The sequence below is a fragment of the Astyanax mexicanus genome, chromosome 20 (genome assembly GCF_023375975.1).
Source record: "Astyanax mexicanus isolate ESR-SI-001 chromosome 20, AstMex3_surface, whole genome shotgun sequence".
Classification (NCBI taxonomy): Eukaryota; Metazoa; Chordata; class Actinopteri; order Characiformes; family Acestrorhamphidae; genus Astyanax; species Astyanax mexicanus.
The window spans coordinates 35,701,670-35,773,758 of NC_064427.1; the positions used below are offsets into that span (position 1 = coordinate 35,701,670).

Here is a 72,089-nt window from a genome sequence, read left to right on the forward strand (position 1 = left end):
CCTAGCTTAAAATTTGGACTTGTTTAAAATTAAAGTTGAATTAAAAATATAAATACATTTATATAAATAGCTTCACTATTTTCCTTTAGCCTTCCTTTCTTTAGCCTTGTTGGCATTGGTTATATATATATATATATATATATATATATATATATATATATATATATATATATATATATATATATATTTATCTTTAGACCGTTGTTTAAAGGAGCTTGTATTTGAAGAGGTGTTTGAAGGCAATTATAAAGCTTGGAAATATCAATTACAAATGTTGACATACCTAAAGATTTATACTCCAACCAAGTTCAGTCAAAAATAAATAAGTAAATAAGTAAACATTAAAGTGACAAACACTGACAGATATGAAAGATAAAGGGAGGTTTAATATAACAAGGTTCACAGATTGTAAAGAACAGGTGTTAGCAGAAACACCAGCACTAAGGGAAATGAAGAGGTCATTGACAAAACCAGATATAACAAATTCGAAACCAGGAAACAAACAAACTAACCAAGCATTTAAGCCAGGGATGGGCAACTTCCATGATGGAGAGGGCCACATTTTTTTCAGCATGACCATTGGAGGGCCACATGACCTCGCACTTCAAATAATTGAATATGAAAAATGCTACAAATGATTTTCAATAAGAACAAATTTTATATGAATTTATATCTGTATGTTTACAGCACCAACATTTATCAACTATTTTCTGCATATTAATGCCTTTTAATACGGCAAAAGACAAACCGTTTGCTTAAAAAAAGTGCAAAAAGGAAGTCCTTCATATCAAAGAACAAAAAGTTTGCTTAAAAAACTGATTGCAAATACAGTAGTTCCTCTGTGTAAAATAAGTTCATTATAACAAGTCCTTCATAAGCAACAAGGGCAAAACATTTGCTTATAAAAGTGCAAAAGGCATTTGAACTCATTTATAACAAAGAACAAAAAAGATTTAAAAACTGATTGCAAATAGCTCATTCAATAATAGCAGAAAACTAGACCACAGAGGCCCAACATTTATTGAAGCTAATGAGAGAGCTGTGGTTTGGCCTGCTGGCTCACAATGGACTGGATGTCAATGTCAATTTTCGTGGTTGTTTGGCAGCGCCCTCTAGTGGTCAAAAGTAGAATTACGTTTTTTTGTTTAGTTTTGTTTTTTGTTTTTTTTTAATTATGAAATTATTTTTGATCTATTCGCGGGCCGCACTGAGTGATGACGAGGGCCGTGTGCGGCCCCCGGGCCGCCAGTTGCCCATCCCTGATTTAAGCTAAGACAGGAAAACGAGAGAGTCAGGATCAAAACTGATAACCGTACCTAATAAGCAAATTACAGAAATTGAACATTCAGTACATTGCAACAGGGTTGGCAATACTTCGCCAATTTACAATGACACATACAAAAGGTTTATATAAACCAAGTGTGATTAGTCATGGGTCAGTTGAATCAGTAATGAAGGGAAGCTGATGAGGGAAAATTGTTTAAGAGCATGTGACATTTCTGGTCCTCAGGGATCATGGGAATCATAATTTGAATCAACAGATGCAGCAGGGGGACCAGGAAGCATGACAATAAATCAAAGCTTTGCAATGCTTATGATATTTAAACCATTTCTCATTTTCCAATAAGCTACCTTCCTGCAAATGCAAACAAAAGCAATATCCTAAAACTTAGAAAAAACATTGTGTTTAAAGACAGTTATGCTGTTGGCTAACTCACTTAATTTTAAACAAATGTTAATTTTTGCATCATGAATTGCATTGTACCGTTAGGACATTTATTCAGGGGAGCTCCAGTTGCCTTCTTTTATGTTTGGGGTTATTGTCGGGGATATACTGTATGTGTGTATGTGTGTGTGTGTGTGTGTGTGTGTGTGTGTGGGGGGGGGGGGGGGGTGGTTGTATATTTGTTTGTTTAGTTCAATTGTGGCAGTTGCACTGGTGGCATATAATTCACCCTTCCAATGTTGGGGTGGAGGGTGAATAAGGTTCTCCGCTAGAGTCTTTCATGTTCTCCTTTTGTAAATAAAGTTTGCCACCCCCAATTTCTCCACCCCAGTGAAGTAACAATACTTTAGTGTATGTTCTAAACAGGACTTGGAAATATAAGGAACTTCCAAGGCCAGACAGGAAACAATGGCTTTTATACGTCCTTACTTCCACTTTTATTGATACCTGTTTATTTCCCATTTTATCAGCTTTATTGTGTTTTCTGAAACTCGGTTACTCAGCACTCTTTCCTTTATCGCTGGAACCTGTCAGTAGAAACTCTTTCAGTCTTCGTACTGCAGTCAAAAACCTGACCTGTAGCCTAGTCTCAGGCAGCCAAGGGAAGCCCCCAGTTAGCCTACGGCTGATATTTCAAAACCACAGAACTCGTATACTTCCGTAAGTCATATTCTTAAAGTGGTAACAGGCAAGTTTAGGTGTTTGAAGCTTGTAGGTTTCAAATATATCAAGACTTTCCCATCTGTAGAGGAAATAGAAGAAGAACAGCTCTTTTACTGCATGACACAGGGCCCAGGGGGGTTTTAAGGTTGAGAAGGTTTCAAGTGTTTATATACAGTATATAATAAAATTTGAAATTGGGTTATATATCAGTGGATCCTATGCTTCATGTCTATACATCTGTGTGTTTTCTTTTTTTTTTTGGACAAGGAAAGACATTAAGCAAAGAAAGGAGATTCTCATTCTCTATTGATAGGGAAAGTTGTTTTTTTATATAATATGAATCCAGCAGTTGTTTCTTTATATTGTGGTCAAATGAACTGAAATACATTTTTTACACTGCCTCAAAACTTGTTTAATTGTGACATATCAAGACATCTCAAAACCCAACAAAAAATGGAAAATAAAGTGGTCATATTAAAAAAAACAGGGGCGATAGAAGCAACATGAAACTTACCAGCATCACCATCATCACCAGCATCCAAAAGTGTCAGTCAGCCTTGTCCCCTGCATTTCTCCAGTTTCCAGAATCTTGTGATGATATGTACTATGGATAAAGGGAAATCCAATGTTAAGTAAACATTGTTAAGTGAACATTAAGTAACATTTTAAAAATGTTAAGACGCAGATTTTCCCAACTTTGTTTTTGAGAGGCTCTGCCCTGTATAATCCTCTTTTTATACCCAGTCATGCAGTTTGTTGCAAACTGTGCTAACTGCAGCTGGTTTAAATAGTACAAGCACCACTTCTTTTTCTAGACTTCTGTTGCCTCGTCCCAAATCTTTTAACATAGAAACATAGGGACTCATATAGTAAACTTAAAAAAAAAAACAAGACTGGAAAACTGACTAGACAATTGGTTTTATTTTAATCTATAATACATTCATGCGCTTTTCAGCAAAAGCTTATACAGTGGTATAGAAAAGTTGGGCACCCCTAATAATTTTCATGATTTTTCAGTGTAAATCATTGGTTGTTTGGTTCAGCAATTTAAGGTAAATATATCATATAGCAGATGAACACAGTGATATTTGAGAAGTGAAATGAAGTTTACAGGATTTAAAGAAAATGTGCAATAGTTCTTTAAACACAGGCAGGTGCATTAATTTGGGCACCCCAACAGAAAAATGAAATCAATATTTAGTAGATCCTCCTTTTGCAGAAATAACAGCCTCTAAACTCTTCCTATAGCTTCAAATGAGAGCCTAGCTTCTGGTTAAAGATATTATGGACCATTCTTCTTAACAAAACATTTAAATCATCTCCAGTTCAGTCAGGTTTGATGGTTTCCGAGCATGGGCAGCCCGCTTTAAATCACACCACAGATTTTTTTTTAAATATTCAGGTCTGGGGACTGAGATGATCTGAGATGATCATTCCAGAATGTTGTACTTGTTCCTTGTTCCTTGATTTTGAGCAGTGTTTAGTGTTTAGGGTCGTTGTGTTGTTGAAGTATCCAACCCCGGAGCTTCAAACTTTAACTTTCTTACTGATTCTTCAACATTGTTCCTAAGAATCTGCTGATATTGATTAGAATCCATGCAACCCTTAACTTTAACAAGATTCCCAGTACCAGGGGTGCAACTACATACTTTTTGAGGTGTATGCAAACATACTATTGGCACCCACAATAGATGCAGAATATCAGTTATGTAATATAAAAAACAGCATTGGAAACCCCTGTTCTGTAATTTATTAGTTTTATGATTCACCATCTACTTACTTACTTGTTGTGATCCGTTATATTGTAAATACAGCACCTCTCCTGCAGGTGCGCCACAACAAAATAGAAAAAAAAAACTGGGCACATTCTCTATGGGGCGCGTTCTAAAGCCTGTGTTTGGGAGGAAGTGACGAAGGGTAGATGGGGAAGGAGTGGATGGGAAGGAGTGATTAGTGCTGTGCCTGGGGCGTTGCCTGGGTATGTAAAAATCCAGGGCTCAGCCTAGTTAATTATATTAGTTTATTAGCTGATCAGTTGGATCTTGTGGAAAATATACAATTTTAGGGCAGAGAACAGGGTTACGAAACTCATTTAAACAAAGTATAGTACTAAATTCTGGCTATCCACAACATCCATCATCTAGTTTACTGGATAGCTAAATACATTTTCGTTAATTATAGCTTACAGCAATCCTAAATTAATAAAAACAATTTGAAAATGAAATAGCTAATTGGCTGATCAGGTACATCAGGGCAAGTTAAACATATATAGTTTTTTTTTTCTCAAACCTTGATCTGTGTGTTTTGACAGGGGCAAAGCATGATGGATCCACCACCAAATTTTACTCTGGGGAGCAGTAAAGTGTTTGTCTTGGAATGCTGTTCTCTTTTTTCCACCATGTATACCGTCCTCCAAATAACTCAATTTTAGCATCATCAGTCCACAGAAGCTTATTTAAAAATGAAGTTGGCATTTGCTTTAGCTTACCTCAGGCGACTCTGTTTGTGGCGTGTGCTCAGAAAAGGCTTCTTCTGCATTAATTACTCTCCCATACAGCTTCTCCTTGTGTAAAGTGCGCTGAATAGTTGAACGATGCACAGTGACGCCATCTGCAGCAAGATGATGTTGTAGGTCTTTAGAGCTGGTCTGTGGTTTGACTATGACTGTTCTCTCCATCCTTCTCCTCTGATTATCTGAGATTTTTCTTGTTCTGCCACTTCGAGTCTTAACTAGAACTGAGCCTGTGTTCTTCCATTTCCTCACTATGTTCCTCACAGTGGAAACTGAAAGCTGAAATCTCCGAAATAGCTTTTTGTATCTTTACCCTAAACCATGATATTGAACAATCATTGCTTTCAGGTTATTTGAGAGTTGTGTTTTGAGGCTCCTATGTTTCCACTCTTCAGAGAAGAGGAGAAAATTTTGGCCACCTTAACCCTTTCTCATAATTTGATTAATGTAGGTCAAGGGTCAATGAGCTTTCCAAACAGATTTTGTGTTCCAATAATCAGTGCTAAAGGTATTTAAATAAAAAAAAACATCAAGAGTGCCCAAATGTATTCACCTGTCTAATTTAGTTTAAAGAATTATTGCACACTTTCTGTAAATCCTATAAACTTCATTTCACATCTCAAATATCACTGTGTTCATCTGCTATACGATATATTTCACTGGAATTGCTGATCTGAACAGCCAATGATTTATAAACGAAAATCATTAAAGTTATTAGGGGTGCTCAAACTTTTTCATACCACTGTAGTAAAGCCATTATCATGAAATATAACTCATTTTAGCAGTCTTTTACTTGTGTAGTTCTAACGCTTATGTTTTGTTATGGCTGCTGTCTTTAGTAATACTTAAAGAGCTTTGATCAGAGTGACATTACTGTGCAATACTGGCACTCATTATACATTTTTTTTTGTTTTATTGATAACCAATTAATATTCACTAATGACAACAGCTATTCCATGCTAGACATCTGTTTTATTATAAGTGGTGAACAAATGATTAAACTATTAGAGCTAGGCTATCAGATTAGTGACCTCAACTGAATACTTGGGTTTAATATTTAGCCACGTCTGGGGCTGTTTTTTTAGGATATGGGGGCAGAATTTATATATGTTGCAGAACACAATTCTACACAATTCTATACTACATATTTGTTGCTATGGTCTGAAGAGTGCTCGTTCCTATTCCAGCAACTCCATATTTGTGACCATGAAGAAGACACCTCCCCTCTAATACTGACATAATCAACATTGCAAAATAACTCCACAGTTAAACTGAATAAATATTGTGAAACTCTTCAGCGTTAACAAGTGGCTAGACATTGTTAATGGCTAGACTTGAAGTCTAATCTTGCACAAGTCTCACAGCAATACTACACAGAAAGACTAATGGAATTCTTAGCCTGACAAGTCTGTTTACATATTTTTGACTATGACTTTGACTGTCATTAAACTAGAAACCCCCACTTGGTTCACAAGAAGCAAAACATGTGGATACCAACCCATGCATAAGTCACACATAAGTCCAGTGGAAGAATCTAGTTTCAGTCTTCAAAAAAATGTACCTCCGAAGAACTTCTCAGACAACCAACCAACCACTATCCACAGCCGCCCACAGCTGGCTCGCGGGTCTGTTTTGCAAACAAGGGTTGAGGTAGTCTATTACTAACCTATTAATGTCTAACAACATCTGCAGTAAAGCTTTACTGGCAAACTAAAAGGTTTTATGTCCATTTTTTATGTTTTTACATAATATGAATCCAGCAGTTGTCTCTTTATGTTGTGGCCAAATTAACTGGAATAATTATTATTATTTTTTTACACTGCCTTAAATCTTGTTTCATTGTGACATAACAAGACATCTCAAAACACAACAAAAAATGGAAAATAAAGTGGTCATATAAAAAAAAAACAGGGGCAATAGAAGCAATATGAAACTTACCTGATGAATGTTTATAATGCAGTGCTGCCTGAGGGCCAGAAGATCACCAGCATCCAATAGTTCAAGTGTCAGTCAGCCTTGTCCCTTAAATTTCTCCAGTTTCTCTAAATCTTTTGATAATTTAATGTACTATAGATAAAGGGAAATCCAATGTCTTCATGAATGAACATTAAGGAACATTTTTCTGCTACTGTTTTAAAACATTTAAATGCAGATTTTCCCCAACTTTGCTTTTGAGAGACTCTGCCTCTGTATAATGCTCTTTTTATACCCAGTCATGCTGTTAGTTGCAAATTGTGCTAACTGCAGCTGGTTTAAATAGTACAAGCACCACTTATTTTTCTAGACTTCTGTTGCCTCGTCCCAAATTTTAAAAATGAACAGTACCAGTTAAAAGTAATTCAGACTATGAAGGAAAACATTGGGAATTATGTAGTAACTTAAAAGTGTTAAACAAACCAATATTCTCTGTGAAGCATTTAGGTGCTCTTATCTGAGGTCTGTTAACTTGTGGTTTCTGAGGCTGGTAACTCTGATGAACTTATCCTGTACAACAGAGGCAAATCTTGGTCTTCATTATCTTAATTTTTTTCGGCAGTCCTGATGAGAGCCAGTTTCATCATAATGTTTGTGATGGTCTTTGCGACTGTACTTGAGAATGCGTTTAAAGTTCTAGATCTTTTTTCGGATTCTTAGCTGTCGTCTAAGCAAGAGATGCCTTGGTAGGTACTTTGAAGACTCAAAAATATATTTTGTTTAGTAAAGAATCTTTATAGTTTGGTTGACTTTAGTATTAATCAACAATGCAGAAAAAATATATAATAAAAAAAAAAGCTTTTGACTGGTAGTTTACAAATAATTATATTTATATTTTTAATTTATTGATATTTTAAACAATGGTCAGTATATTAAAAAAATAATATGTCCATTTTATACAGACTCAAAAGTTCTATTAAGAAGCATCAATTTCAAAGGTTGCTTAAAAAGGCTAAAAATATATACAAACCAATGGAAATATTCAAATTGAGTTTAATGACTTTAATGGTTTACGGTGACGCATGTATAACATAGAATAGAGTTAGTTCTGACACCGAAAGCGGAAACTGATGACGAACGTTTTATGCAAAGGTTATGATTAAAGGTTATCTAGTCACACATCAAAGATGATATATTTAGCATTGAATAATTAGCGGGTATGTCTGTGCCGGGTGTCTTCCACACCTAATGCTTCAAAACCGAAACTGAAAGTGTAACTCCACCCCAGCTGACTTTTAAATATGGGTATTGTCCCACTATTCCTGATGACACAGCAGAACAATAAACATACATGACGTTAACCCCTCGCTACGCTGCCCATTAAATAGGCAAATATTAACCTCATTGGGAACAAATGTTCTTTTGCAGGGGAACTCCCAAAAAGGAAACCTGAGGATTTGTTTACACTGGTGAGGTTGTTGGGCTTTAATCCAGAGCTTTCTACAATATTTATCTACCATTTTTTGGTAATTTTTAACTACAGGAATTAAATAATTAAAAGTAACTATGTAACTTTTACTCAAAGTAAATTTTAAATTACTTTTTTATTTTTACTCTGATTTTTAGATGGGTACTTTTAATTAAATATAATTTTAGCAAAGTAAAGGTACTTTTACTTAATTACAATTTTTCAGTACTTTTTTCACCTCTGCAGTTTACACATACAGCACTAATCAATTTTAAACTCAACTTCGCGTTTATTTTTATTTTATTTTTTATTTTCTCTACATTGTAAATGAATACCGAAGTCATCCGGACTATAAAGAAACACATAAGAAATCATGTAGTAACTTAAAAGGTGTTAAACAAACCAAAATACTCTGTGAAGCATTTAGATAGCTCTTATTGTATGCTGTTTGCAGTTTCTGGTAACTTTTTAAGTTGTTTAATATTAGGGATTGACTGACCTCTACAATTTTTTTATTTAGTAAGCGTATTTTTCATACTATAAGGCACACTTAAAATTCCTTCATTTTCCAAAAAAATCCTCATTCTACCAGCAGTAAAGCCACTCTGCTGAAGTGCAGTGTTATACAGGAGTTTCAGTTTTGTTCTGTAACTGAGACTGGAGCAGTATTAGCCATAAGCCACTAACCGCTATTTCCCCATTCAGAGGTGAGTATTTTTAGCATGTAGCCTGCTGCTTATCCCAACTAGAACTGATGGAGCAGCATTAGCTTAACCCGCTAACTGCGCTAGCTTTTTCTTTGTTCAAGGGTGAGTATATCAGACTGTAGCTTGTGTGTTTACTGTGTTAAAACAAGCTTTGAGGGGCAAACTGGAATACCAGAACACTCAGGGTTCCTCAGTGTAGCATTATAATGCGGCATTAGCCACTAACACGAGCAATTAGCCGCTAACGCTAATAATCCAGCCTTAGTGCTTGGGAAATTCTGGAATCTAAGCTTACTGTTAATAAACTGAAGCGCTTTACTCACCCAAATAAACAGTTTTCAGGAGAGAAATCTGTGTAGACTTATATCCAGTGCTTGATTAACTTTAAAAGATTTTTTTATTATTACAGTTTTGTTTACTTAGCTTAGCTTTACTTAACTTACTTAGCTACCCCCACACCACCACCACCCTGCAGTGAGACCTGACGAATAAGAAGTTCATTATAGTGTCTCTTAAAATACCCCTTATAATCCAGTGCACCTTATGTATGAAAATAGACCAGAAAATAGACTTTTATTAATAGTCCGCTTTATAATCGGGTGCAAAAAAAAAGGTAAATATTTCTTGCCTTAATACGTATTAGAACATTACTCAATTAGGACTTTTCACTGTGTTCACCAACTCTACCTCTTCACAACTTTACAACTGATGCTCTCAAACACATTAAGATGGCAAAACAATAAGTAATTATCTCTTGAAAAAGCCATTCCAGGTAACTTTATCTCATAAAGCTGACTGAGAAAATCCAGCCAAGATGTGTAAAGCTGTCATCTAAGCAGGAGGTGCTACTTTGAAGAATCTAAAATATAAAACATTCTATTTTTTTTTTTCGTTTGTTTACTAAATAATTTCATATGATTTTTTTTTTCATAATTTGGATGACTTCAGTATTAATCTACAATACAGAATATTTTAAAATAATGAGATATAATAAGACACTCAATTTAAAGTGACTGGTACTTTGTCAAACTAAAACGATACCTTAACACCAATGCTGGCAACATCTTATCTGAATCAAAGATAAGAACATTAGACCATGTGTGGGGCTTTTGTGAAAACAGGGTAAACTGGAAACAGAGGTCAACATCTTTATCAGCAGCTCGAACTTTTCTGACTCAGAGGAAGTTAGGGAGAAGTCCCTGTGGACTTGATGTTGTGCCTGCAGGCCTAAATCTTCCCAGAGGAGAACACTGGGGCTCCTGGTGGATTTCAGAAACTCATGGCAGGAATGACTGGAAAGTCCCAGCTGCTGCTTTTAAATGCATGGAAATGAATGGAAATACAGCAGTGAGGGCACAAAGAGAGAGAGAGAGAGAGAGAGAGAGAGAGAGAGAGAGAGAGAGAGAGAGAGAGAAAGAGAAAGAAAGAAATGTCTAGGCAGTGGGTGTGTGTGCATGTGTGTACATGTGTGTTTTTGTGTAAATAAGGGTCTACAGAGGGTTTTACCCACACTCTGGGTTTTCACAATGACCATCTGTCATCTCTGCTTAATACAGACCACATATCATAAATAAAGGCCCTAAACCCCAGAGCTTCCCTTCTCATGTAACAATTACAGCGGCTGGAATCCACCGAGAAGCACCGGCCTCTGATCATCCACATAATCACTCACCTACACCTGTTCATTACCTCAAATGAAATAATCTCAATCACCAAGCCGTCACACAGCACAATTTAAAGGTACTTTCCACCTTTAAATATTTTAAGTAAGGTTCTCAGGTGACGAAATTATGAAAATGATGTACATATACACAGTACTGTGCACAAGGATAAAGAAATCTGCAAAAACAATTCTGAATTAAAAAAAACCCACCAGATTAAAATAAACATAAACAACATCTGTACAAAAGAGGTTTTGAAAGTGATTTGATAGTACTTACATCTTCCTGATGAAAGTGATTTGATAGTACTTACATCTGCTGACTTGGCACGGACAGTAACTACAGATCCCTCAGTCAGATGAAGTCTGCTGGCTGATCCTGCTGTGTACAGTTCGAGGTTCTCAACCAGCAGACCCAAACGGCATTCCTTCAATTGATCTAGTGGATGGGGGCTCTGGTGGGAGTTGACGGGTGAGGGGTGGTGTCAGATATATTATGACATCACAATAGCCATCCAAAAAAAAAAAAAAAAAAAAGCATATGATTCCCCCCACCAAGCTTTTTTTTTAACTGATTTCACAGAAAACATGTGGACAGACTTTCTTTTTGTTTTGCGTTTGGGGTGTTCATACAAATAAAAACACAAAAGCATGCAAAAGGTGAGCTTTCATGCGAGACCAGTCATATTTATAAGACTTCTGACTTCATAGGAACCATATTTTCCCAGCTTAAGCTTTTTTTACTTTCACTTTCTATTTCCTGTCACGCACGCATCCACCCTGTCATGGTAAGCTGCACAACAGACTGGACAATAACAGGGTGGACAATTTTAGTGAAAATTTGCATTCATTAAAAAAACATGGTTGACTTAGATTTGAAAAGATTTTGAATTGTTTATGATGACCTTTGTTTGTTTGTTTCAAATATCAATTTTGATTTTATGAAATTATTCTAACTACCTTGATATTTTACTACAACAGAATGGACAAGTTAAGAAGTACCTCAAGTATTGAGACAATATAAGAAATATTAAGTGAGGTTAATATTAATAATAGCTGAACACGCAGCAGCAAATGTCTTCAGTCCCTTGAACATAATATAGTAAGTAAAGTTGTAATATCACTGATGTCAAAGAAAAACAGTTAAATTGAAACATGAAATCCCTAAATTATTTAGAAAACTTATATAAAATATAAAAATATATATAATATAATAAGGAAAGGAATAAAAGGAAATAAAACTTACACTTTACAGTTTACACTGAAGACACAAAACCCATCCCTAACATCAAAGAAAACTGTATAAAATCTATAAAAAGTACTTTACAGTAATAGCTAGTATTGCTCTATTTATAACATAGTAATACATAGAATGTATTTGTAATACATTATATTATTTGTAATATATTTATTCAGAGTAAATTCTGGAAATTTACTTAATGTGTGTATGAAATTTAAATAACTATGCTGCAGACACGAAAGGTATATTGATATTGACCTCAGAACATCTCCAATGCTCTCCTCGTGGGAGTTTAGTTTTATTTATAGTTATCCAACACCTTGGATTTTTGGACTTAATGGACCTAATGCCGTTAAATCAGGTCAGCTGTTGATGATTCTAAACAAATCTGGAGGTGTGAGCATCTATAAAAAAAGTTTTGTTCTTCAAATTAAGAAATTCATTTTTTTTTAGCTAACGTTCTCATTTAGTGTGGTGCTTTCACATGCAAAAACACACTGTTAACACTGTTAAATTAAATAAATACCTTAAATGATGTGCTTAGGTGCATTAAATATCCACACAAAACTGTATACAGTCACACAAAAACACATAAATGTTTTTACCTTTTTCATTTGAACACAAAGTAAATCGGGCATTTCCAAGGGAAGGAACTATTCTTAACTTTCAGTGGAAGTCAGTGCATATTGCTGCTGTCCAATGAAAAACAAGTATCTCCATTTTTGTTTTTTTTTAAGCATACTATATAATTTGAAGATAAAAAATCTCTTTTTTCTCTTTTTCTTCTTCTTGTACCCCCTCCTGTACCTCACACTCTGATCCTTCCATCCCTGAACTCCCACAACTATATCCACACAAAATATATATATATACATAAAAAAAAAATAAATAAATAAAATAATAATAATAAAAAATAAAATAAATAAATAAAAATAAAGTATTAATTGTCCTCCGAAGAGGGGGGGGTGGTGGTTGGGCCAAAAAAAAAGAAAAAAAAAGAAAAAAAAAAAAAGAAAAAAAAAAAAGAAGATAAAAAATCTCTTTTAGACTGTTTCAAAATGGCTTGATGAATGGAACAACAAAAATTCTCCAAAATGACTTTTGACTTTCATTAAAAATTAAGGTTTTATTTCTTTCCTGTAAAGTTGCTGTTTTTAAGATGCCATTCAATGATTGATGTATTAAAGAATAATTGGACAAAATGGAAATGCAGATTCGTCTTTTGAAAAACAACCAAATATTATGCTATTGTATAATTATTATACCAGCAGCACAAATGATCTTACATTGAAAATAATATCAGACAATGTTTATATTTCAATGTACAAACAAAAATAAATTAACTTGCTCTTGTGACAGCCATACATTGACTTCTATTGAAAGGTGTGTTTTTTTTACCTTCACCTGAAAAGTAACTAATTCAATGTTTTGCATGACATTTTTTTTTATTATTTATTTATTTTTATTTTACTGATTTAGTGATTGCAGTAAAAATGAGATCAGACCAAAGTTTTCAGTGTGCATCTTGTATTAAAGTTTCTGAAATACAGTTAAAATACTAAATTTTACATCAAGGGTGACCAGAATTCAAATCACATCATCGGGTGAGCAGGTGAGTTTTTTTTTTTGCTTCAGCAAACTGGAAAAAAAAATATTTTACAAGTGCCTCATCAGGTTGAGAGTATTTTAAATCTGTCAGCATGACCATGGTAAACTTTATTTACAGTTCTGACAGACGTGGCATGATGAGATGAAGATTAGAACGGCTTTCTTAATCCTATGCTTTACAAGGGGAAATTCCAACCATTTTTCATAAAAAATCCTGTTTTTACTTCAGTCTCTGAGCTGTAAACAGAGTCATTCAGTGGTGTGATGTGGAATGGGGTCGTTGTAGAAAATCCCAGCGTGCCAGTGGTGGTGAGGTGATCCAGGGTTCAGAACATCTACAGCGCAAATATATACAGTCACGTTATTTGTCATCTAAATGGTCAGATGTGACATTTGACTGGTGGATATTAAAATGTAATGTTGGTAAATGTACAAAAGTGGTAAATGTGGGGGATTTTACCTCTCAGAGTTTTGAAAATATTAATCACAAGCTGGACTGCTATCAACGTATCTGAAGTCCAGGACAAAAAAAGCAGCTCAAACTGAATTAGAAATACCCAGAGATATACTGTACTGTACTAGTGCATCTCAAAAAAATAGAATATCATTACTTAATTTTAGCAATTCAGTTCTAAATGTGAAACTCATATATTATATAGATGTATTACACACAGAGTGATCTATTTTAAGCGTTTATTTCTTTTATTGATGAAGATTTTTGCTCATAGCCAATGAAAACCAATGAAATCAGAGTCTCAGAAAACTTGAATATTATATAAGACCAATTGGTACTTTTGGCAGTGTGCCAAAGTCCTGCTGGAAAATGAAATCCACATCTGCTGACAACTTTATCTATGAAGATGTAGATTAATTTTTCCGGCAAGACTTGGCACACTGCCAAAAGTACCAATTGGTCTTATATAATATTAAAATTTTCTAAGACAGTGATTTTTGGGTTTTCATTAACTGTAAGCCATAATCATCAACAGTAAAAACAAAAATAAACACTTAAAGTAGATCACTCTGTGTGTAATACATCTATTTCATATACGAGTTTCACATTTTGAAATGAATTACTGAAATAAAGTAACTTTTTAATGATGCACTAGTATGTCTACAGTCATAATATAGTTTAATCTTCAGAATGAAAGTCCTTGTTCTCACTTCTCAAAAATGCAGCCAGCACAGTGTCATCAATATTAATTGTCAATATCAATTGATGACATTGTGAAGTTCCCTTTTCTCCAATGTAGTGCACTACCTTCAGGCTTATAACAAGGTCTTTCGGGGTTCAAGCGAAAATGACTCTACGAAGAATGGAATTGTTTACATGAACAATTTTAGCCAGACACCACCAGTCACAGTCATTACCACCAACTGCTCTGTCAACTGTGGGTGGTAATGCCTTCTATAATGCATTTCTGACATGTCAAATGTCCTCACAACTTAAAAAAAGGCCATCTGGCATTCACTATCAGGACTTACTGAAACTCAGATAACACTGTGATAATACTCCAATAATTCTGGCCAGTGTTTAGCCATACTCACAAGATCACACCTCACAACTTATACAGGTGTAGGCCATCTCTGCAAGAAACGCTTCATTTGTATAGTAGACAAAATATTTACTATTAAGATGCATAAGCTGTTGTTTCATTAGTATTATAGAACATGGTGCATACATTTCGGGGGGTGCTGGGGTGTTGGATGAGAAGGCTTTAAAGATGGGGTGTCACTTGGTGTGTAACAGCCTTGATATAATATTTACATGCATACAGCCAAATAATTTTCTTCTACTGAAAATTTGAAAGGGTAAAAATAAAAGCAAAAGCCCATTTTCTCCCCAGCTGGCATGCATGCTATTTAGCTCTAAAGCTAGCCACAACCTGGTGAACTTTTTGTGGTAAACAGTATAAAAAAAAAAAAATCATATTCCAGTTTACATTTGCATGTATTAACTGGTAAGATACTAAAGATACTGGCACTGATGACAGTGAGAACAGTGAGAATCTTCACATGAAACAAAAAAAAAATGACCTAAAGAATTATGCTTATACTGCTGAGGTGAATTAATGCTGTATTACTTCACACATTAACAGCAAAAGAGTTTGTGGTTTTCATTATGACCAGTTAAGCTTTTTTTCATTATTTACAGCGTGTTACACCTGCAGGAGTAGAGGCATGGTTTCCTTATAGAATTAGGTGTATAACACCACCTACTGTTTGCATCAGTTGACGTTCACTTCAGCAATGTAGTCAATTAGTCAGTCAGTCAGTCTGTGAGTCAGAAAAAGATATTAGGTAAAGAAAAGTGAAAACTGCAGAAACCTGTGAGTCCCCCTGCACTAAACGTGAAAGTGAAAGGAAGAAAGAAAACAGAATCATTAAAAATGGACAAAAATGTCAGAAAGCAACAAAATCCTCAGCATTTACGTTATGTTTTATAATTACAATTCTTTTTCCATGGAGAAATAAAAAGGTTTTCTACGTTTTTCTCTTATAATAACATCATCTTATGGTGTTAGACTGATCCATATCCGTGACCAATAGCCTTACAGACAAAAGCAGGAGTCTTCACAGTCTAGACAGTCCAACCAAGGACCTGCCCCCCATCACAACTGCAGCTACTACAGTTGGCCAGCTAACAGTCCGCCATATATGCTTACCACAAAAACTCAAAAAAAGATAAAAAATATAACTCTTATATCACTCAAAATATCTGTAACCATTTTTTATGTAACAGTTTCTGCAAAGGAGCTTCCAGAGGATCTTCAGACGCCTGATCCCAGTCACCACCACTGAGAACAATTCTGATTGGGTTGATTTCTCTAGATAGATGAGTGCTTTTCACGTCAAACCACTCGGCAGAATGACTGAAGAGAACAAAAGTAAAAAATAAAAATAAATGGTGGATTCCCCTTTTTACCATTCAATCGTAATCATCAAAAACATCTGAATCAAGAGTTCTTTGCTCTTTCTCTACAGATGTCATTTATCCTCAAAATCCTAATAAGCACACTCCTGCCCTCGAGGTCCTGCAGGACGTTACGTAAACAAAACCAATACATTTCCATCATTTTTTACTGCTATGAAAAAAAAAACAATCAAGCGAAATGTGTGGAGGAGAGAAAGTAAAGAACAGTCACTTGCTGTTCAAGCCTGATGGGAGATACTGAAGTTTTTCCTTTCGTCACATTCTTCCATTTTCGGAAGCTTGTCCCCAACATTCCATGATTTCCTATTGGTTCCTCAAGACTGGTTACTTCAGTTCTCCTTATGAACACTATTAAGCATGAACTCCAAAGGATTCTACCATCCTGTTCCTCCTGAGCGGATTCTCAGGGCTGTGTTAAACACACCCTCCCCCGCTCACTGTGATTGGTCGGCGCAGGCCTCCATGGGGCTGGCAGCCGTCCCCTCGTCGTTGCTGCTGTCCACCTCCTGGTCCATGGCGGCCTCCTCGTCCAGACGCTGGCTGGTGTAGTCTGTGATCTCCAGGAAGCCGCTGGGTTCCACCACCACATTCGACTGACTGGAGTCTGGCATTATGGAGTACTGGGGGATGACCTGCAAAACAACAAATCAATTTATCAATTTACAGCGGCTTGCAAAAGTATTCATACACTTGAACTTTTCCACATTTGGTCACCTTACAACCACAAACTTAAAAGTATTCAGCCCTTTACTCTAAAACCCCTAAATAAAATCCAGCGCAATCAACTGCCTTCAAAATTCGCTTAATTAGTTAATAGAGTCCAGCTGTGTGTAATTTAGTCTCAGTGTAAATACAGCTCTTCTGTGAAGGCCTCAGTGGTTTGTTAGTGAACACCAATGAACAAACAGCATCATGAAGACCAAGGAACTCACCAGACAGGTCAGAGATAAAGTTGTGGAGAAGTTTAAAGCAGGGTTATGTTCTAAAAACAAATCCCAAGCTTTGAGCTAGGGGTGGGCGATATGGCTCTAAAAAAATCACAATATTTCAGGGTATTTTTGCGATAACGATATACTTGGCGATATAGGAAAACTAAAATAATTCATTAATTTCAGGAATATAGTATAAGAGTATAACAGAATAATCATAATGTGGCAAAATAAATAATATAGCATAAAATAATATAATGCAGCAAAAAATATTGCAGAATATTTAGTGCATGCATATAAACGGCAAACTAAAACTTATATTATACAATAAATACACCTAAAGCTTCACAGTAAATAATAGACTACTTTTAAGACAGAACAGCCCTATTATCACCATATGGATTTTTAATATCATGATATTTTTGTGTCACGATATATTGTATACGATATAATATTGCCCACCCCTACTTTGAGCATCCCAAGAAGCACTGGTCAAAGAAGCAGCCAAGAGGCCCATGGTCACTCTGAAGGAGCTGCAGAAATCCACAGCTCAGGTGAATAGTGGCTCTACTAAGTATTGATATAGGGGGCTGAATACTTTTGGACATCACACTTTTCAGATTTCTATTTGATAGATTTTGCAAACCATGCATTTTCATACACTTCACACTTATGCAATACTTTGTGTTTGTCTATCACTTAAAATCTCAATGAAATACATTTAGGTTTGTGGTTGTAAGTGACAAAATGTGAAAAAGTTCAAGGGGTATGAACACTTTTGCAAGCCACTGTATATCCACAATATTGGTAATATCAATTGCATACCATATAGAGTAAGTACATTCATTTTCACAATGCAATGGAACACCCAAGCTGTGGTCTGACTATTGCTGACTATTGAAAAGAGCTATAGCATGTCTGCATACCCAACCAACAACATGCTCATGTGGGGCTCACATGGGTAAACGTGGGCTAGGTGGTTTTCCAGGTGGCCATGGGTTCTAAAAGAGGGTGTACACATTGGTCGCAGTTGGGCTTTTCCATTGTTACCGACCACCTTTATCTTACGCTGCCCTTAAGTCCTCCTCAGAAATTCCTACTTACGATGTTGGAGATCGTATTTACGACTTGACATGCATTTGAGTGTTTTCGGTCAGGCGGAAATACTTTGTGTATTATCATAAAAAAAACAGGAGGTTTATTTTGCCCTACTCCAAGAGAAAAGTCTGAAGCAAAAACTGAGCATATTGCTTGATCAGTGATGAGCAACACAATCACAGCTTGTGAATGTTTTCTTCTGCTCTTATTTGTGGATTTTTGATCATCGATTCTAGCATAAGGCCTTTAGTTCTGAGATTAAGGGAAAGATTTCCTCTGAATCCTCTTTCATTACATTTCATGTGCCTGTGTGAAAACAAACCAAACTGAAGTAAACCAAATGCAAATTTCCAATAACATATGGTTTGCCCACCTGTATCACATCCAGGTCTTTGCTCTTCTGAATGCGACCGAAGGCACTGTGGGTGTGCGAGTGCGTGTGTTTGGAGCTGCTGATGAGGGGGGAGGTGGATGCGGCTTTGGTGAAGGGGCTGCAGTCGCTGGATGAGTCCACTACCACAGACTCTGTGCTGGGGTCAATCTCTGCCTCCATCATGGAAATCTTCAGAATGTCTGAAACCCCAGCTTTCTCAGACGTGCCCAGTCCTGAGCTGGACTCGGCCTGCAGCTTAGCTGCTGCCTCACCGCTGCTGGACACAGGTGGACACTGGTGACCTCCGAAGGTGATCTTTGTGACTGCAGCGCCCTGTGTAATGATTGGCTGCTGCACCTAAGCGCGAGAGAGAGAGAAAAATAGAGTTCAATTCAAATCAATTCAAATTTATTTACACAGCATATTTTTTTTTTACAACAAAAATTGTTATAAAGCAGCTTTACAGAAAAAAAATGCCAATAATTGTGGCAAGGAAAAACTTCCTTACATTAAAAGGAAGAAACCTTAGGTGGAACCAAGAGAGAGAGAAGTAGAGAGGGGGAGATGAATTAATTTTCCATATCTAAAACCATGGCATCTTTAACCTTATTCCCGTCTTTGAATAAAAAAAGTGTATTCATTATTTTAAAATGTTCTGCGTTGTAGATTAATAATTTTTTTGAAGAGAACATAGGGAATTATTTAGTAAAGATAAACAAACCAAAATATGTTTTATATTTTAGATTCTTTAAACTAGGCACCTCTTGCTTAGAGAGCAGTTTTGCACATCTTGGCTGGATTTTCTCAGTCAGTTTTATGAGGTAGAGTCACCTGGAATTCAGGCTTTCAGTTAACAGCTGTGCTGAACTTGCCCAGAGTAAATTACTTGAATTTCTTGTCTCTTAATAAAGTGTCTGAGAGCATCAGTTGTAAAGTAGTAAAGAGGTAGAGTTACAGGTATACAGTGAATAGCAATATTTGAGTAATGTTCTACTGGTAATCCATATTATGGCGAAAACTACTCAATTAAGCAAAGAAAAAAGTACTTTAAATTTTCAAGTGCAGTCACAAAGACCATCAAAAAATGGTAGGATGAAAAAGGTTCTCATCAGGACCACAACAGGAAACAAGACCAAGAGTTAGACTAAGACTAAATGCTTCAGAGTATTTTTGTTTAGCATATTAAGGTTACTACATGATTCATTATGTGTTCCTTCATAACTTTTGACTGGTACTTTATATACAATAGTGTAAGCAACAACAAAAAAAAAAAAGAAAAGTTCTACACCTCCTAAATGTATGTATTTCTTGAATGACAGAAACGTGTCAATAAAAGTATGAAGCCGAGTTGCCCTGTTAGGATAAACTGAGCACCACTGAAGAACATTTGAGTACAACTATCTAGATAGGTAAGTATCTATACATCTTATTTTTATTCTACTCTAAATCTAAAATTTTACATTTTATTCTAGCATGGATATTATGCTGTAAAGTGAATTGATGGGCCTTTGTCCAAGAATTATTTGGCACAGTAAGCCTAATTATATTCCAGCAATACCCTATTACACTGACTCATCTGAAGTATTTGTTACATTATTTCTAGAATTACCATATATGTGCAATTTTCTGAACTTTTTCTAGTGTGACTAAGTACATTAAACAGTTAAACACATTATTTTGGGAAGTACGTTCATACGTGGGCGGCCATGAATATCAAGCATTCCCAAAAGAGTTATAAACCAGCTGTTTTCAGTCTGTAGGAGCAAAAAAGTGACAAAGAGTACACATCCTTCATTTTTCATTATTTTAAGAGATTTTCCATCAAATCTCTCAGGTTTTTAGTATCTCACTACTGTTACATGCATATGTGAATTCAAGTTAGCGTTCAGTGTTAACTTATATAAATATAATATATAATATACATAAATGTATTTTGATCGAACTTTTCAAAGACAAATAAGTGATAAATATTTTTAAATGGAAGGTTTAACACTTTTTAAATATTCCAGCAGACATACCAACAGAGGTTCTTTACCAATCAGTGCAATTTTAGTCATGAATGTACTTTAGTAGCACTATTCCAATACACTGACCTCAGTAGTGCAATTTTAGTTACATGTTTACCTTATGTTTACCTCAGTAGTGCAGTTTTAGTAGTGCAGTTTTAGTAGTGCAATTTTAGTTACACATTTACCTCAATAGTGCAGTTTTAGTCATAATTGTACCTCAGTAGCACTATTCCAATACACTGACCTCAGTAGTGCAATCTTAGTTACATGTTTACCTCAGTAGTGCAGTTTTAGTCATAAATATACATCAGTAGCACTACCACAATACACTGACCTCCGAAGTGCAATTTTAGTTAAACATTTACCTCAATAGTACAGCTTTAGTCATAAATGTTCCTCAGTAGCACTACTCCAATATACTGACCTCAGTAATGCAATTTTAGTTACACATTTACCACAGTAGTGCAGCTTTAGTCATAAATGTACTTCAGTAGCACTACTCCAATACAATTACCTCAGTAATGCAATTTTAGTTACACATTTACCACAGTAGTGCAGCTTTAGTCATAAATGTACCTCAGTAGCACTAATCCAATACATGGACCTCAGTAATGCAATTTTAGTTACACATTTACCACAGTACTGCAGCTTTAGTCATAAATGTACCTCAGTAGCACGAATCCAATACATGGACCTCAGTAGTGCAATTTTAGTAACACGTTTACCTCACGTTTACCTTAGTAGTGCAGTTTTAGTAGTGCAATTTTAGTTACACATTTACCTCAGTAGTGCAACTGTAGTCATAAATCTACCTAAGCAGATGAAATCTGATCCAGTCTTTCGGTACATTAACAAATCCTATGGTTAAGTTATCTCAGCTAAATTTACTAGCTCTGTATCACTTATATCTTTTAGAGGCAGCATACTGAGTGAACTGATACCAATGTAACAAAGTGAAAGGTTATTTTACAATCTTTTTTAAAAAATATTTTAGTTACTTGCAAGTACAGCATAAAAATGTACATATATCAGTCTGTGTATATAGCAGTAGGGCTGGAGCGTGGACCTGTTGCACAGCAAGCATTCTCAGACAATACGTTTTAACCACAGCAGCGCAGTCTATGCAGTAAAACCGCTGATCTACATGTTGGTGCTGGCCTTCAAGTGTCTGCATTCTTTGTGTACTCTGACGTGTGAGAAAACCATGCGTGCTTGCATGCTTTTAATTACCCACTGCTGGAGATGTTTCCTGATAAAAAAATGTGTTTGGGAAAACATTTTATAGAAGAAAGTGAAAACACAACCAAATCTGCTTCCACTTAAAAATGAAGTAAATAACAAAGCCTAACAAAGACATCTGCTCATCTGCTGAAGAGATGCCATTTCCTCACATTACAGATGTGTATTAAAATGATGCATGTCAGGACATCCATTTGTAACATTGCACTGTCACACAAAAACCTTTTATATACCAACAGGCAATTTTACAGCTGAAAGAAAAATTACTTAAACCATAAATAGGAGAGTATGTGAAAATATTTTATGCAGGTTATATTGGCCGGTATATCAATAAACATTTCCACAATTTATCTTAATTGTGTATTTATTTATTTAAATTCTGTCAAAATAAAAAAAAATGTTCTTGCAGTACAGAGATATGTGGGTTATATATATACAGCTCTGGACAAAAATAAGAGACCACGTCAGTTTCTGAATCAGTTTCTGAATCAGTTTCTCTGATTTTGCTATTTATAGGTATATGTTTGAGTAAATTTAATTTGCAGAAAATGAGAAATGAGTGAAATAACAAAAAAAAAGATGCAGAGCTTTCAGACCTTAAATAATGTAAAGAAAATAAAGTTCATTTTTATAAAGTTTTCAGAGTTCATAAATCAATATTTTGTGGAATAACCCTGTTTTTTAATCACAGTTTTCATGCATCTTGGCATCATGTTCTCCTCCACCAGTCTTACACACTGCTTTTGGATAACTTTATGTTGCTTTACTCCTAGTGTAAAAATTCAAGCAGTTTAGTTTGGTGGTTTGATGGCTTGTGATCATCCATCTTCCTCTTGATTATATTCCAGAGGTTTCAATTTGGTAAAATCAAAGAAATCATTTTAAGTGCTCTCTTATTTTTTCCAGAGCTGTATATATTTGTTATTTAACATAAAAAAAAGTGTTTATCTAAAGTGATTTTGGAGCATTTCCATTGGTAATTTTTAAGACAATGTAAAAAAGAACACACACACACACACACACACACACACACACACACACACACACATTAAAAAAATACTCTAATGCCTGTTAGCACACTGGCACTTCCACTATGAACAGTGTGTACCTAAGGTTCAAAAGCTGTATTTAATTTAATTACAGGTTATTAAAGTTTAATTATAAATAATTTAAACAGGAATTTACCCATAGAATCACATTAAAGGGGAATTCTGCCTATTTGCCCAAACTTTTAGTCTTTATGTTTAGTCACTGAGACACAAAAAAACTCACAGTGGTTTGGTGTGTAATGCGTTTCTGAGACACTTACTGAATCTGATTTCTTCACAGTGGTGCTGACAGGAACCAGAGGTCGTGATGTCTAAAACACAAATACAGATAATATTTCATTTACCATCCAAACTGACCAGTGCGTGTGGTAATAATTCTGTGAACTATTCTTGGAGGCAACTTTTTAAAATACAGTTTAGACTAAAACATTTTCTTCAAGAAATTCAAAAACATTGTGTGTGTTAAAATGCACAAAATAATCTGATAACTGCAGAGACTCTGATTTTTTGAGTAATCTGATCAGAATTTACAAGCCCTTGGTAAACGAAAAACAGGACAATTTTGCATTTACACGAGTCAGGCAATAATCTTAATCTAGATCTTTTCCAGTCAACAATCTCACAGATGCATGTGACAAACTTTCGTCATTCACTTAATTTTCAAAGGATCGAAATCAGGGGGGGAAAGACCCGGATCACTGATTTATTAAAAATGTTGTAAACACTACATGTCCTCCTTAATTAGATCCCCCTCCGCTAGATCAGAAGATGCATATTTAAATAAATCATTTATATTTAGAAATATTTAGTACTTGTATATTTTGTGATTTACTGTTGTTTCAATAATAATGATGAAAAAAATATTTAAAGACCCTTAAGGGAAACTTGAATGCGTTTATGTATTTTTTAATGCATTGCCAAAATACTGGATCAGGATTTGGCAGATACTGTTTAAAAAAAAAAAAAAAAAAAAAAAAGATTAGTACAATATTATTTCAGCTCTTGCTCATGAATATTTATACATGCAAACATATGACAGTGAGACAGACAAAGTTTAAAAGACATTTTTACACTTATAACAGTCTTTGCAACGTCATGTTACTTTACAACATGTGTAATTCCCTGCTAAGTGCAGTTCAGCCACTGAGCTAGTCTTAGAGTCCCTGTAATATGCAAAATCCACCGGAGATCCTATGTAAATCCTATAGTTACATACGAATGTGGGTAGTCCAGGTCCAGTATAGTGGATATTTTAGTATACTCAACTTTTTACTCAACTTTCATACTCAAAAACAAGTTAGTATTAGTAATTAACACTCACTTGGGATTTAGTTTGTTTATTTTACTTTTTAGTGTGTATGTTTTTTTTATTGTGTGTTAGTTGTTACTAACCTGAGCGCTGCTGCTACTGGTGGTGCTGCTGCTGCTGGCCGCTTTGTCCGAACCCACTGGGTGGTGGGCCTGCAGCGGTGGGGGCTGGGACAGTTGTGTGTGTATGTTAGGGCGGTTGTGTGAGCTGGGAGCTTGCTGTAGTTTGGGCAGCTGTGGAGTGTGTGGGGGTTTGGTGGGGAGTGTGTGCAGGGCAGGCTGGGCTGCTGCTGATGCAGAGGAGGCAGAGGAAGAGGGTGATTGGGAGATGGAGGGTTTAACGGAGGCTGCTGGAGGAGGACAGGGTCTGGGGGTGGTCTGTTCTGGTCTCTTGGGGGCCGGAACCGCTTCAGCTGGTCCTGGGGCAGCTTTGGTGGGCATGGGTGGGGTAGCAGTGGGTTTGGTGAGGGTGTGAGGTGGCGTGCGGTGCTGCTGGAGGGGGGGAGGTGGGGGCTGAGCTGATCTGTAGAAAAGTCCAGTCTGTGGATCCAGTGTGTCACCCTCCAACTCGCCCTCCTCCACTACAGTCTGCTCCTCCAGAGGCCTGCCCTGCGCAGGAGAAGCGACAGCCTGCGAAAAACACAAATACACACAAACTAATGTAGTCTCTCAAAAACACTCTGCAGAAATGATTCTTTATGAGAGAAAGTCGTGCAAAGTTATTATTATCTGTGAAAAATTGAGTTGTAAAGAAATGCACAGAAGTGTTTATTGTCGTAATGATAGGACCAGAGAGTTAAAGAGTTTAGTGATTCTAAAAGCTACTTATAAAGTTATGATTACAGAGTACACAGTTACAATGGGGAAAATAATTATGTCCCAGACCGCTTGAAGTTCCCCAATGACCATCTGAATGATCCAGAGGAGGAATGGAGAAGGTCATGTGGTCAGATGGGAGAAAAAAATTAGTTTTTTGGTTTCAACTCCACTCGCTGTGTTTGGAGGATTAAGACAGATTAAGACGTACAACCCCAAGAACTCCACCCTACCAGTGAAGCATGGGAGTGGAAACATCATACTTTAAGGATGTTTTCAGCAAAGGGGACAGGACAACTGCACCGTATTTAGTAAAGGATGGGGTCATGTTCTGCAAGGTTTTGCCAACAACCTTATTTCCTTAGTAAGAGCACTAAAGATAGTCGTGGCTGGGTCTTCCAGCATGACAATGACCAGGAAACACAGAGCCAAGGCAACTGAGGAGTGGCTCCGCATGAAGCATTTCAAAGGAATGGTCTAGCCAGTCTCCAGACCTCAACTCAATAGAAAACCTTTGGAGGGAGCTGAAATACTTCAAAAACTTATTTTCCCCCCTGTATATTACTAAACAAAGTGTCCAAAATACACTCATGCTTCTTAGAATGTACCACACTTTTACTGTCACACAGTAAACATAGAAATGACTCAGTAATGAGCAAGTAGTTTGGGGAAAAAATAGATGTAAGGAATCCAATGTGGTTGGCATTTTGTTGCCATAATCTGTTACTTCATCTATGCAAGGGAGCTAACGTGGGTAATAACTCATTTTTATATATATAATAACTCATATATATATATATATATATATATATATATATATATATATATATATATATATATATATATATATATATATATAAATACAGTGGGGACAATAATTATTTCATTCCCTGCTGATTTTCACACAAACCGTCTATAATTATTATAGAAGTTTGATTTTAACAGAGAGACAGAATTTAAACAAGAAAAAGGTTTTAAATTGTAATTGCTTAGTTGAAATGTGTATTTCAACTAAGTATATGAATATATATGTATATGAAAATATGACTTAATACTTGGTAGAGAAACCCTTGTTGGTAAGCACAGAGGTCAGACATTTTTTGTAGTTCTTTGCCCAGGATCTTAATATGCTTCTTCTTAAGCCACTTCTTTGTTGCCTTTGCCATATGTTTTTGGTCATTGTCATGCTGGAAGACCCATCCATGACTGTGAACTTGAGTGTAATAGCTGAGGCCAGTTAGTTCCTGTTCAATATTGTACTGTACATGCCTCCTTCATGAGCCCCTCAGTGCAGACAAGTGTTCCTTCTTGAAGTGGCAAACATGGTGAGACGAGTTGAGGCCAAAAAGCTTAATTTTGGTTTCATCTGACCACATCATAGTCTCCCAAGCCTGCTCTCATTCAGGTGTTCATTAGCCAACTTCAGACAGGCTGTATATTAGCTGTCTTCAGCAGATGGACTAAAAGATCTTAATCCATTGCGGTAAGTGTAAGTGTGTTCCTAATGGTTTTCTTGGTGCTCCCAGCTCCCTTGAGATCATTAAGAAGCTCTTCCCCACTTTTTCATAATCATCCACCGTTTATAATCTTTTCATGTTTTCATGGACTTTTTGTGGATTTTCTGTCTCTCTCTAACTTTTAAAATAAACAAATCAAATAAATCAAATAATTATACTCTCCACTGTATACATGCAACTTTAACCTTAGCCCTTAATGGAATATTCAAATAATGTTTCATTAATCATAAATTGACACATAAAAATACCACCTGCAAGAGTGAAATGATGGATGTTGTAATTGTTGACAGCAATGATGTAAATCACTACTTATATACAAATCACTATCATAATCAGGCTGCATGCTAAAACGTCTCCAGCTCACTTTAAACTGCACCAAATAAAAAATGTTAGTAATTTTAAATAGACTTACATGAATTAGTTCCAGCAAGATTTCATGGCCTTTTTATTAATGGTGTAGAATATGAAAAATGCTTGAATCTGCAGCTGTTTGTGTCAGTATATAACGTCTGAGACTGAGAGTATGCATGTGTCCTATACAACATATCGCCACTGGAAACACGTGTTAACCTTCACCCTCGCAGTCTCCTGCTAGTAGCACCATGTGGCAGGCCTTTGAGCTTTACTACATTTATAAACTCAAAATTCAAAAAAATATATATTTTAAAAAGTTTGAGAAAGCAAAGAATTTCGAAACTGGTCTTTACAAATTATGAGAAAGCAAGAAATTCGAGTGAAATAAGCAACGTCTTAAAAGAAAGATATAGCAAAAAAATAGGGAAAAAAAAGTGTGCCCATAAATTTGACAGCAAGAATTTCAAAAATATGTCGCACAACATAATGTAGTAAGAAATTCAAAAATATGTCCTTAAAAGAATCAAATAACTAGAATTTCAAAAATATGTCCCACAACATAATGTAGTAAAAAATTCAAAAATGTCAAAAAAAAAAAAAAAAAAAAGTCATTTAACGAGAAATTAAAAAATGTGTCCTAAAAAGTATTAAGCAAGAAATTAAAAAATGTGTCCTAAAAAGTATTAAGCAAGAAATTAAAAAATGTTTTTAAAAAAACTATGGAAGAAATAAATTTTTAAAAATGTGTCAAACAATTATGAGAAAGCAAGAAATTGTTAAGAAATCGTGTTAAAAATGAATGAACAACAATGAATTGGAATGGTGGAAAAACTAGCCAAAATTATGTCTGAAAAGCAAGAAATTCAAATAAAAGGTCGAAAAAAACAAATTTTACGTTTTGAGTTGTTTTATTAGAAAAGAACAAAATGCAAAAAACAGTGATGAAAATGAATAAGTCATAAATTAACAAGAGGAATGTCACTAGATTACATAGTTTAAAATCTTTCTGCTACTGTGGTGTGTAAAAGGCCACTACCCACTTTGCGTATATGTCAGTCATGTTCAGAGGGCTGTTAAAACTGCTCCACTGAGAGAGAACACATTATCTTAAGAAATCTCACACTATATTGCGTGCTGGACATTTTATTTTACCCAATTAAAAAATAAAAAAAGCTTGAGAGGAATCCCATCAGCAGCCACAGTGTCAGTGCAGTACCTGAGCGCTGAGTGTGGTGGTGCTGGCTGAAGGTGCAGAACTGGAGATTTTTACTGTGGAGGAGTGAGCTGGTGACTGGCTGCTGGATACGGTCACTTCACTGCCTGCTGCTGCAGACTTCACTGCTTTACCTGGACACAAACACAAATGCACAACTGTCAGTCACATGCACTCCTCTACTGTTTCACACAGACCTTAAAATGGGAAATAAATACATAGTGTTATTATTATTTTTTTTTATTATTATTATTATTATTATTATTATTTATCTGTTTGCTGAAGTTACAAAATTAGATTTTTGTTTAAGTTCATTTATTTTCTGTTTCAGACTAACCCCATATATGGGCCCACACTTCAGTTTCATGCACCACAGTTTCAGTGTTTTGGCACCCAACAAAACATATAATTCACCTTTATAGTGTCTCAACCAAATTTGGTACAATACAGTTGTATTGTGACCCCCAGGGTAACTTCAAAGCAACTGAAGGCCTCTCTCACATTGGCTAATGTAAATGTTCATGAGTCTACCATTAGGAGAACACTGAACAACAACGGTGTGCATGGCAGGGTTGAAAGGAGAAAAAGAACATTGCTGCTTGTCTGCAGTTGGCTAAAGATCACATGGGCAAACCAGAAGGCTATTGGAAGAATGGTTTGTGGATGGATGAGACCAAAAATAAAACTTTTTGGTTAAATAAATAATGTTTTGAATCGAGAAAGGAAAACACTGCATTCCAAGATCCCAGCAAACCTATCCAATCTTTGAAACATGGTGGTGGTAGTATCATGATTTGGGCCTGTTGTGCTGCATCTGGACTAGAACGTCTTGCCTTTATTAATAGAAAAATGAATTCTACCATAGAATGGTTAAAGAATAAAAATGTATGTATTGAAATGGCCATATAAAAGTCCTGACCTTAATCCAGTAAAATGTTTTTGGAAGGACCTGAAGCGAGAAGACGGTGTCGCTTATATTACAAATATGCAATATTGGATCATTTTTCTCAATAAATAAATGACCAAGCATAATATTTTTACTTAACCAAGCATAATAATATTTAATTAACTGGGTTCTCTTTATCTAGTTTTAGGACTTACTTCTATCTGATGATATTTTAGGTCTCCGCATTGGGAAGAGCTTTTCTACTAACATGTTGACCCTCCTCCACTCCTGAACTAACCAGTAAGCTGACTGGCTCTTTTTGTTAATGGGCGGGACTTGTTTCAGGGACAGATGTGTTCACATTACAGATAAAGTTCACTTAAGACTGGTTTCTACTTTTGCATACCTACTTTTTGTGCCCAACGCCACTGTGCACACTTTTACTTCTTTTCACTACTTTTGTTGTGCAGTTCAAACCACAAAGGAAATGGCTGTTTGTGATGTGTACTCGCATTTTTGTGAAGGTACGCATAAGGGGTGTGCCATATCGCATCGTATACAATAAAAATCACCAGCATTTTGAAATATTGTGAACATATCACCCAGCCCTAATTATCACATCAGGGTGCTACATCTGTACTATATATGTTTAGTATCATTGATTTTATATTATTCCTGGATATATGGAGATATTTGAAGTGCATTATTAATATCACGACATTCTGGCTCAATGACTTCTGTTACAAATATGATAAAATTCTTGTATTCTTTAATATTTCAGTTAGGGGTGTGACATATCACAGCTTATAGCAATAATAAAATTGTTTTTTTTCATTTTGTTGCAGGAGTGTATTCTTGATTTTTTTTTTATTTGCTGTTATTTATTACAGCTAGCCAAGAGTAATGTTTTCGCGAAAATACCATGAAATATCATAATTTTAGGGCCATATCACCTACCACTAGTGCGCATCAGGCTATAGCATAGGCTACGCCATATGGAATGCACATTCATTACATTTATGAATTTGAACATCGAGATTAAAGCAAAAATGTTATAGATTGGAACACTATAAATGCTTTTTTTTCAAATATAGTTTAATACACATATATTAAAAAAAATATTTTTTTGTTGCATTTTAGTCTGCATCAACAATACCACTGTATCCTATCACATGACTGTAAAACTGCACAAGCAGCAACAATAACAGGTCAAGCTAAAAAACAAAAACAAACAAACAAACAAAAAAAAAAACGTTACCTAACCTAACCCCACACTACATATCCCAGTGTGACTGCCCTGCCTGCATATTTATATTTACACCCCCTGGCTATCAGTAAGGTACCTATAGTGCTGCACTCTGCTGGAGTTTCAGGCTCGCCTGCAGCCTGGCCCGACGGCTCGGGAGACTGCCTCCTCTCCGGGGCCATCTGGATGGGCACTGCCATCTGACTCAGATCAATGGTGTGCTGTCTGGGCTTGGCTTCAGCCTTCTCCTTTGCTGAGACACACCAAACAGCACAACTGCACATTATCACCTGCTCTGAACCAGGGACAGTCACAAGTGGGGCAGCTCTGGGAAAGACACACGAGAGCACACACCTGTGGTCTGCTGCAGCTCCAGCAGGGCTTTGATGGTGGACGTGGCTGACTGAGCTTCTCCACTCACATCCTGGTAGATGATGGTGGGACTCGCTTCCACAGAGACCTCCTGCTCGGCCCAGTCCTGGGCCCTGGAGGTGATGACGTGCACCACCGGCTGGGCTTCTGGAGAACGGGGACATGCAGTAGCTTAGAAACACTCAGGCTCGACAAAACATCACCACTCATACCTCCTGGTGGCTGATTCTATAATTATAATAATAATTCATGAATACAGTTAACTTATAATAAATGCATTAAATGTTAATATTTAGTTAACAGACCTCCAATAATGTTTTAATACAAGATCATAATGGTTTAATACAGTTTAATACACTTAATGCATAGAAATGAATAGTTCAGGCATTACTCAATAAGCACAATATCATACTAAATCTAAAGTGTTACCACAATATATCATAATGCACAAATTATTTTAAATTCTTCTATTTTTGTTCACTTTTAATTATTTAAATTGCTGTTCTCAACATACTTTATAATGATCCCTACCCCTCTACATTTAAATCTACAGGGCCATGAAAAAGGATTTGCCCCCTTACAGATTTCTTTTGTTTTTGCTTTTGCTTTTTTGTCATACCTAATTTTTTTCATCACACAAACACAAAAACACAAATCAGAAAAAGACTCCAGCAAACCACAGCGAGAGCTACTATTCCTAAATGGAGAAAGTATGGAACAGTGATGAATCTTCACTGGAGTAAACAGCCTACAGAAATTACTCCAAAAGGGCATGGACAACTCATTCAGGATGTCACAAAAAAAACCCAGAACAACCTCTAAAAAACCTGCAAGTCTCAGCATTTAATAATTCAGTAATAAGAAAAGAGTTTCCCATTTGCCAACAAACATCTTGATGATCCACGGGACTTTAGGAAAATATTTTTTATGGAAGGTGTCCCGTTACATTTGGCATCTGTGGCTGCTTTACTGCTTCAGGGCCTGAACAATCTGCTGTAATTGATAGAACCATGAGTTCAGTTCTCTACCATAAAATTCTGAAGGAGAATATCCGGCCATCAGTTTGTGACCTTAAGCTCAAGTTTACTTGGGTTCTGCAGCAGGACAATTATCCAAAGCACACCAGCAGGTCCACCTCTGAACGGTTAAAAAAATAATAATAATAATAATAGAATAAAAAAAAATTAGTTTTTGGAGTGGCCTAGTCTGATTGAGACGCTGTGGCACGACCTTAAACAGGTTGTTCCTAATCTAAAACCCTCCAATGTGGCTGAATTAAAACAATTCTGCAAAGAGGAGTGGGCCAAAACTGCTCCACAGCACTGTGAAAGACTCACTGCCAGTTATCACAAACACTTGATTGTAGTTGTTGCCACCAAGGGGCAAACACTTTTACACATAGGGCCAGGTACACATATTTAAAAAAAAACTAATTAATATATTTAATAAATAATTTAAATGAATAATTTAAAAACTGCCTTTTATATTTACTCCGTTTATCTTTGTCTGATACTAAAATGTGTTTGTTAATTAAAAATTTGTAAATATGATAAACAAATCAAAACTAAAGAAATCTGTAGGAGGACCAATTACTTATTCACAGAAATGCATAATATTTACACTTTTTATGGAGTGTACAAATAAAAAATATATATTAAAAATATATATATTTACACAATGTACCTGTTTAAAAACAGGCAAACAAGAAAATGATTAAAAAAGGAGCAACTCCGACTGGCAGTATGCAATCTGTAAAGAAAGCACAGCCAGCCGCTCACCGTGCGTACTGTCTGAGGATGCAGGGCTGCTGTCCATGTAAGACGGAGAGTCATCTTTCGGCGTCCCCTCCTGACTGGATCCGGGTACTGCGCCTGCCTCTGCTCCTCTGGACACCTGCTGCAGCGTCTCCGTGACCAGCTGCCTCGTCTGCTCACTCACCATGGCCGTCTGGAACGCCATGGGCTTCGGCTTTATCAGCACCTGCACAGAAAGGCATTCTGGGTCTGTAAACTGTATATCTATTAAACGGCACAATTGTGGGACTTGCTAATTCTAACTGAAGTGTCTAAATTAACGTGTCTGATGCAGACCTGGGTCTTGCCCTGCTGTCCATAGACGATCTTGGTGGGGATGATCTTGGTGGTGCTGGAGGGCTGCACTGCTGAGCCTAGACTCTTGGGCTGCGTCACGATCATCTTTGTGATTGGCCGAGACGCTGTGATGATCGCGGGCTTTGCTCCTGGCAAAGCCTGCAGAGCCTTCTCACCCTGAATCACGCAAAACAAAGATTATGCAAAAACATTCAACTTTTTAGGGATTTTCGCTATATTACTCATAATCTCCCTAATTACTAATAACCAATATTAATTACAAGCAAATCTTATCATCTTTTTTTGAATATCCTTTATCACAAGGCATCCACTAATCTGGTAGTTGCCACTTATGCTACCATATAATCTGGACTTGTGATTTTTTTTAACTATATATACTATATACCTAATCGGGTTTGATTTAAATGTTGTTACACTCTGCACCTTGTTAGTATGTAGGTTACGGCAGAGTGTTGCACATGCAAGGCTCACTGTGTGTAGGGCAGTAAAGGCCATTCTGTTTAGGTAGAACTGAAAAAAGGATATTGCAGCACTCAATACTAAATCTGTAAATTTTTTAACTGAGTGCAATAATAATATTGTGCAATACCTCTCCTGCTGGACTCCTGTACGTATATTGTATTTTTTTTATTATTTCTTTCCAACAGCTAGCTAGATAGATCCATCCATCCATCCATCCATCCAGTGCACAGGCTAACCCCTGTAAACTGTTCATTACACCATTATATAAGTGCTTTATGCCAGTATTTTACGCACTATAGGGCGCACCTACAGTTTTTTAATTTTACCAAAAATCTTCAGTGCGCCTTATAATCCGGCGCTAATCGCTGGCACTTTTGCCGTTCAGAGGAGAGTATACGGGCCTGTAGTCTGCTGCTAACCCTGCCTAGCACTGCTGGAGCAGCATAAGCATTAGCAGCTAACCTTGCTAAGCACTAGCTCTTTTGCTGTTCAAAGGTGAGTTTTATAAGCCTGTAGCCTGCTCCTAACCCTGGCTAGCACTGCTGGAGCAGCATTAACATTGGCCACTTCAAGTATGCAATCTTATTATAGTGGTATAATACATTTTTATAATCTTATGTATGAAAATAGACCTTTATATATAGTGCACCTTATAATCCGGTGCACCTTATAGTGTGAAAAATACGGTATATGGCTCTGCTAAAATCGCATGCAGAGAAGCATTATTGACAGCCTAAATTAATAGATGTCGAAACATTTGTTAATTAGTTGATATTGGTGTCGTCAGATACTCAACGATATTGACATGAAAATGTGGCATTGTGTCAACCCGTGTCTGGACTAAACCTTGGAGCACTGGTAAAAGGTAGTAAATAGTAAAATGGTAAACTCCTACCTTATTAGAGGCTAGTCTGCCTAAAATTAATTAGCAACTGCATATTTTTGTCTAGCATACTTGTGAAAGTTTTGATGTTAGCACTGTTGGTTCTTCTTTAAATATTTCATCTTAAGGTGACTTTATATCCATAAACTTGTCTGTTAGCCTGACCACATATACGTATATATAAGTATTTACAGTCATAGATTTCTACAGTCTAATGCCTAAAACCAGAGTGTAAACATATGCTGGGACAATTTACTGTAATGAATTCCCAGCCCTGGACAGCTGCTGCATCATCAGAACTTGAACTCAGGTCCAGGCAGGAGGACCCAACCCTGGCTTTGACACTCCAGCCCACATCAAAGAAACCTCAAAATGTTGATGAGACAAAATTCAGTTCACAGCTTTTGAAATTGATCTTACCCCAGCATTTAAGAGCGTGGTGACCACATTCTTCCCAGGCAAGCCCTGAATGGTTGTGCCTTTCCCAGTGGTCTTCTGCACCACGATGACGTTGGGTTTGGAGGTCATGGGAATGGTGGTGATCTTTGTGGTGGTGCCTGCCAATTATGAGTACAGAAATGATAAGTCAAGAATTGAATCTACATTAACTTTTCTTTTTTTTATTATTGTTTAATAGTATTTATTTAAATTTTCTGTTCACTATTCACCTTACCTGAAACGATATTGGTGCTGATGATTTTCCCCCCAAGCGTAGCCAAAGACTTGGGCACCACTGTAATGATGCTGCCGCTGGTGGTCTTTACGTAGGTGGCCCCGGCTGGTGAGGTGGCCATTCGGGCTCCGATAGTGGGGCTTACTGATGGCCGGGTGTAGGTGGCCTGAGTCCCTGTATAAACCAAGTACAAGAGTCAAAGTCAAGTCTAAAACTTATTTTATATTTTAAACTATTGTTATTCCACTTGTCACAGACAAGGCAATTCGAGAAAAGCTTGAAAACCACACCCTTGTAGCAGGATCTGAAAGTACCACATATAAAGGAGAAAATGTTGATTCTGTCATTAAACTAAACACAGGGCTAACTGTTGTAAAATTGTTGTTGTGTTTTATAACAGCTGTGTCGAAAACTAGGCTGTTTTCTAGCGATTTTTGGTTACCAAACCCAGTTTAAAGGTCATTATTTATGCTATACTAGATCCATGTGAGGCACAGTGCTTGGGCCCAGTGATTGCTAGTTGCAATGTAAAGGACAATTTAACCTTCTGTGTCCAGTCTATGCCATAGCTTACGCAAACCCTATGCCGTAGCCTTACGCATACCTTCTTAGTAATTGTGATTGGTCCGTGAGCATTGTATTCCTGCCATTGATGTGCTTCTTTGCAGCTAAACAGGCATACCATTGCAGAACTATAAACAATCACTTCCACAGCACAGCCTGTGCAAGTGGCCCACACTGTAGACGATGTGTTGCCTCGTCACCAAAAAATTACATCAGCCTTAATTTGTCAATTGTAGCAAAGCTGATCAAAACAATTTCCAATAAAAACTAAATGGAAGCTGATTTCTTTGAATGCCAACAATAATTATGTAGACATACTAATACACACCAAATCCACAAGACAAAAGACAAGTCATTTAAAAACTTTCATTTTTGTACAGAAAAAAAAAAAAAAACGTCCAAGTTATAAGAAAATATGTTCTAATTGTTTTCACACCTGTAGTTTTTTTATCTGGTCTGAATTAGTTGATAAGATTGTTTAATTGGATCGTTTTCTCCCTCGGTTTGGTTTGTTTTCACACTGGTTTAAAACTTACATGCACCAAAAAACACCCCAACAAACAGCACAAGCATGTTTTCTCCTCTGATTGGTCAGAGCTGTCTGATGCGGGAGCAAGAAAATAAATATATCTGGAAGGTCTTGTACGTCAGATTAAACTGCGCCTAAACAGCCATTTAGCTCAAATAAAAGGACCGGATTGCATTCTCAGCACAAACTAATCACTCCAGAATTTAATTAAAGCCGGACCGAGACCACCTCCTCTCAAGGGGCTTGGTGCAGGAGTTTTGGTTAAAAACCAGAGTGCAATTACTGTTTTCACATCTGCTTGTCCAAACGAACTGTACCAAGGGTGCAAATGAAATAAAGTCAGAACCAAATAGTGCTGGTGTACAAAATGCCCTAAAACTACTACTAATTAAAATTTACATGACAAATACATTCACAAATAATTGCTTTCAAAAACATAATTCGTACATACAAAATATAATCATTTATATTTAATTATTTAGAAGGGATATAAACCTGATAAATAGTTTGGGTATTTATGGAGTTCCACAGTACAGTAAGACAGTCAGTTAGGGTGTAGTTGTGAAGTCTCCGTACCTGTAGGGGTAGAGACCAGTTTTGTGGTCATGATTGCCCCATTGCTGCTGACCACCATGATTGGAGCAGAGCTGCTACTGGGCATGGCTGCACTGGAGGGCTTGGGCAAGATCTTACTGGGCTGCATCTGCTGTGTGATAATCTTCACACCTGCACAAACACACGCACATACACAGTTTGTAAAAAGATGAATAACATGATACCAAACTAATTAAAAAAATATATATTCATGAAGTCTGAAGATTACGCTTCATTTAATGTATTTAGTATCTGTGGGTCATAAAGCAGATTACGTCAATTGACCTTATAAAACATTGGCTTGATAAAAACACAGAAATCCATTCTTTCACAATATCTGATCCATATCATCCACCCACAGCAGAGCTGGTTTTCTACCTGATTCCTGTTTGATCTGTATGGTGGGTTTGGATCCTGCTGATGTGCTGGAGCTTTGAGGCGAGGCGGAGAGGGGTGTGCCCTGCAGACCTTTGGGTGACTGGGACTGATGGGACTGCTGTTGTTGCTGCTGTTGTTTAGGGAACTGGAGGATGTGAGAGGGTGAGCTCACCAGAGCTTTAGGAGAGGGCAGTCTCGCTGTGGCTACCTTTACAGCTGCAGAGGTCCCACCTGAGTGAAATCAGAGAAGATTAGAAATGGTCAGATTTTACTAGAAAGCATTTTATTATATAATTTTACTATATCAATGAACTATCAATATACTATTTTTTTTACAGCAGAGAGGCCTATGCCAGTTTTATCTTAGTCTATGGTCAGTCATTGGTTTGATTCATCAAATTTACAATATCTTATTTCAAAAGGTGGGCTTGATATAGTAAGTGATGCAAAGTGATACAAGTGACACCACATTAGGCACTAATGGTCAAATTTAAATAATTTAATTAAAATACATTTGTAATGCCATCTAGTGGCGTATTTTGGTAGCAGCAGCGTGCACATAATAAATAATCATAAAAAATACAGGAACAGTCACAATAGAACAAAATAATAGAACAACTAGAGCCTTAACAAACTGAACTTTATCCTACTATAACAGTTTAACATGAAAAATAAGACTTTAAGACTTTTTCTGTCCCTGAGAATGACATGTTTTTTCTTTCTGAGAGAAAGGTGCTCCTTAAGGTACCAAAAGTATTCACATATTTGAGGCTAGACAAAACAACTGTTATTTTTATATTTTCAGTCATTTTCACCGAATTATAAGATGCACTGTAGATTTTAGAGAAAATTATCTGAAAAATACGATAATGCAGTGGTCAATTAATGTTTTTACATCAAAATCTACAACAAAATCCTACACATGCCCAGTGGCAGAAGTTCTCAACCTTCCAATCTCAAGGCCCACCCAAATATTAGAAGAAAGCATAATGACCCACAAGACAAAACTTTAATGTTTACTTATTTATTGTTATTTTTTGTTGAGTTGACACTGAAAACCTGAGTTAGACTTTTGAGATAGCATCATCAACTTATAAGTAATATAATACAGGAAATTGACAAATCCTGCACCTAACAGCTGGGGTTATGCATAGGGCTCAGTCAGGATCTACTACTCACTCAACTGACAACAATAGCCACAACCACCACAATCTGATACTGGCTCGACAAGGATCCAGAAGCACAGCCTAACACTATGTTCATGGTCCATTGCCTCAACTGCCAAGTATCCAGACCTACCAAAAAATAACCAATGAACAAACAGAATCCCTCCTTAGTCTATGCTCACTTCCTTTAACTATGGCATCAACACACTAACCACAGCACCCTACCTAAGCAATATCACACAAAATAAATGACATTATAAGTTGCGTGAGCAGAACATAGCAACCACTACCATTTGATACTGGCTCGACAAGAATCCAGAAGCATAGAGAACTATGTTCATGGTCCGTGCCTCAACTGCCAAGTACTCAGACGTCTGCAAGAACTCATGAGACAAATTACTACAAGACCATATTTGTGTTGTACTTTGTAAAAATGTTCTACATCTCTGGTTAGCTAATTGACTGAATCAGGTTCCCACAGTGAGATTTCTCTATCTAACTACCTATCTGAGGATGTTCTAACAAATTTGCCTAATACGCCTTTTACATTATAGCTTGATACGCTCCTTTCCAGAAATATAAATATTTTTTCTCTATCCATTTCTTTCACATGCATCAAGATGCCCTGTTCCTGATGTTGCCCAGCTTGGTTCTCCACTGCCCGCTGTGTTGCATCCCTGCTCTACAACCCTGCACTGATCAACATGAACACTGAGCATATACCCATCACACCTATTCAGAACCTATATATGTTTCTATATATATTAGCTATAGCTCTTTTTTATCCATTATGTGCCTTTTTCACCTTTTCACACTCACAACTAAGAACCTGTTTCTACATAAGCTATAGCTTTCTAGTATCTATTATGCGCCCATCATCTACTCAAACTCATAACCAAGAACCTTACATTAGCTATAGCTCACATTATTTCTCTGTACTGTTGTTTTTGTTCTGTTATTTGTTTTTACCCAGCGGGTCGACCTGAGGAGCATGGGTTCCTCCTAAGGTTTATTCCTCTTAATGTAAGGGAGTTTTTTCTTGCCACTGTTGTCACCACAATTATTGGCAACTCTGTGGTGCTGCTCATAAGAGGCGTGGACCTGTTTTTTCTCTGTAAAGCTGCTTTGTGACAACTTTTGTTGTAAAAAGCGCTATATAAATAATACCGAATTGAATAAGTACACATTACGGCAATGCAGATGATACAAGACAAGACCTTTAACCCATCTGTGCAGTAAACACACACCTACACACTAGGTGTGAGTACACTCAGAAGACACACACAGTGACATAGTGGAACACATTCTCAACCTTTCCATCTCATTACCCACCTGTTTTTATTTGCTAAGAGAGAATTAGAGTCTAAGCAATAGCTTAAAAGATATATATATATAGTCCATTTGTGTTCAGTACCTACCTACGTATCTGTGCAGATCTCACACATACACACACACAAAAAACACACACACACAGACACAGACGCACATATATACACTAGTAAGTACACTTGTGAGAACACACACAGTCTGAAGCAGTAAGCAGCCATCGCTGTGGGTGCTTTTCCACCACAGTCAGTGCCGTTTTGACCCCACAATCTTGCTGATCTGGAACCAACAAACTTGTGACGGGAGTGGCCAAAGGGCGGGGCTATTAAGTGGCACAAAAAAAGGTCTTTTTCCACTTTGTGAAACACACCAACATTCACATACATAGTGAGTGACTCTTTAAAGTAATGGTTCTATAAAGGTTTGCAGGTTCGCAGGAACCGGCACCACCTCAGGCACCAGCACTTTGTTGGTCGAACAGATGTATGAGGTGCCCTGGAGTGCAGTGAGGGTTAAGATGAGCCACCACTGCTCCAAAAACAGCAACAACTGCAAATCCTATGTAAACTGTGGGGCTGAATAATTTATATTATTATAAAGAACAGATTGGTATCAACTGACAGCATCAAGTCAGTATGAAAAGGCTCATAATGGAGCGGGAGGTAAAATAACCTAATCAGAACATCCCGAGAAAAGTCCTTTAGGAGGGTAAATAGGCTAGTCTCCAAAGGCAGTCTAAGCCTAGACACTGCCACAAAACACAAAAATCAGTGCTGATACCTAGTGTTCAAATATGAACAATACACCGTGAATGTTTGCCAATCAAACATATATCTATACCTTGTGGGGAAAAAGGATTTTGGAATACAGTAATCTAATCAGTGTTTTTTTTTATATAAGTACAACATTAAATTATATTAGGAAAAAAAACGCACAAACTATATTATTATTGTACAGCAGCGTATAGTGGCTCTGTTTACTTACTCTGAGCCGTAGTGGACATCACCACCGTAGGTGTGGATGACACTACAGTTGTCACAGCAACAGGGGCGGGTGCTGGGGCAACACTGGTGCCCGCTGAGATCACCATAGTCTGCTTCTGATTGGTTGCAGTCAGCATAGAGCTGGAGACCAGCTTGGACATGGCGGCATAGTTGTGCGACTTGGAGAGGATGTTGGGCACAAAGTTGGAGCTCGGAGACGTTGTGACAATAATTACCTGAAGAAAAGAAAAGAGAGGAAAGGAAAATCAGCTGAGCTCTGTGCAAGGCTCCCATCATGCAGACAAACACAGGCAGGCTAGGATTTAGAGGGGGTAACTGACCTTCTGTGTGGTGGTGTTGGTGGTCTGCGTGGTGGGCTTGGTGAAGGTGATCTTCACTGGAGACATGTGAGGGGGCAGAGAGTTTGCGATGCTCTGCATCAGGTTGCTCATCTTAGGGCTGCCGCTGACCGGCACTGTGATGGTCTTGGAGATGGGCAGGGCCACTTTAGGCACCTCCTTCAAAAGCACAGGGGAGGAGCCTGAGGAGTTGGTGCGCCTGCGCTTACGAGGCTTCTCATCTTCGTCAGAGCAGCTCACACCTGAAATAAACAAACAGAAGTCAGGGCTCTGTTAGCTGATGTACCAGAGCTGGGGAGCTGCGCTTTCCTCCGAGCGTGCTGGCTACCCTGTAATTCTACATCAGCAGCAGTTTGAAAAGAGACCGTGTTCACATATTGGAGAAGGCAAGTGCTAATCTTTACCCTACTAGTGTTGCAGCCATTTCTAGTGAAAGAGGGAGTCCTAATGAGTGGGTTGGGTAATTAGGCTTCCAAATTGGGAAGAAAATGGGATAAAATCAAAGGGACAAAATAATATATATATATACAGCTCTGAAAATGAAAGAGACCACTTCAGTTTCTGAATCAGTTTCTCTGATTGTGCTATTTATAGGTTTATGTTTGAGTAAAATGAACATTGTTGTTTTATTCTAGAAACTACAGACAACATTTTTCCCAAATTCCAAAAAAAAAAAAATTGTCACTTAGAGCATTTATTATGCAGAAAATGAGAAATGGCTGAAATAACAAAAAGAAGCAGAGCTTTCAGACTTTAAATAATGTAAAATAAAAAACAATTTAATATTCAAAAAGCTTTAAGGGTTCACAAATCAATATTTGGTGGAATAACCCTGGTTTTTAATCACAGTTTTCATGCATCTTGGCATCATGTTCCCCTCCACCAGTCTTACACACTGCTTTTGGATAACTTTATGCTGCTTTACTCATGATGCAAAAATTCAAGCAGTTCAGTTTGGTTTGATGGCTTGTGATCATCCATCTTCCTCTTATATTCTAGAGCTTTTTAACTAGGTAAAATCAAAGAAACTCATCATTTTTAAGTGGTGTCTTATTTTTCTCCAGAGCTAGATATATATATATATATATATATATAGCTAGCTCTGGAGAAAAATAAGACACCACTTAAAAATTATGAGTTTCTTTGATTTTACCTAATTAAAAAGCTAACCCTTAGTTAAACCTATAGTGACACAAATATAAAAATAACTGGATATTTATTCATCTGCAGTTTACAGAACATGTGCATGTTTGAAATACAGTATGTTTTATGTGCCAGACTCACTTTTCACATAAACAGTACTCCCACTGGGTAGGACCACCACGTTGGAGGCAGGACTAGCAGGCCGGGGGGATTTGATTGCAGCTGCTGTGCTGCTGCTGGGGGCGGAGGCGCTGGGGGGCGTGGCAGTAGTGCTGGTGTATGAGTAACACACCACCACTGCAAAAAAAAAAAAAACATTTATCATCATATATAAGCATCAATAAAATATCAAGACAATGATTTAATCTACACAAATGCTTATTTCTGCTTACCTTCCTTGTTGCCGGTCTCTGCAGGGAGAAGCAGTGAAGAATTCTGATGCGCCGTTGCATGGGCCACTGCGTTGGCTGTCACAGTGAAAGCCGTCTGTGGCACCAGCCTGGGCATCAGAGGGACCAGCCTGCGCCCCTCAATAGACCACTCTGAAGAGCTGTTTGGTCCAGACATGCTGAAAAAAGGAAGAAAGTTTATAAAAAAAAAAAAAAAAATTTGGAATCTACAGTCTGCATTAGAGAAAAGAACTGCTATCTTACTGATATGCGATGGTTGTGAGACGCTCATCGTTCACTGCCCTGCGCACCTCTGCTCGATGTCGCTCGGTGGAGATGCTGTTCAGGACAAAAAACATAGATATCAGGGTGTTTCACAAATGAGGATTTTTTAATGTCGATGATCAGAAGACTGGTTATAACTGGGTAATAACTACAAATGTTTTTCTTTTTAATCATCTTAAAAAATAGAGCATGTTCTTTTACACAAATCTGTAACGCAAAAAAAGGCTAAAAGGCTTGCATTTTTAACATTTTGAACTACTGTACTTCTTAAAATAATGCTCATGATAAATTCTAATAATTCTAATAACAACACAAGGAGGGTGAAGACTAGCACACGCCTCCTCACACATGTGAAGTCAGCCACCGCCTCTTTTCAAACTGCTGATGATGCAGCATTGCCAAGTACAAGAACAGCGACTCGGTTCCGATACAGAAGCTCACAGATGCAGCCTTGTGCTAAATGAGATTACCCTAGGAGGGATGAGTAAGAAGAAGGCCAATTGTGCTCTCTCAGGGCTCTGGAGGCTGATGTCGAGCTGGATGACTGAGATATGAACCAGTGATGTCCCGATTATAGAGGCAGCGCTTCACAGCGCTGGACCACTCTCCCCCCCCCCCAATAATTATTATTATGTAATGATAAAAACACTGCTCTGTAGGAGAATGCGGCTGAACATGGCTCCAGATACCCAAGCCTAGTGCTGTGCGATATAATGATAAATATCGTGGGGACGATAGAAAAGTTACCTTCTATCATCCCTATCATTTCTACAGTAATTTCATCAATTATTCATGCAAATATATAAAGTAGGCTAACGGTAATTAAAAGAAAAAACTAAAACAAACTGAAATTACAGATTGAATACCCTCATTTTCGTATTTGTTAATTTACTTATAATTTATTTATATAAATGTGGTATACCATGATATATATCGTTATCGTGATATAAAAAAATCCATATCGTGATATATATGATTTTTCCTATATCGCCCAGCACTATCCAAGCCCATAAATGTATATGATGCAGTTACAAGAAATATATTAGATCCTGACCTTAGGACTTTGGTGAGCTCCCCCAGCAGATCTTTCTTGTCCTTGGTTAGATCCCCCTGAGCGCGGAGAGCGCTGATCACACCTGCGTACGCCTCCAGCTCTACAAGCAAAAATACAACAATCTTGTTACATTGGTACTGATAAATTAAACCTAGCATGAAAGAAACAAGGTTTGGATTATCAGACAATCATACAACATGACTGTAGAAAGCTTCAAAAGTATCTTGGCACAGTGGAGAAAGTTTCAGTGGTAAGTTATTGTATGCTCAAATAAAAAAATAAAAAAGGTACTTCCAACAATCTACCAATGAATTTGTTGGTGTGCAGTTTAGTTTTGAAGTGCTATGAGACATTAAACGGTTATTTGAGAACAAATTTCTGAGTTAAGTTATTTAATCAAAAAAAAAAAAAAAAAAAAAAACAAACAAAAAAAACTCAATATTTAGTTTATGTTGGCCTGTTCATGTGTGATTCGTTTTTAAATCCTTTCAAATTATTACATTTGTATAATGTTGATCACGGTATAAAACTGATATTACTGATTTATTATTTCCCAATATGTTATAAATATAAATAACTGCACGCACCAAGTATCTTCATCAGTATAAGAAAAAAAAAAAACGCGAGGAACATTCAGCACCACCATGTGGCCAAATTAAAAACTGTAGATTTTGAAGCAGCAAAGATTAAGACTACTTTCCCCCAAATTCTAAATAATAAATACCTAAATAATAAACATATATCACTTTAAGCCCAAATTAATCTATGTGTCATCCATAAAATAAAAAAAATCTTAATTTTAACTGTGACTAACCTTATTTCCAAATAATGTATCATTGAACTATGATTCAATTCATTCTGACATTTTTATACAATGTCCCACATTTATAAAAACTTTTTGGAGAAAGAATGCAGATCCAGAATTAGTTAAAATTTGCTGGATTCTATTTGACAGCTAATTTGTTAAGTTAGATAAATAGATATAAGGATAGATAGAAGAGAGCAGAATTAAGACAGACCATATTTTACCACGGCTCTAATCAGAGCTTCACACAGTCATAAATCAGGCACCCGTCACACTGGGGATTAGAGAGAGTTAAAGCCACTCACCGAGCTTTCGCAGGATCCTTTTACACTCGTCCCTGCTGAGGTCCAGGAGCGTAGGCCACACCACCGGCATGGTCCCAGCCAGCTGTGGCTTCTCCTGCTGAATCATCCACTTCAGACAGAGATTAACAATTAAACAGTAATTTTTTATACAACACAGTATGTATATGGTTTAATCATCTGAATCAGATCAGTCACAGCTATTAGCCAAAATGAGCACTCACCTCTGAGAAAGGGACCTCTTCTGGAAACGATGGGAAATACTTTATCTTGTAGTTATCTTTAAGAGAACACTGACCTCTAAAAGAACCACAAGCATATTGTGAGTAAAAAACAAAACGTTTAAATATGATGTTTAATAACAGAAGGAATTAAAAGTAGGGGTGGGCAATATTATATCGTATACAATATATTGTGACACAGAAATATCGTGATATTAAAAATCCATATCGTGGTAATAGAGATGTTCTGTCTTCAGAGTAGTCTATTATTTACTGTGAAGCTTTAAGTGTATTTATTATAGAATTGTTTTAGTTTGCAGTTTATATGCATGCACTAAATATTCTGCAATATTTTTTGCTGCATTTTATTATTTCATGCTATATTATTTATTTTGCCACATTATGATTATGCTGTTATACTCTTATACTATATTCCTGGAATTTATTAATTATTTTTCTGTTTTCCTATATCGCCAAGTATATCGTTATCACAAAAAAATACCCTTAAAATATTGTGATATTATTTTTGAGCCATATCGCCCACCCCTAATCAAAAGCTATTGAAATGGGAATTAAATGTAGCTCTATAGGCCTCTGTAGATCTGTCGTCATTCTGTAGTTTGCATCATGCCAACACTGGGAACTAAAAAATTAAATGTCATTTTACAAAATTGCCAAACCCAAAAAGCCATGCAAGCCAACATTGCTGTCCAGTAAACTGACACCATACTGGAACCTCACTGCAACACTCCACAAGGCTCTTTGCCAAAAATCGTAATTACGCTGTTCTGGCAGTTTTAGGCCACAGTGTGAATAGGTGCTTTAATGCTTCATCAACTCAATATGCAGGACTGTTAGACTGTCTGTACTGAAATTCATTATGGAAAACTTTAGTTATATAAAAATACATCAGCATCAGACAGATGAACAACGTTTCAGACCAATTTTTGAGGATGGATGTAAAGTACTCCTAATAAATAAAGTTAAAAGGTTCACTCACAACATATGCATTTCAGTCACTGAAGTGCATTTTAATGCTATTTTTTTGGATTCAGCCTCACTATCTATATGTCCCACTGCTTAATGACATTGTTATTCAGAGAATGGAGGTACATGCAGTGAAAAAGTGTGCACACAAACAAACATGTTGGGTTTGGAATATTGGAATATATGTATATACTTTTGGACCATTAAAAACATATAAACACCCTGACAGTAGCAATACCTGAAAACTGAAGTGTGTAGCATTGGCAGTGTGTTTCGGCTTGTTCTGAAAGAAATTATTTTCAATCCAGATAAACCTTACATCTTACATCACCTTATCTTTTGGAGTAGAGGCTCCCGTTTGTGTATCAAATTCCTAACAGCTTACTGCTACATAGTTAGAGTTTCGCTAACTAGTTAGAGCAGGGGTGTCCAAACTACGGCCCACGGGCCATTTGCGGCCTGTTTCCTTTTTTGGAGCAGCCCGCGAGGTATTTTAGAAATAGAATGAAAGACGGCCCGCTGTTAAACAGGTTTTTATAATGTGAGATTAAAAAATGCTAGGTGTCAGAAACGGGCCAAAGAGTCTAAAAGCAGAGAGGGTGCGCAGTTGTAGCGCAGAAAAACAGGTCAATAAGTCTAAAAGCGGCGAGAGTGTTCAGTTGTAGCGCAGAAAAGGGGCAAAAGAGTCTAAAAGTTGCCGTAATTAAGGAGTTTATTACTAAGAGACATCATGAAATAAAACATCAATTTGAAAAATCTTAGTTTACGCAACACTGTCAAAGATAGATAAAGATAGTAAGTTAAGTAAAATGGTGTGTAAATGAAAGTAATCAGGAAAATGTATTATTTAAAGTGGTATATTTCATTATTTGTTTTATTACAGAGTCTGTGGCCCGTGACTTTAAATATATATTTCCTTCTGGCCCCCAACAAAAAAAGTTTGGACACGACTGAGTTAGACAGTTGACCTATTAACCACATCCCGTGCATCAAAAGTATTGGTCTAGAAAAAATTAGAGGCCACTTAAAAATGAGGAGTTTCTTTGACTTTATCATTTCTCATTTTCTGCAAATAAATGTTCCAAATGGCAATATTTCTATTTGGAATTTGGGATAAATGTTTATAAAATAAAACAACAATGTTAATTTTAGTGAAACACATGCAAATGCACATAGCAAAATCAGAAATACTGATTCAGAAACTGAAGTGGTCTCTTCATTTTTTCAGAGCTGTAGCTACGACCACGGAAGAACTGCACAAATGGGCGTTAGTCCAAAACTCCCAGGTAACGTTACTGAAAACGTAGTCATATTTTAAACATTATAATCCTGACCTTGGCCGGCTTGGAGTCTGTGTAGATTACAGAAAAACAGCATTTTCACCTTCTGCGTTATAAGAAAAGCAAAATACATAATGTCTGCTGTGTGTATAGCTAGCTAGGTTACTCTGGGTCCATGGTGTCAATGTTATCCTGGCTGCAGAAAGACAACAGGACCTGCAAGCTAGCTAGCCATCTTCATCCACGACTGTAATAATAAAGCCCCTACAAACTATGATCCGGATCCTAGCTAGCTATGAAATATAGTTACTGTAATCTTAGCTGAAATAACGGCTCAATAAGAAAAACGGCTCATTATTTTAGCAGGCAGTCAGGTTATATTTTATTACACAGCTAGCTTAGCTAACGGTAGCTGAGCTCGACCCTGCAGAATTCTCCACAGTACGAAACGCCACATACAACACTCCACGCTCCGGCATCGCCTCTCAGCGACACTGCATTATAAACTGAACCGCGAGCTCAGTTTAGAACTAACTGCGCCGGAATAAAATATAAAATTCGAGCTCTAACCTCCTTTAGCTCCTCTAGCTCCATTCCCTTCGGTCCCTCCAATCCGCCATGACTATCCTCTCTTCAAAACAGCAGCCGGGCTGCCCGCGCAGCTGCCTGACCTAAACTCCGCCAGAGGCTTATTATAACACTGTTACAGTCCTATAGAAACGTCTTATAGCAGCTACCGTTTTTTATTTAGTGTGAATTCGCATGCTTTGCATTACATTTGATCGTTTGTATTAACTAGTTAGCGGTGTTAAACGAAAAGGCTGCTGGACGACGGCTCGTTTTTTAAACAGGCATATTTGTTCGAGGCGTTTGAGGGCCCCGTTTGAGAAGGATGCGCTGCATTGTTGTGGATTATTGAAAAAAATAAATAAATAAAACAATCAGAGAATGTTATATTTTATATATTTTTATGGCGTTGTTAATCTGTTATGTGACGTTGATTAGCAACTATAGAAATAAAAGGTGGCTAGCTAGCCGTCCTTGTTTTATTAGTATAGCTAGGTAATGTTAGCTACACTGTGGTTATAGATGAGGAACAGCTTGGTTTACATTAAAAAAAGCATACAGACAGAGAGGAGGAGGAGGAGAAGGAGGTAGTTGTGTGACATTTCTTTTTCCTAATTTGTGCCATATTTGTAATCTGTCATAAACACAGGTCGCATTTTGTATCTTCCATCTGACATCCAGTTGCCACCCCGACGCTTTTTAAATATAACATGAAAACATTCAAATGAAAATGTGAGTAAGCTCAATAGGACTGAGAAAGCTCTGTCAGCAGAGCCGCAGATAAACCAGCAGTGCGAGGGAGTTGGATGGGAGACGGGCGGCAGTGGTGGGTCGGCATGACATCGACCCGGCAGTGTCAGGCATAGCATCGACTGAGGCCGTCTATTGGCGCCGACGTGCCTGCGTGGCCGCCATATTGGAGGAGGCAACCCTGCGCCCCCAGTGCCTTACTTTACACTGAGGAAGGTGTAAAATACATCTATAATAATCACAGTAATCACAGCAGAGATGTAGTTATGATACAGGACGCTGTTATACATTACAAATATGAGCTTTCATGCTGAAATACTTTATATTATGCTTTTAAACAAAGACAGACATATGGTATAGCATATTTAAAAGGTTTATAAATACATTTTATATTTATTTATACATATATACAAATTCATACATATATGTATTTATGAGATGTATTTTTTGGCATTGTTGTGTGACTATAAAAACGTGTATGAATTCATTAATTTTATATTTATATATAATATATATACTCATAAATACACACATTATATATAAGTATATGTAAGTGTGTATTTTACATACACAAAATAACTTTAAAATGCATTTTATTATGCACAGTGTCTTGTACAAACTAATTTCAAAAGCATCAATAAGAACTACTAAAAAAATAGCATTTGTTACTGTCTCGATCTCTTAACTATAAACTTTATCATAAAATATAATTATTAAAATCCATCAGAGATGTTTTTTTTCCAAATCCCATTCTTGCTTTTATATCTTTTTCATAATCCATAACATTTAAGTTTAAATAGGTTCAGAGTTAAAAAAAAGATAAAACTTTTTTTTTTAAGTTTAAAACAGCTGTTCCCGTAGGACAATTCCCTTATTTTTATTTTCCACAGAAAATGGGGATTATGCTGTACAGATTCTAGTATTACTGCTACAGTGTGGGCAAAATTTCCTTTTTTTGCCTAAATCATCTCCTCATGATGCTGAGTGGCCACATGGTAAAATTGCCTACACCTTTAGTTGATCAGATCATTTGTTTCTACCCCTTTAGGATCATGGCGTAGGTCAAGAGCGTGATTTAAGCTAATGTATTGTCAAAATAGAAGAGTGGACCAAAATTCCTCCACAGAGCTGTGAAAGCCTTGTTGCCAGTTATTAATAAAGCTTGACTGCAGTTGTTGCTGCCAATTGTGGCCCAACCAAGTTGTTAAGTGTAGGGGGCAAATACTTTTTCACACAAAAAAAAGACTTAGAACATGGAACACTAGAAACAATATTTTATTTATTTTTATGTTACAACTCATTATGAATTTCAACCCAGGCTGACTGATTGATGGAATTTTAAGCATAGAGAATCAACCATTTAAATCATTACAATTAGATTGCAATTGTTCTACAATACAATATCAGCAAAACAGCTGAATACAATAATAAAACAACCCAGAGAAGATAAAAACACAGTTCTTTCAAAATATACAGAAAGGAGGGATCTTATTCCACCATCAAAGTAATTTGTAAAAGGTTGTAATACGACTGTGGGACAATACAAAAACATTTCTAATATGAAACTGACCAAATACCAATAACCTTAAAACAAGTGATGGATACAGCAAACACAATATATTGTATGCAATGACTGCAGTCCACAATTTACAGCTGTTAATTTTTATGATGTTCATACAAATGTAAAGGCTCATTTATGCTCAACATTAGGAACAGACACGGAAGAAGCCTTCAGTCTGTACACTATATATTCATTTCATCCGTATTTGTGTACGTTCTCTGAAAGCTTGCGGACACTGAAAGAATAAAGAGTACAACTAAAAATGATAGCAAAACACAACCACTGCCACACTGTATAAACATCTCCTCTAGTGCAGTCCGTTTCTCAGTCCTGGTTCTGGAGGTCCACCGCCCTGCAGATTTTAGTAATTTCCCTGCTTCTAACAATCCTGATCCAACTAATCAACTAATAAATCGACCATTAGCGACTTAAACTGGGTGAGATTAAGCAGCTCTAAAATGTGCAAGAAAATGGACCCAGAGGACCAGGATTAGAAAACTCTGCTCTAGTGGATGTATAGGAAGCATAAAGAGGATATAAATGAGGCTTACTCAGCTTTCACGCAGGCCAAAATTGGTACATTAAAGCTGTATGCAGCAAGACAAAAACACAGGAAAGGCATCAACACATTTCCACTTTAAATATATAAAAACAGTAAATGGACCATGAACATTCACTTCTTACAACACAAAACTAAAACAGAAATACAAAAAGCTAAATATAATTGTTCAATTATATATATTTAGTAGCAAATACAATCACAAGAACATTCAAAATCACTTTCAATTTCAATCACTCAAGAACAGTCAAGAGTATATATTAATATACATTTCTGACTATACAATTTAAGTGCAAAAAAACAGCCTCAAGCTTCTCACCCAATAGATGTTGAAGAGTTCAGAACATCCGAAACACCCACCAGCATGGATAGCTTATATTGCAGATACACCACTGAGAACATAGTACTCTGATTATAGTTCTTAATATATAAAGTGCATTCTTTTGGCCTTTTCACATTGAAATGGGATCCGGAATGGCATTACAAAATGCTGTTACTCAAGTACGCCAGAACCAAATTTATGCTGCTTAGAAAGGCTAATCTCAACAGTGCTGAGGAAAATACGTTTATTTCTAGCACAGAATGATGAACTCTGATCAGCTGAGCTTCTAGATTTTTTAAAAGTTGCCCATTGTGAAGGGTGTGAACCTCTGGGCCTGCTGGGCTCCGATTTCTGCCACGTAAAGCTCTCCACTCTTTTGGTCCAGGTCTACCAAGTGTGGCTTCACATCATCAGCCAACTGAATGGAACTGACAACTTGGCACTGGCCGATGATGCCCACAGGTGGAGCTTCCAGCAGAGAGACCTGGTTAGTGTTTAACTGAGCAACTACCAGGTACTTCTGGTCAGGGGTGAACCTGTAGGATGAAAAGAATAGCATGTAAAACTTTAAAGCAGATATATCCAACACATCAGTAACCAATACATTTCAATATAAAGATTTAATTAGATACTGTGCATGTGGGTCATGCCCTGTGGAAATGAGTGCAGAACCCCAACGGGACAAAGGCATCATGGCCAAATACATTGAATTGGTACTGGTCTGAAACTGTGGACTTCAGTGCGACATCTAGTGGTAGAAAATATCATATACAGAACCTTCAAAAGCATTTTACAGTTCTTCGTTTTGAAAGGCGAAAATTGGAGAATTTCACTATAATTAATTATTTTTTTAATAGTTCAGCATTGTCAGAAGCATACGCCAACAGACGTCTTCATAGTGCTGGACGATATGGCCAAAATTTATATCACGATATATTCCTTAAATTTCGGTCGATACGATATAATTTCGATATCGATAAATACTTTGAAGGCCTCAGAAAAAGAATCCCTGCAATCTCTGCAGCTTGCACTGCAAATTTAAATTATTATTTAACTGTGTATTTGCACTTTTTGTATCAATCTATCTAATGGAAATCTGTACCTACTACTGTATGAAAATGTTTTTTAAGTCTTTGAAACCTCCTTTCACAAAAACTTTAATACTTTAGAAATAAAAGTAGTCAAAATAAATCAATGCTCAATTTTATTTGCATATAGCAAAATAATAACATGACATCCCTGTCAAACATAAGCCTATATAACTATTACAAATAAAAATAACTTTAAATGACAAGAAGCAGAGCTTCTTATTCATTGTAAACAAATTTAACAGATTAAAACAAAAGTGTTTTAACTAGGATATAGAAGCCTTTATATACATAAAAGCAACAAGATTTTCCCGTCAAATAAACAAACCTATAGGATTTTTCAACTATAAATAACTTAGTGACAACATAATCTATTAAAGTGCTTCAGCCAGAATACAAGAGGTATTCAACATGATATCCACGTCAAATAAACAAACCTAAAGGATTCATAAACTTTAAATAACTTAGTTTCAACATAATCTATTAAAGTGCTTCAGTCAGTATAAGGAAAATATTGTATGTAGTGAAGATGCTTGAGGTGGTGGAACAGATTAGATGTATTAACGTTACGCTGCTTGTCGGCTCCACTCACCGGCACAATTTGCAGCAAAGAGCCGCGGCTGGGCGAGCGGAGGCGCGGATGAGCGAGCGGACCCGCGGCTGGGCGAGCGGAGCCGCGGATGAGCGAGCGGAGGCGCGGATGAGCGAGCGGACCCGCGGCTGGGCCAGCGGAGCCGCGGATGAGCGAGCGGACGAGCGAGCGGACGCGCGAATGGGCGAGCGAAACAGCGGCTGACCGAACAGAGTCTACCCTAGCCTTGGATCCGCTCGTCCCGGCTCCGTTTCGAGACATTTTAGATGCGTAGCGGAGCGGACCTGAACCTAACCTAGCCTAGCCTAGCCTAGCCATTTTAACCCAGCCTAGCCTAGCCTATCTGGCTACGTGCCTGTGTGATTGCGTCATCACGCACTGAGGTAGCACGGCTATGGGGGCTGAATGTGTTTGGCTCTGCGGCGAGCTGACGCCAGTAAAAAACGCCTGTCCGTGACAGATTCTGTACATAATACATATCGATATACCACAAAAGTGATATCACCGTTATTGAAACATTTCTTATCGCGATAAATACCGATATCGAATTATTGTCCAGGCCTACGTCTTCACTAAAACCACATCTTTGTTTCTACTCCTGAGATGCATAGTAACAAAGTAGAACTATTGCACTACTTTACTTAAGCACTGTATTATATTTTTCTCCTACCTCCACTTTTATTTCACTACATTTTTTAAATGAGTTTAATACTTTTACTCCAATACATTTTTATGTGCTGTATATGTTATTTGGTATAATTATAAAAATGTTAGAAATCATTCCAAACCCACATTATCACTAACGTCAGAGCAGAAGCTGCTCATCATTTAGAGAATCAAGAGATCAAGATGATCTTATAAGAAAGACCTCACTGCTCCTGTAATAACACAGTACTATACTTTTACTTTCAGTATTGAGTAGTACATTTTACAATAAACCACCTGCAATACTTAAATACTGAACTGTTGAATACTTTAGTACTTCCACGTAAGTGATGTAAGAATATGGAGGAGTGTTTAAAAAAAAAGTCCCTTTTTTGATAGAACACTGTTACTTAAATCTATGTCTCTAGTACTTAATACTAGTCTATTCTACACTTACTGTCAAGTTTTTGAGCTTCAGTAAGCATATACATTGTAGTTCTATTATCACAGCCAGTATTTCTATTGTTTCCTTGCATACTTTAATATCCTCCTTACACACTGCTCTTTAATGGTCAGGAGCTCAAAGGACCACAACAGAGCAGGTATTATTTTGGTAGTCTCCGCACTGCAGTAACACTGACATGGTTGTGGTAAGTTAGTGTTGTGTTTGGTGTGCTGCTATGAGTGGATCAGGCACTGTTGGTCTTACAAGGGCAATACTAGATTCCACTAAGCAAGCCAGATGTAGTATTGATGTTGGACACAGGACAGTAGCCGACATGCTAACACTCAGCAAAAGCTGCATTATAATAAGCCTGGGTTTTCTGCTGTGTGATGCTTCTTCTTTCTTACCTGACAGAGTAGGGTGCATCCTCTGTGAAGCAGCTTCCCCATGACCCCAACCAGTCACCGGTCACCGAGTTAAACACCTGGATGCGCTTATTTCCTCTGTCTGCAACCCATACCTGAAACGCAACACACAGTAACAGATAAGCTGCAGCTGGAATCATACTTGAACTCTGGGCAATGTTCTGGAAGATCCAACATTTTCAAGAGGGCAAATAAAGGTATTTATTAATGTAATTTAAACCTCAAATTTCTGTCAGTACAACTAAAACTGTTCAGAATGTGACTCGTATTAGCCACTTTCTTTCTCGTTTACTGTAAAAAATCTTTATTTTAACAAAGTACATTTTGGTTTCAGATTTCCACTTTTATTTAATTTTATACAATTGGTTCTGTACTTTTACATCCCTGTATATTTCCAGTGAAGCTTTACAAACATATGAAATCAAGTAAAAAGAAGAAGAGGCATAACAGCAGGAGACATAACATACCCTCTGAGAGTTATCTACAGCCACACTGTGGGGAATGTAGAACTGTGCCAGTCCCTGCCCTTTCTCCCCATGCATCCACAGCACCTGCAGATCTATACAAACACAGCAAACACATTTAGTGTTAATATTTATAAGGTTAATATTGCAGTTTCTTTCAATAAAAATGATAAATTAGACCATATTAATATAAATTAGATAAAACAAATGACAAGATAACAGTTAACTGCCAATGACTAATTGTTTGTCTGCAATGATAAGATTTAAAATTCTCCTACTGGTCTATTTAACCATAATAAACAGATGGCAGATACCTATATTGCTTTTGTGCTACAAAATAAATCAATATATAACCTTTTGAACAACTATACATGGTCTGTTTTTCAGCCATTATTTTACATAGTCTAACTACTTATTTTTTTAAAACTGTCAGACTAACTAACATTAGCTAAAATCGGCAGTGAAAGCCCTCTGATAAATACTACACCTATAGCGAAACAGAAACACACCTTTAGACAGTTTTATTAGGCGGTTGTTCAATCCACCATCCCCATCCACAATGTAAATCTCTCCAGTGGCATCGTGGACAAAAATTTCAGCAGGCTGATCAAACTGTAGAGGTGTGAGGGATGAGCCTGCCTTTCCTGCTGTTCCCAGCACCTGCAGGAGCTTCCCCGAGGGAGAGTACTGCTTTACTGTGTGACCATATGGTCCTGCAGACACAAACAACACGGCCCATTACAGACAACAACAAAAACATATTGAGAACAGACTGTACACCAAGCAGTACATAATTTGTGCTTAAATAATTTGTGATTTTAGAGTGGAGCAGAGTGGAGAGGAAAAGTGGAGAGACACACAGTCCAAACTGCTTGAGGTCTAGTGTGAAGATTCTTCAATCAGTGATGGTTTGGAGAAACATGTCATCTGCTGGTTTTGGTCCACTCTGTTTTATTATCAAGTCTAAAGTCAGTGCAGAGTTTTCTCTGAAAATTGTACAGCACTTCATGCTTCCCTCTGCTGACAACTTTTATGGGAGATGCGGATTTCATTTTCCAGCAGGACTTTGCACACTGCCAAAAGTACCAATTGGTCTAATTTGATATTCCATTTTTTTAAATAGACAAATCTGTGTGTAATACATCTATATTCACAATTTGAACTGATAAAGCACCTGTATAATTCATATTCTGAATTGTTTAACACTTTTTTAAAACTTTAATATAGTCTTCAATATTACATTTACAATGTAAAAAAATCATGAAAAGAAAGAAAACACATTAGATAAGGAGAAGAAGTGTGTTTAAACTTTTGATTGGTACTGTAATGTCTTTAAAAAAATAGGTAAATGTGAATAAACCCCCATACCGTTTCCCACATCAGTGACCCACACTGAGGGCTCCGGGGAGGAGGCGTTGGCCACGAAGATGCCGTGCGGCATTTCCAGAGTGCTGGTGTTCCAGGCTTGCAGGAATTCTCCATCCGTGCTGAACACCAGCACTTTAGGGATGTTCTCACCTCTCTGCACAGGCACAGGAATACACTTAAAATTAGGGGTATGCCATATCATATCGTACATGATAATATCACCAACATTTTTTAATATCGTACACAATATTATACCCTGAAATATCGTGTCATATCACTGACCCCTAATTATCACATCCGGGTACTATTTTTTTTGCTGTTTTTAGTAAAAGAAAAAAATCACAGTTTTCATTTACCATTATATACCGTGTCTACTAGAGACAGATTATATCTTCCAAGTATCATTTATTTCACTTTAATCCTGAATATATTAAGATATTTGGAGTGCATTATTAGTATCATGACATTCTGGGTCATTGAGTTCTGTTACAAATCTGATCAAATTCTTTTTATTTATATTTTTTTTTTAATCTCAGTTAGGGGTGTGCTATATCATATTGTATGCAGTAGTGTATTCTTGGAATATTTTTTGTTCTTAAGTGTTTTGTCATATCGCCAAGAATATCGTTTTCGCGAAAATACCATGAAATATCGTGATATTATTATTATTATTATTATTATTTTAGGGCCATATCGCCCACCCCTACTTAAAATAACATGTTTCTCTGTGCTGCTGTTTATAGCTCTGTACATTAACACAGGTAAACCCAGAGCTCACCTGAGCCACATACACCACACCAGCCACCTGACTGACCGCCACCCCGAACACCTCCCCGGTGAAGTACTCCGGAAACCGGGGCCAGGAGATATCCAGCTTAAACAGGGGTCTCCCCACCACCTGGAAGTCCCTCCTACTGCCAGACGCTGCAGACTATTAAAGAATAGGAGAGAAAAAAGAGGAGAAAATAAATATAAATACAGCTATGCTGCTTTTGGCAGTATTTAGCTAAAGCTAGCTTGTTAACTTAGCTTTGCTAACTAGATAACTAACGTTACCAAGCTGACCAGCAAGACAGCTAGGTTAACTTAGCTAGCTAACGCTAGGTTCCCTCAGTTCACCTTATGGTGTGTCTGACATGTTTAATAATTATTAGTTCGAGACTAATTTTAATATCTCCTAATTGTTTAGAGTTTGGAATAAAGCAAGCTTAGCTTTTTCTTTGGCTAGTTTTTTAGCTAGCTAGCTTAGCTAACCTGGTTAAAACTGAGGGTTCCCAACTACAGCGTTAACGTTAGTTAGCGTAGCTAGCTAACTAAAAGCTAAGCTAAAAGCAAGAAAAAGCGGGACTTACGTGTGACATGAAGGTGGTGTACATGACGAACGTTACTAGAAAAAGTATAGCCATTGTTACAGTAATTAAACACAAGTTACTCTTTCTTCTCATACAGAAAATATAAGGGATGTGTTTTCAGGGCAGAGCTTCTCTTCTCCACAGCTGAACCCGAGAGACTGCTCTCCCGTCACATGACTGGCTGAGCTCAGCTGAGCTAAGGGGCGGGCAGAGCTGGACGGTACTGATACAAACTCAACATCATGATATTTTTCTAATATTTACCGGCATTCAAGGTGTAAAAAAAAAGTATTCACATTAATTACTCAGATAGAAGTAAGTTATAGATACTAGGGTTTAAAAACCTGTAGAAGTTGAAGCATCAACTCAAGCTTTTTACTCCAGTAAAAGTGAAAAAAATAACTTGTTTCAAAATTCCTTAGAATTAAAAAAGTAAAAGTAATGTAAGGGGAAAAATGACACACAGTAGCCTATAGTGCAATGTTCATACACGTATCAATGTGCGCATGTGAGGTGTTTCAGGGACAGATTCGTTCACATTACACAAAGATACAGGTCACTTACATTTGTGATAGCCAAATTTGATCTGAGCAAAAAATTTGATTAAATTAAATTAAATTAAATAAAAATTCACTCCATCCTGATGGAGAGGTTTATCTGGTTAGTGTTTTCTTTTTTTGAACAATGAGAAGCCAGAATGAAAAAAAAAATGAAATTAAATGGGAGTAACAAGGCTATTCTTAAAATGTAAGGAGTAGAAATACAGATAATTGAGTGAAAATGTAAGCAGTAGAAGTGAAAAATCTGATGAAAAATAACTACTCCAGTAAAGTATAAATAAATAAAATTTCAATTTGAGTAAGGAAAAGAAGTATTTCTACATCATTTCTTGGATTCTTTGTTTAACAGTAATGGTTAGGATTAGTTCAGGATTATATACAGGGCAAGATGTTTACAAGGATAATCAACTGATTTAAAGAGCCACTAAACCCTAAACCATATTTTTCTATTAATACCTGAACTGTGTTTCTTTTAAATAATAAAACATACCAGTTCTGCTTACATTTTTTATAAACATTTCCTAACCTTTAAAAAAGCTTTTATTGTGGTAATCTCCGCCTCTGCAGTGCCCTCATATGTTTAGCTGTGCTTTAGGCAAGTATGATATGTCCCGTGTATTTTGATACGCAGACACATCACAATATGCAGCAGTCAATCAATACTACCGCCCCCTGCTGACGTCCAACCATATGGGTCTCACCGCTATCAGAGGCACACTGCTGCAGCTCAGCCAATCAGCTCTCCCTTCTGCACTGCCTCTAAACCCATACATCACCCAGTTCCACTTACATTTTTCAGCCTTTTTCAAATGTGAGCTGAGGGTGAAGTCAGCCAAAATCAGGGGGTTTAGTGGCCCTTTAACTGCAGCATCTCCAGGAGGCTGAAGACTGGTTTTGCGCGTTGTGTATATCTAACATTAAATATAGACATTAGAAGAGAAAGCCTTATTAAACTTTCTGTGATGATATTAACTAGAATTGTATTTTTTTTAATACTTCTGTCTTTAAATAGCTGTTGTGAATCATGAGCCTTTTATTTATTTATTTTTTGTTTAAAAGAGCATTTTAAGATCATTACGTTTTCACAATAAACACACTGAACGAGCAGTCATGCCTTTAATAACAGCAAACTGAAATACCATTTCCTGCATGCAGGAACACAGGGAGCTCTTCAGGCTGCCGACTGTGCTCATGTGTCGTAACTAAGCTGTCAAAGAGTCAAAGCGAGGTAGAGGATTCAAAGTGAATGCAAAACACAAAACTACTAGGAAAAAATTTAGTTCAGCCAAGCAGTCCTTAAAATCTTAAAGAGTCTTAATATTCTAAATTTTAAAGTTTAATTTCCCATATTTCACATCGATATTGAGATGTTTATAAGAGCAATCACACATCATTCTTGTCTATGCACACCTGCTACATAAAATATGGTGTATCGGAATTGTTTTGAGAATTCATAAGCAAACAACAAACTAAGCAAGGCCAAAACACTTTATTTGTTCTTCCTTTAGTAAACGTCTGTTAACATGAATAAAATATAAACAGCCCAAATCTCCAAAATAAGATAAACAAAAGGCCACACAAAGTTAAAATTAAGATATCAGAGAGGGGGGAAGAGAACAAGTGAGCTTGTGTTACAAGACAAAAGTCTATTTTAACTCTCCAGTCTCTCCAACAGCTGTTCAATTTTGAGCTAGAGAGAAAAAAAGAAAAACTTATTCTTCTAATATATGTATTCAAAACAACTGGGGGGGGGGCGTTTATTATCTTTTCTTCTCTCTGGCTCTTACAAGAATACCAACAAGCTGGTAGTGGACGAAAGTAAAAGCAGAAAAAGTAGCAGATAGTTCATAGATGTAGTGTTGGCAGAAATATATAATTGCATGGGTTCTCCAGTCTTTTCTTCCATGCTAAAAACATACAATATATGTGTACAGTACAAAATAGAAGAAATTTAATTTAGCACGTAACATGGACTGTGTGAATAAGGTGGCAGGAGCATGGTGGTGTAACAGCAGGGCATATCATGCATGTTTAGCGGAGATGCAGAGTGCTGAGTTTTGTTATTTAGTTTTTTTCTTTTTTTTGCTGCAACAGGAAAAAGGTTATTTCCTCCCTGCCTGGGGCGAATACTTGAAATGCCAGGAAATCCCACCATTAAAATAAGTGAAGGCGTACAGTAACGAATGCTACAATGATACAGTGGGCACTTTACAGTGGGAACTCGCAGCGTGATAAGGCTATTGCATTCTGCCAATCTTTCATTTATAGAATATGTGAAAGTTAAGTTAAAACTTAAGTTAAAAATACTTCATTCTGGCACAAGAAGCGATTTTTCCTATACATACACAAGCATTCAGATTCTGGACAGCTGCTGAAAGTAAGAAGTAAGGCTGTTGTGATAGATTTGATCAGTGACTATACCTTTATATTCATTGAAAAAGTCCCTTTGTGGCTTAAGGATAGGTTAAAATCTATGCATGCGCAGGCAACACTGATGAAACATGGCCCTGTAGACCCCTGTAGAAGGAGTGTGATGATGATGATGATGATGATGATGATGATGATGATGATGATGATGATGAGAAGAGCTGAAATGGAGGGACTAGTAACTAGTGGTAAGTGTTGTCCAATTTTGGATGCTACAACAGTACATTCACTGTGTCACATTTTCATCATCACCAGCACGCACGGATTAATAATGGCTATGGAGAGGCATTAAAATAACTAGGGCTAGCTCCATAATCCCCTTTACAGAGAGAAGACAGACAAATACACACACATTCACATACACACACAATCACAATCATCCACTGATTGCATATCAAAGCACATTACAGAAAGGTCAGGAGGAGAATGTTTATACGGTCCAATGCTGCACAGAAAGTGTAATTGTTGCATTTTCTTTGCTAAAACATTACAGTGGCACAGAGCACTTTGGTGCATGGCGAGTTTAAGGCAATACTGGTGAGCTCAGTATTTTGAGGAGGGTGATGCCAGGGGGGGTTGGATGAGCAGGGGGAGGGGTGTGGTTTCTCAGACACGGTCGCTCATTTATCTTGCATCTTCTCCAGGATGGGCACGATCATGTCGAATTTGGGCCTCTTGGCCGGATCCTCGTTCATGCAGATCCTCATGAGTTTGCAGATGTGGGGAGAGATGCCAGGTGGGATGGTGGGACGGAGACCCTCTAGTGCCACCTATGGAATGGAAAGAGACAAAGAGACAAGGATAACCAGAGAAAAGTTGAAGTCGTAGTAGAAAACAAAACACACAACAAGATCAACAGGTTAAAACAACTTCTTACCTTCATGCCAATCTCCATGTTGGAGAGGTCAGCGAACGGCACCTCTCTGGTGACCAGCTCCCAGAGCAACACAGCAAAGCTCCACATGTCCGCAGAGCGCCTGTTTATCTCCTCAGGCTTCTTCTGCAGCGCTGCACAGCAAGAGTGAATGTGAAAGGGTGGAAGAGAAAAACAGGGAGAGATATTAGTTGCAAAAGAAAAATGCTCTAGAAAAACAGTGAGAAAGAATGTGTGAGCGAAGGGGGGCAATACAAAACAGCTGTACAAATATCAAACAAAACAAGAGATGGAGTGTCACGACGGAGTGGGAATTTGCACAAGAGATGCTCTGTGTACCTTAAAATAGGGCATACATCTACAACTTGTTTAAATAAAATACTTTAATTGTACTTATGCGGTAGTTGAAAAAACAGGTTACTATGGGTGGATACTATGGATGGATGGACAGACAGATGAACGAATGAATAATGAATAATATGGGTGGATGGACAGTGAATTTATAAATATTGGAGATGAAGGGTGTTTAATTATATCGATATTACAGATATTATGAATATTATGGATATGGACCTACATCAAGATGCACAAGTTATGTATATATATAACCTTACATATTTACTGATTAATCTTCAATTCTCTGGACTGACATGACCGGCAGAAACAAAATAGTAGAAAACAACAGAGGGGCAAATAAAGATACAGAATTATTTACAGAACAAGAATGGGGACTAAATAAAAGGACAGTACCTTCAGGGGCCATCCATGCTGGAGAATACATCCTCCCAGGACACTGGAACGAGAACTTTACATCTGCCATGCTTATCCTGGCCGTCATGTCCTCATCAATCTGTTTAAAGTGTGAACAGGAAATTAAAAATATGAAGTAATGGGATGTAAATAGTCAGTCAGTACAACATAAAAAGGTACAGGTAAGCTGAGTGAAGTAAGGTCAGAATGATTCAACTGATCTCTCTCACACAGCTGACATGTTTGAACTTAAGCAGGTTTGTCAGCATGTAGCAGCAGGTTTCTGCCAACATCAGCAGTCAAATGTGCAGTACTGTTAAGATTATGAAATAGGGATTTTTATTGCCCAGATGTGCCCTTGTGGATTAACTGTTTCCATTATTGATTTGAATCTAGCTTGGTTGAGCTTCACCAGTAAAGACTGCATTTGCACAATGAAGCAAACCATTTTCAAGCAGTGTAAAGAAAGGAAACAATGCACTACAGTCACTGGATAAGTAATAAAATGTTGAAATGTTCTAAAAAAAGAAAAAATAAGACAGACACTAAAAACTAAAGTTGGCCCAGTCCTTGATTGGTAGTAATTAGATGATCAATACTGGCCCCAAAAACACCAATCTGCGCTAGATTCCACACTATCATTTTAGGCAAAACTGATCATGCAGAGCTTCCTGTGCTTTGTCTCTCAAAATGAATTGTACTTTACTTAATGGAATCAACCACACTTAAAATACAGTTCAATACCATACACAACACAAACACACTGCTAATATATATATTTTTATTTCTACTACCAACCAGACATTTAACAAAATCTCAAAAGATACACTGAAAAAGCCCTGAGGAAGAAACTAAAAACCACATTCAGTTACAGTACCAAAAACTTTTGCATGGAAGGGGTGAAAATATAAAAAGTCTCCTAATAAAAGTAAGGGGAAATGGAGACTATACCACAACCACTTATTAACAGTGATTTAACACTTATTAATAATCAGAAGACCAGACTGGAATTTGCAAATACTTTCAGAGAGGAGCCACAAAAGATCTTTACGAAATCATGGCTTGTGTTTTCATGGCTGCTTCTGTAATGAGGTCACAAATCTTTACTGACAATGTAAAAATCTTAATCTAATCAGCAAGAAATTTATGCATCAGCACAGTCACCCCAAAAAAAAAAAGGCCAGACCATATTCCAACCTCCAACATAAACATACAGTTGTGCTCAAAACTATTCAACCCCCACTGCAGTTAAGTGTTTTTAGCAAGTTTAACATTCCATCTTGTTCACAATAAGATCAAATAAGGACTTGTATAAAATACAACCTAAATTACAACAATATATTTTTTAATATACCAACAAATGTCCTTTTTTTGATGTCCTTTTTGACAAAATTATTAAACCCTTAAATATTATCAATCTCAAAAACAGAAGTTTCAATCAGGTCTTTTTAACCAGGCATTAAAAGCACCTATAGATATGAACAGAAGCATAACCAGAAGCAATTAAGTAGATTTAAAGAATTTAGATACTCAGCTTCTTCTAGACAGTTAATGGTATCTTCACAACATGATCAAGTTTAAAAAATGGTAAATCACTTTAGTGCTGTGGGGGTTGAGTAATTTTAAAACCATGCATCTTTACATTATCCAAACTGTTTCATTCTAATCTCATTCAGTGTTTGATTATTTTGAAACAAATGTTAGGTTTGTCTGATGATGCTGTACAAAAACTGAAATAAATGACATCTGTGTTAGTAATGGACAAGAGGTGATTAAAAGGTGGAAACTGTTTTACTGCTGTTTTTTTGTTCACATTCAATGGACAAAGGCTGGTCCTTATGCCATTATGTGTATGTATATCTAGGGCTCTTTAAAAAAAAAAATGTGGTCTTACCATGACACTCTTGCTGTTCAGATAATGCCGTGGGATCATGGGCTCCAGTGTGTGCAGGAAGGCCATCCCACATGCAATATCAAGAGCAAACTTAACCGCTTGCATCTGATCCACCACAAAGTCTACAGAGAGACAGAATACAGTCACAATAAGACCTCTGATAAGTGATCATTCTTATTCTTACACTTATGATACCAAAAAAGAATCCTCTGATGAAACACAGACATACAAATATTTGGAATAAAAATTAAGATTTTATGCAGAATTGTCCTGAGCTGATCAGGCTGTGAGAATGTGGGTGTATTGCAGCATTACTCACTAGTGCCCTCGTGGAGCACGTTGTAAAGGGAGCCATATGGCATCCAGTGTGTGATGATGATGGGGTGGGGAGCGGGGGGTGCCTGACATGCCCCCAACATGGGCAGCACGTTAGGGTGAGAGAAGATTCTACAGCAGGATGAGACAAACATTCATAGACAGACAGACAGACACAGATACATGCAAATAAGACAATGTGCAACATACCTTTAAAGACAAGTTTCTCTGAGATACATATTTAAATGTATGAAATATTTTCTAGATGCACAAGTTTTCCCAATACATGCATTTTTAACAGGAAAACAAGAATCTTGTCTTTTAATGAACTGTGATTGTGACCAGAGGCATGAGTTACCAACTAATTTCTATATTTATGTAAATACATGAATACATTTTACAACTTAACGTTGAGCCATGGTAAACCTGTACAGAGCACAAAACAAGTACAGATGGGACAAATGGCTGAAATGAACAACAGAACACAATTGAAGGTCACTGTGAACATTCTCTATTAAAGATTTCATAATGATCTAATTATATCAGTCAAAAGCTTCAGTTATTTGGGAAAACCTCATAATGCATTGATTTATATTCCAATTCCACTGCGATCCAATTTAATCTTATTTACAGTACTTGGAAAAGGTTTGGACACACATCTTATTCAATGTGTTTCCAATTTTTTTTTATATACAGGATTTTTGTTTATTTAATACTAAAGACTATATTAAAGCTATACAGAAACACATGTAAAATAATGTTGTAAACAAAAACTACAATTTTCGTATATTTTAGATTCTCCTAAGTTGTTACTTTTAGCTTTGAGGACAGATCTGCAGACTCTTGGTATTTTAATTTCAGTGTCTTCATGAGGGAGAGTGGAATAGTTTTTTAAAGCATCTTGAAGAAGTTCCTGGAGGTGCTGAACAATAGTTGCTGCTTTTCCTTCATGCTGTGAAGCTCCAGCTCATCCCAAATCACCTCAAATCACCATCTCAATTAAAGGGTTTATGTCAGGGGATTGTGGAGGACAAGCACTTTTTTGTGTACTACATAATTCCATCTACAATGTAGAAAATACATGGAAATCATTGAGTGAGAAGTTGTGTCCAAACTTTTGACTGGTACTGAATTTAATTTTCTCTCCAACTTTCAAGGCCAATTACCCCAACCACTCATTAGGACTCCCTCTAAATATTTCCACGTATAAGTGCCTGTGTGTGTAGGTTTTCATACCTTAGCTTAGGATATTCCTCATTAAAGTCTCGGCTCTTTCTGGTGGTCCAGTCCCGAATGTGGAAAACTTTCACCACAATCTCTGTGCCTTGCCAACGGCCCTTCCATAACTAACACCACAGAGAGAAAAAGGCGTATGTTACAGACAACATGTACTAAATATAACTGTCCAGCAGCCCAATTATAGAAAGAACTGAGCTCACCTCTCCAGAGTGGTTCTCATTGATCCTGGCCATTAATGTGAGCTGCTTGTAGTCTATCCCAGCGTGCTTGTTAAGTGTGCCGTTGCCTATAGTCATAAAATCAACAGTACAGAGTACAGAAACATTACAGACAAAACACAGTCAATATTTTGATGTATTACACAGAAAACCTTTACACAAATACGAAAGTACCAAATATATTACAGAAATGCTTACGTGGTCGTGTTCGCGTTGTGCCCTTCCAAAAGGTGTCCTTAAAGGGGACTTTGGTCAGACTCTGTCCCTGCTTTTCGGCCATTTCTGCATAAACATATTTAAAAAACGTTGTATTATGAGTAGGCCTGTCACGATAATTGCAATATCGATTTATTGAACAATAAATTAACATGATCTCAATAATATTTGATAATCGTCTGTTGTGTTTATTTGTATGTTTGTTCACATATATAATAGTGAACAGTATTTTAGACAGTCATGCTTCAATAACTGTGACTGCATAACATGCACACAGTGTGGACTTAAATAGGTGAAGAAATAAGTATACCATTCCCAAACTAATTGTAATAAATGATTAATTAAATTTTTGTTGTCTTTAAGAAGTGTATAATATCTTTATGTTATTCTGTGATCTATATGTCAGTGGCATTTAATAGTCTTAAAATGACAAAAATAATCGTAATATCACAATAATTTCTGTGACAACATATCGTCCACAAAAAATCTCTTATCGTGACAGGCCTGATTATGAGCAAATGTATTACGAGTTGTTGAGGTAACAACAATTTTAAAGCTTCACAGTTCAAATACACTGTTGCGAAACCCCATTAAAGCCAGTGTAGCACCAATGTGTACTAATGTACAGGAGTTACACAGAGATTTAATGATTGCAATTGACTGATCATAAAAAGAAAATCTGCATCAGCCTAATCTCTAATCGAGGTCTCTAATTATTCAGCATCACATATTGTGACAGCGTACCTTTCAGATGGTCACGCAGGTGTGGTTTGGCTTTGTCCATAGGGGTTTCTCCGTATTTGTTGCAGATGCTCACCTGAGCACCGTTACTGACCAGATCCTAGAGGAAAGGAGGCAAATCAGAAAATAGCTTTAGAAAATATCTAGGGAATTATGTCTGGACCAAACTAGATTCTGGATCAGATTATCTCCAAACAATTATTAACACAAACTAAAAGTGATTGATCCAATGATTTGTGTGTGCTTAAATGGCTTCAATTTCAAATTGTGGCCAGCAGAGGGGGCAGCACACTCACCTCGGCCACCAGATCGTGACCCCAGAAGCAGGCATAGTGGAGAGGGGTGTTGCCATGCTCATTAGCTGCGTTGGTGTCTGCTTTGCACTGAATCAGCTGTATAAGAGGAAAAAAAAAAAACACACACACACACGTCAAAGATCATTTCCTTTCAATGTGAATCATCCAAGTTATTTAATGCTGTTGATTCACAGCAGACAACAGCCCAGAATAATTTTATATTATTCATAATTTAGTGGATACATCTATTAGGAGACCAATAAAAATACAAAAAGTGAGTGAAAAACAATAATAGGCTTTGTAATACATTGACAAACTGCACATGTGGAAATATCCAACCGTTTGGTTGTAGGAATGTTTTGGCCGTGTTGTTGGCTGTGGTGCATGACCGTGTTTAACAGACAGTAGTGTAGGTGTGGGTGTGTGCGTTTGGCTGCATTCGTGTTTTTCACACCTTGCCCAGGATTTCGCGGTGTCCGTGGCTGGCCGCCAGGTGGAGCGGTGTATCGTCTCCACGGTTCATCACGTTGATGCGAGCACCCCTCATGATGAGCATGTCCACCACCCCGGAGCGGCCCTCTCGACATGCCCAGTGCAGCGGACTGAACCCGTGATCATCTCTGAAATAGACACAGTCATAACATCAGCAAACCAGTTTTCAGTTTTTTTTAATATATTTTTTTTTAACTTCCTGTGGTAAAAGTCCCCAACAGACACAACAGTGGTTAAGTCTCTTGCAGCTATTTGTGAAGGGCTGTCACTATTGTAATGAGATAATGCTTTCCTGAATGCTAGTAAGAAATACTGCTCCTTTCTGAGCTGATGACAGATTATTATTATCTATTATTATCTGTACTGCTCATGTATTTTACTGGAAACACTGAGTAAACATCCAAAGAAAGTAGGGTTAGAGTAAGTGCGTGTGTTAACACCTTCTCCAAAAGCTGGAAAAGTTGTTTAAATCAAGATTTAAAGACAAATAAACAAGTAAATAAATTCTGGCCATTCACAAGTTTATCCACAACTGGAAAAATGTTCTATGGACACATTTAAAAATATTGACTGATGCACACAAACACCAAGACCTGATTCTTATTAAGTATGTGAAATGGCTACAGGAGTCAAACAATAGATAGAGATTTCTGCCACACCCATTCATCCCCGGATGCGGTGCTCATGAGGGTTGCCTGATTGACACACAGTAGCAAGCGACGAGGAGTCTTACTCTGTTGGCGGTGGGCAGATTCCGAAGCTACAACCCACACAAATCAAATAAGAAAATACTGGCTGAAGCTCTGCTGACAAGAGCTGCCAGTGCTTAACCCCAGCATGTTTCCTTAATATCTAATAATACATTCTGATCATGTTATTAGTTTCTATAGAAAATCTAATCCTTTTAGTAGTTGTGTTTAAGTCAAGGCTGAGACTTTTAACAGTTCTTACTAATGAACGTTCTAACAACGATTAATCTGTCTAGTTGGGAACATTACGTGCGAAATGTTCTAATAGCATTCCTGGAACATTATTATCTGTAACATTACAGGCCAGCGTTCCTGGAACCTTCCTGGAAAAAGTAAATGTTTTTATAACATTCTCCCTTAGCTGGTATTGAGACCAAAGAATGGCATAGCTGATGAGTTGGCTTAAAATTGACACAGAAAATTAAACAGGTTAATGTGAATGCTCTGCTAGTTCATCTACTCTCAACAGCCTGCAGGAGTAGTCACCAGCATTAAATGTGATATTTAAATGAGTGAAAGCCTGAATCTGACATTATTCAGTGCTACTCATTGTATAGAACAGAATAGGGAGTTATATTTTATCTATGTTATGCCATGTGATGCTTAACGGTGCTGTGCAGTGCCTCTGCTACCAGGAGTCCAGTAGCTTTAATGGAGAGAGCAGTGTTCAGCTGTTACTCACACATATTCTTACACCTTTACTTGTGACTTTTGTTCAACGGCAATGAAAAAAATGGTCTGCTTTAACAGAACTTTACCTCTGACAGAAGCATCAGAGTCAGCTGGTCTTGACAACAATTTTTCCTCAAGACTGGTCTGGAGTATACAACATTAGGAACATTTAGAGACCTTAGTGCTACCTGAGGGAAATGCTGAACTGCCATTTGTAAATAATAGCTCTTACTGTGGTTTGCTGGAGTTCCAAAACCTTTGAAATGACCTCATAACATTTTTCAGACTGACAGATGTCAATGACATTGTTTTCTTATCTGCTCTTGAATATCTATCAGATTGGGACATACTGTGTTGCTTTTTAAGATCTTTTAGCTGCTTCATGTTGTCAGACAGGCCCTATGTAAGTGATTTCTTGATTCCACAGGTAGTAAAAAAAAAATTAAAATCTAGTTTAATAACAGTTAATTCAATTACTTTTTTACATAGGTTGGTTTGGATTGATTTTTTTCCTTTAATAAATTAAATCATCAGTTATCTTTGTCTAAATGAAAGTTTGTTTGAAAATATAAAAACAAAAGCAAAAACAAAAATCTGTAAGGGGCAAATACTTTTTCATAGCACACAGACAGACACACACGCATGCAAACAGGGTGATCCCTGGCTCAGCTGTCTGTCTCTAAGGCTCCCCCCGATGGGTTAAATATAAACAGTAGTTAACTGGCCCTTTCCTTCTACCCACCACGCATCCTCCCTCCCCATTTGTGTGTGTGTGTGTGTGCACATGATGCTCCCTCACTCAGCACCAAGCTTTATTTATATATGTGTGCAGGATTCTTTCTCAGGCCATCCATTTCCTTTTTACAGTCAGAGTAAAGACACACAGCCGTCGTCCGGAGGAGCAGTCAGTGTGATTAACAGCACTGCACAAAACGTTCATCATCAGCCCTGCTTACAGTACCATTACTCTAACTGATAATAATGATCACTGACCTTACTTTACAGAGTACCGATCGTTACATACGACACACAGCACTTCTATTTTTATTCCTCCACTCACTCTGTGGCAACAGAGTACTGTCGTAATTTAATCAAAAAGATATAAACAATTAGCCTCCAACGCTACTGTTAACCCAGCTCAGCTAACCTGAACACACAGCTGCTACAGCACTGATAAATGACCACAACTGGCTAGACCACACACACAGAAAAAACGAGAAGAGAAAAAGAAACAGAGAAGAGAAAGACAAAAGAGAAAAGGAGTACATAAATTGAAAGGATATACAGAATAAATAAAATCACAGTAATGAGTAATAAGAGTAATGAGTAATAAGAGAAAGCAGATAAAACAATAGAACATAAAACAGAAAGGCAAAAGTAAGAAACAGAAGAATAAGATTTGAAAGTGAAACAGAGAAGAGACAAGAAACAAGAGAAAATAGATAAACAGAAGAAAAGAAAAAAATATGCAAAATAGAAGTGCAAAAGAAACTGAAAAGGAGTAGAGCAAAGCAAAGCAAGAGGACCAAAAAGACCAAATACCAAAAGAGAAAGCAAAAAAAAAAGAAGAGCAAATGAGAAGTGCAAAATAGAACAGCATTAGAGAAGGACAGTGAAATAAGGAAAAGAAAATAATAGAGAAAAAGTGACAAGATCAAAACAGATGTGTAAAAAAGGGAAGAGCATGGAATCAGAGAAGAGTAACAGAGGAGATTTGGGGTTCGGCTGCAGTCAGAGAGGTTAGAGTTCTCAGGATACTTTGCTACTATGTAAGAAGCAGCAGCCAAAGCCCAGTACAGACAGCTCCCTTTGTCAGGAGGAGAAATAAACAGGATATTTAAAAAAACAGATGAGAGGAATATTCATCTTCCCAGTGGGAGTTTCAGAAAGTCATTTATTTACAGCTTTCCAAACAGCTACGCTCGGCCACACAATTTCAACAGGGAGGTTTTCTCTCACTCACTCCTACACTGATATATAAATACAGGCTTTACAAAAGAAAATAAGAAAGAGAAAAAGAAAAAACAGAGGATGAAAAAAAAAGTAAGGGCATTTATAGCTTTTATCTTCCCCCAGTAAGTCTGCATGTCTTCTGTAAGAGAAGACTGACGCTATCGATGAGAAGGAGGGCTGGAGTAAGGAAATGAGAGTAGTAACCACAGGAAATAATACTCACTCCCTCCCTTAGTCTTACACACATGACCCCCTGCCCTCCCCCTGCCTTTTTAGAGTGTGTGGGCGTGGTGGTCTGTATGCAGACAGAGAGATTCTCTTGTCCTTGTAAGGACGTGGAGTCTGGAGGCCTACATCATTAACACCAACAGGGTAGAATGAACACACACACACACACACACACACACACACACACACACACACACACACACACACACACACACATACACTATCCGTAAATATTAGTTTAAGAAACACTTTCAGAAACACGCTGCAGAATAACTAGCCACGGGTACAGTAAAATAAGGCCTAAAAATTTAATTGATCATTTTTCTTCTGGAATCTCTACAGGATAAAAAAAAATATATATGATGGATTAATATGTATATATGCTCCCTGTTAACTAGGGGTGCGCATACTGAATCATTTTAACAGCGGGTTAAGCGCCGCCACTACAATCAGGAGATTGCCAGTTTGAATCCTGTTCATGTAGCTTGCCATCGGCTACCGGAAACCTGAGTGAGCACAATTGGCTTTGCTCTCTCCGGGTGGGTAGATGGCCCTCTTTCCTCACATCACTCCAAAGGGAGATGTCGCTCAGCACAAGGCTGCGTCTGTGAGCTGATGTATCGGAACCGAATTGCTGCGCTTTTCTTCCGAGCGCTGTGATGCTACTCGGCAATGCTGTAACAGCAGTTTAAAAGGAGGTGGTGGCTGATTTTACTTGTGTCGGAGGAGGCACGTGCTAGTCTTCACCATACTGATGTTGGGGCATCAATAGTGATAGGGGGATTTGAATAAATTGAAATAATTGAAATAAAATTATTTATAAAAAAAAACATGGCCAATTTGATTTGAGCTCTACCTCACTTTACCTCCAGCCTTGTTAGGTCATAGGAACACAGTCTGCAGCTTTAAGAACTCCCTTTGCTGCTGCATGTGGGTAATGTAATTTGAGTTTTTGTTATTTATAATATTATTGCAGCACTTTTGATTGATT

The 72,089-nt window shown here is 37.1% G+C and overlaps 3 protein-coding genes across 5 annotated transcripts in view; all 3 read right to left on the reverse strand.

The window, feature by feature from the left end:
• Window positions 1-13,400: 13,400 nt before the first annotated feature.
• On the reverse strand, window positions 13,401-47,979 carry emsy (EMSY transcriptional repressor, BRCA2 interacting). 3 transcript variants are annotated; one of them, XM_007247271.4, is made up of 22 exons: window positions 47,907-47,979; window positions 45,073-45,148; window positions 44,852-44,960; window positions 43,742-43,841; window positions 42,667-42,741; window positions 42,406-42,581; window positions 42,155-42,310; window positions 40,853-41,112; window positions 40,513-40,747; window positions 37,037-37,267; window positions 36,641-36,790; window positions 34,972-35,145; window positions 34,719-34,855; window positions 32,933-33,109; window positions 32,621-32,822; window positions 30,825-30,989; window positions 30,568-30,723; window positions 28,342-28,472; window positions 24,523-25,068; window positions 23,391-23,441; window positions 18,834-19,190; window positions 13,401-17,065 (listed from the first exon to the last, which is right to left on the reverse strand). In XM_007247271.4, the coding sequence occupies exons 3-22, from the start codon at window positions 44,955-44,957 to the stop codon at window positions 16,868-16,870; spliced, it is 3,783 nt and encodes a 1,260-aa protein (XP_007247333.3). In that variant the 5' UTR covers window positions 44,958-44,960; window positions 45,073-45,148; window positions 47,907-47,979; the 3' UTR covers window positions 13,401-16,867. The 3 variants fall into 3 exon arrangements, with proteins under 3 accessions (XP_007247333.3, XP_049324611.1, XP_049324612.1); XM_049468654.1 differs by having other exon boundaries at window positions 32,630-32,822; window positions 47,907-47,966; XM_049468655.1 differs by lacking the exon at window positions 30,568-30,723 and having other exon boundaries at window positions 47,907-47,966.
• A 1,933-nt stretch (window positions 47,980-49,912) lies between these two features.
• Window positions 49,913-57,664, reverse strand: LOC103043614 (NHL repeat-containing protein 3). The gene is made up of 7 exons (XM_007247270.4): window positions 57,475-57,664; window positions 56,901-57,053; window positions 56,123-56,276; window positions 55,264-55,467; window positions 54,758-54,849; window positions 54,273-54,385; window positions 49,913-51,631 (listed from the first exon to the last, which is right to left on the reverse strand). Exons 1-7 carry the CDS (start codon window positions 57,565-57,567, stop codon window positions 51,391-51,393), a joined length of 1,050 nt encoding a protein of 349 aa, XP_007247332.3. The 5' UTR covers window positions 57,568-57,664; the 3' UTR covers window positions 49,913-51,390.
• Window positions 57,665-59,504: 1,840 nt separating this feature from the next.
• The window catches only part of ilk (integrin-linked kinase), a 23,250-nt gene continuing 10,665 nt past the window's right edge, over window positions 59,505-72,089 (reverse strand). The window contains exons 3-13 of the mRNA XM_007247268.4: window positions 67,459-67,624; window positions 67,005-67,100; window positions 66,712-66,808; window positions 65,950-66,033; window positions 65,734-65,819; window positions 65,531-65,640; window positions 64,299-64,426; window positions 63,980-64,101; window positions 62,086-62,185; window positions 61,339-61,469; window positions 59,505-61,231 (exon numbers count right to left, since the gene is read on the reverse strand). Coding sequence (XP_007247330.1) covers window positions 61,082-61,231; window positions 61,339-61,469; window positions 62,086-62,185; window positions 63,980-64,101; window positions 64,299-64,426; window positions 65,531-65,640; window positions 65,734-65,819; window positions 65,950-66,033; window positions 66,712-66,808; window positions 67,005-67,100; window positions 67,459-67,624 — 1,270 coding nt within the window. The 3' untranslated portion in view covers window positions 59,505-61,081. The remainder of the gene's footprint in view (window positions 61,232-61,338; window positions 61,470-62,085; window positions 62,186-63,979; window positions 64,102-64,298; window positions 64,427-65,530; window positions 65,641-65,733; window positions 65,820-65,949; window positions 66,034-66,711; window positions 66,809-67,004; window positions 67,101-67,458; window positions 67,625-72,089) is intronic.

Bases quoted from the DNA above. Each gene is read 5' to 3' on its own strand.
- emsy (XM_007247271.4), bottom strand. From the start codon at position 44,957: ATGATTCAGCAGGAGAAGCCACAGCTGGCTGGGACCATGCCGGTGGTG. The intron at 41,113-42,154 runs GTGAGTCTGGCA...TGTTTATTTCAG, and splicing joins GAGTACTGTTTATGTGAAAA to GTGTGAGCTGCTCTGACGAA. The intron at 34,856-34,971 runs GTAAGGTGAATA...CATAATTGGCAG, and splicing joins CAGCACCAATATCGTTTCAG to GCACCACCACAAAGATCACC.
- LOC103043614 (XM_007247270.4), bottom strand. From the start codon at position 57,567: ATGAGAAGAAAGAGTAACTTGTGTTTAATTACTGTAACAATGGCTATA. The intron at 56,277-56,900 runs GTGAGCTCTGGG...GTGCCTGTGCAG, and splicing joins GTGTGGTGTATGTGGCTCAG to AGAGGTGAGAACATCCCTAA. The intron at 54,386-54,757 runs GTATGTTATGTC...GTTGCGTTTCAG, and splicing joins CTGTAGATAACTCTCAGAGG to GTATGGGTTGCAGACAGAGG.